Genomic DNA, 72,089 nt, shown 5'->3' on the forward strand with positions numbered 1-72,089 from the left:
CGCTTCAGGTTAAGTACGCTTCAGGTTGAGTACTCTGCGGGCCCGTCTGGAATGGATTAATCCACTTTCCATTACAGTGGCACCTCAACAAACAAACAACTCAACATGTGAATTTTCCAAGTTACGAAGGGGAAAAATGGGGGCGCGCTTACGAATTTCCTCGACTTACGATCGGGCCCTCACCGCTGCTGCTGCTGTTCTGCCGGCCTTCTGCCAGCCTCATTGCCCCAGCCGCTGCGTCTGCCAGCCTCGCGTGGGATCAGGCCCTTGCCACCGCTGCAAGTCCGGCCTTCTGCCAGCCTCATGCGGGATCGGGCCCTCACCGGCTCCGCCGCCAGTCTCCTGCAGCCTCCGCCGCTGGCCGTCCGCACTACCTCGCCGCCGCCCATGCTACCTGCTGATCCGGCCCTTTGGCCGGATCGGGCCTTTGTCGCCACTCGGCCGGAATTCTGCAGCCCCGCGCTCGCTGCCTCTCGCAGGCCTCCTGCCTGCCTTTAAAGTGCCTTTTTTGAGGCCCTGGAACGAATTAATCCGTTTCCAATGCATTCCTATGGGAAACATCAGTTCTACTTACAAATGTTTCAACATACGAATGTGCCTTCGGGACGGATTAAATTTGTAAGTCGAGTGACCACTGTACTTTCAATGGGAAAGTTCGATTCAGGTTAAGTACGCTTCAGGTTAAGTATGGACTTCCGGAACCAATTACACTCATACTTCGGGTTAAGTACGCTTCAGGTTGAGCACTCCGCGGGCCCGTCTGGAATGGATTAATCCACTTTCCATTACTTTCAATGGGAAAGTTCGCTTCAGGTTAAGTATGCTTTAGTTTGTGTACTTAAACCGAGGTACCACTGTAACTTTGGCAGTTTGTATCTCACCGAAAGAAGGGGGTGGGATCTGGAGGCTTGAAGCATAGCTAAAAGGATGCAAGGATGCTTTCTCTTCCTTGGATTCATAATTCTTCACATTGTTCAGATCGTTCAGATCCAAGGATTTCATTGTCCCCATTTCAAGAAACATCACACAGAGGCTTCATCCCTATATCCTAATCAGTACTCTGGCGAATCCTGAGTTAGAGATTATCCCTTCCCAGTTTTGGCAGTGAATCGATAGGTAAAGTTCACTTGGAGAATAAGCATTAGGAACTGGAATGCAATAAGGAAAAACAATGTATCCCCCTCCCACAACAACACAACTAAAAAAATAAACCATTTTATATTTGAACCCGTTCCACAGTAATGATTAAATTTAGAGGCTGCATGAAAGCAAAAGAAGAAAGGTGAAAACCTAACAGATTTTTTTTTTTTGGGGGGGTGATATTGCTTACTGCCTATCAGAACAGTAGAGCACATTATTATTAATTAATTTTAAATACTGCCCTATACCTGCAAGTCTAAGCGTGGTTACAACATAAAAGCACAATATAAAATCACAAAATACATAATAAAGATAAAAACAAAAACAACCCAATAACCCTCCCTCCCCAACACATTCCAGAGGATCATAGGTTCTTACTTGATATGTTATTTATTATTATTACTATTATTATTATTATTATTATTTAGTAATTTTCTATGCCTCCCTTCATCTGAAGAGCATAGGACAGTTTACGATCGAGATTTTATATATATATATATATATATATATATATATATATATATATATATATGCATAACATAATAACAAATGATTTGATAAGACTATAGCACTGGACTGCAAGAAGATCAAACCTATCCATTCTGAAGGAAATCATCCCTGAGTGCTCACTGGAAGGACAGATCGTGAAGCTGAGGCTCCAATACTTTGGCCACCTCATGAGAAGAGAAGACTCCCTGGAAAAGACCCTGATGTTGGGAAAGATTGAGGGCACTAGGAGAAGGGGACGACAGAGGACAAGATGGTTGGACAGTGTTCTCGAAGCTACCAACATGAGTTTGACCAAACTGCGGGAGGCAGTGCAAGACAGGAGTGCCTGGCGTGCTATGGTCTATGGGGTCACAAAGAGTCGGACATGACTAAACGACTAAACAACACAACAACATAGCATTGGGTATAATTGCAGAGGTATGTTTTGTGTAATTTCTTTCTTTAGCTTTTTATTTATACTTTTCAGGTTTATACATTTCATTAGTTTTACAATCAATTTAACATTTCAAAGTTTGATTTCCTTCCCCCTCTTTCGGTGGTTCTTTAAATTTATTTATTTTAATATCTTCTGCATATCTAAATTTATTTATTTTGCTCATTTAATTATCTACTTTAAATATATACTCTCATGAAAGTTCAGGTTATTACAATAATCCTGCTAATCCTGCTAATGTTTTTATCTGTTTTCAATTTATCTGTAAATATTCAATAAATCATTTCCATTCTTTTATAAAAAGTTTATCTTGATTTCTCATTCTTCCGGTAAGTTTTGCCATTTCTGCATATTCCATAAGTTTTTTGTATCCACTCTTCCTTTGCTGGGACTTCTGCTTCTTTCCACTTTGGGGCAAGTAGCATTCTCGTTGCTTGTAGTTGCACACATAAATAAACTTCTGTTTATTCATGTGTGACTTAAAGGTTCATTCTTTTATTAGTAAGCAAGCTATCCAAGAAGGGTGGTGGCAGCAATGATTGGCCGCATAGCGCTGAGGGACATTGCCTTTATATGTTGGGTGGGATGTCTGCTATGTACAAGGCCTGATGAAAGACAAAAGCACTCTGTTCCTTTATCCTCAAATCATACAGTATTGTTGTTCTGTTTTCTCAGAACAAGTCTCATCAGAATTTCTTTTCTCTCCGGACTCCATCTGAGTTATTTAAGTGACTTTGCTATCAGTAAATGCAGGCCTCACATATTTATCAGAGTCAGAATTGGATGCATATTATAGCCCCAGGACATATTGCATACTATAGTCCTATTTGAATTTTTTAAGTACCTTGACTACTCTGTTATGGAATGGAATGAGAGGATTTTTTAAAAAACACCCTATCCAACATGAATTAATAATAATATCCTCCAGTGTTCACGTGGATTTTTATTCATGCAGGCTGCCTATTCAATGAAATGAAAAGGAAAAACCCACACAAGTGGACCTGTCCCGTCTATTGAAAATAGTAGGTTAGTCTTTACATGTACAGAAGAATCAACATACTTGACTGGCCATAGAGTTACAATCCTCTTCACAGTTACTACTACAAGTTCCACTGATTGCAAAGGAAACATAAATACATCTAAATAAGTATGAAAAGATGTGCCCTGTGTAGATAATTGCATTTGAGATAAAAAGCAGCTATTTTCTCTTAATGTTTTATGCATTTGTTTCTGACAACAAATGTAATGAGATAAAGAGATGGCCGCAATTCTGAATAGCATGGCAAAAAAAGGAGATGAACCCTCTTCAGCTGATATTCCAAATATGTCTCAACTCAGAATCTGAAAGCAAACATGTCTAGTCCCAATCTTCCTTTTTCTGATTATTTACCTACAGGTTTAGATAGATGTGCAGTACAAACCCGTAATTCGTAGTCCCAGGTGCAATGGCAGAAGTTGTCATTTATAGTGATTGCTAGCACCCTGTCACTTCATTTCAATGCTGTCAAAGTCAATTATCCCTAGCGAAGATGGTTGGCTCAAGTGTCATTGACCAGAAGTAACTGGATTGAACAATATGAGCGCCTGACACAATAATGCAAAGCCTTGAGCCAGTTTGCAGATTGTGAGACCTTCATGCTTAGCTGAAAGATATCGCTCTAAATAGTAATAAACCTAAAGCCATGCCAGTCACAGAGATCACTCAAGTATTCCGTGCTGTATTCTGCCGAAATGCCTGTTAAGCTGAGGCCAATACTACTGTATTTGCTTTAGCACATACCAGAACATATTAGCTGTTATAGTTCCCCCCCTCCCACTGTAATCCAATAACTTCAGCATCTTTCCGTGGACACCAGGGAAAAGAATTAGATACTGAGACAAATTCAAGCCTCTCAAAACAAACTGCTCTGAGGTCAACAAGGCAGTTTTACTGTAATGCGCCGAAGGAGGTCTGCAAACTTCAGCTCGTTCAGAATACAGCTGCAATATTTTTCACTGGGACCAGATGTGCACACGTTATGCCAGTGGTTTACCAACTGCACTTGCTCCTGGTTCTTTTCAGGGTCCAATTCAAAGTGCTGGTGTTTTATTTTTCAGAGAACACCCTCATGGCTTGGGACCAAGGCAGTCCTTCAGGTATCTGTCTTCCCAGAACACCCTCTGAGGATGTGAGCTAGCTCTGCCCTCATCACCATGCCTGTCATTTTCACGAGCAGGAATGGTACCTGTAAGGGGGAGGGCTTATAGGGAACAGCCCCCCCCCCCCTCATCAGGTCAAGTTCCTCTCATAGCAGCAAGTCCAGTAGCGGATCAGATTACAGGAGTCAGGAAGCAGAGAGGGAGGGATGATGCTCTAGCAGCATCGAAGAGCCTCAACACCGAGTAGAGAAGGAGGCAGCTGGGGAGGAAATGATGGGAGAGCAGTCAGAAGGACGGCCCTTCCCCACAATGCCTGAATTGAGGCACACGGCACCCCGTAGGACTAGAGGGAGGCGCTTTGGGGTTCCCAAGCTGTTATGTTGGGCATGAAACAGAAAGAAGCCATTGCGAGGTTCTGACTCAGACTAAGCAGACATGTTTTCCAGACTCTTTGCACTGTAAATAGAATGCACAATAAAAACACCTTAAAGACAAGCAGGTGTGGAACGTCGTTACTCAAGAGTAGCCGCAAGAACCCATGACAGCACCCATCTGAAATGGGGAGTCTGCTCAACTCTTGACCATTCCTTGTAAGATTTAGAATCTGGGAAGACCAGGTTTCCCCATTGTTCAGGATCTCCACTGCAAGCTCATAAAAGGTGGTGGAGATGGTGTTGCTGGAGCTCAGTTTTGGCACCTCTCAGGTGAGCTCCAGTGCCATTGTAAGAGAACAAGGGAGAAGTTCATGGTGAGCTCCGGCAGTCTTTTTCTAGAAAAATAGCACTTGATCATAGGATCATAGAGTTGGAAGGGACCCCAAGGCTCATCAAGTCCAACCCCCTACATTGCAGGAATCTCAGCTAAAGCATTCAAGACAGTCGGCCCTCGCTCTCTCACCAACCTCACCTTTTGACATAAACACAGAAGTAGAATGCCTGGTTAGGGCTACTGGCTAGGGAAATGACAGAATTGTCTTCTCTTTAGATTTTCAAGGAAGGCTTAGAAAAATGACAGCCCCTGATTCTGAAATGTCGGGTCCTCCCTAACAAGAGGGCACATGTGGCGGTGTGACCTGGCAGCCAAACCTTGTGTTGTGGGTGGGAACGTTTAGGTGGCCACAACACCTTATTGGAGGTCCCTCGATGCTAGGTGCAATTAGACCAATGGGATGCCAGCTAAATTCTATTGAGGGACCTCTATTTAAGCCCATGCATTTGTCCCTGAGCTGCCGCTTTTGGGCCAGTGCATCAGAACACCCGCCCACCACTCCCTATATTTAGGGCTTGCGCTTGACCTTGCTATGCCGTCGTGTGTCATCTGTTGTTGGGACAGGGACACGGCAGGAATTTTCCCCACTTGGCTGATTGGCTGGTGCCATTTAGGTTTCGCCTGCCGCGCAGCAAATCATCACAACTTGTAAGGTTGCGGATAGGCTCTGGTTCAGGTGATAGGGATGGGGGAATGCTCTCGCCATCCCTATGTGAAGCATATTCTGTTAAAGGAACCCAGGGACTCCCTGGGTGGTCAACCCTGAGAGGGGTTGTGCCCTGAGCCTGAGTCCAGGGGGACATCTGGCTGGTGGACTGGCTCATAGGTGCCAACTCCCAGATTGAAAAATCCGGGATCGGCAGTGGCACGGCACTGGAAGTCGCGCTGCGGCCATTTTGGAACTGGGCAGAGCAGCACCAGAAGTCACTTCTACGCATGCTCTGCCCATTTCCAAAATGGCCGCAGCGCCAGAAATCGCTTCTGTGCATGTCCAGAGACTCCAGACATGTGCAAAAGGAGCTCCCCAGGCCGGTAAGAATCCGGGGGATTTACAGGGTTTTTTTAATATCCGGGCTGCCAGCGGGAAATGGCTGGAAAAATGGGGGTTTCCAGGGGAATACAGGAGACTTGGTAGCTATGGACTGGCTTGACCCCACTTTCCACCCAAGGCTGACCTATGGCGTGCCCTGGGTCAGCGCTACTTGCAACGGTGCAGGGAGCTAGTTGAACCAAACCCTATGCAACCACTCACTTGATTGTAATCAATAAAGTTGTTGCCTAATCCTGCTAAAAACCAAACCAAAAATTTGAGTCTTGTCTGAATTTATTTAGGGGGTGGTTAAAGGGTCTACACATGCAAGTAAGGGTAGGGTGTTAGGCTATATTTTATTTTGGGCTATCTTCCTAAACAACCACATTGCAGGAGTTTTCTTTCTCCACCCGCTGCCCAACTAAGTTCAAGATATCTCCAGGCTTAACTTAATATATGCTGCAGAGGTGAGCATTCCAAAAGTGCCCTCTCTCCACAGAGCTTATGAAATATTGATATAAGGAAAGAAGGAGGCTTAGGATAAAATCCGACTGTGCCTTTTCCAAAGCCACTCCAAGGGCTAAAGTTAAAGTTCTTATTTTACTCTCTCTGGGATGGCTTTAGACTAGGAAGTTCAGGCTTGGCAAGCTGTCTCATGGACTCTCTTAGTCGGAGCCAATTACTAATTTGAAAAACTGGACTACAGCTTTAATTTAAGATGGGACAGTCAAAACTCAGCTTTGTTTAGTTACCGTCATATTTTTTTACCTTACTTTTCCTTGAATGGAAATCAAGGCAGCTTACAAGATCTAAAAAATTAAATATCTAAAGGTTTTAAAAAGCACCTTCCTTTAAAAAATCAGTTAAATAGCAGCTAGGATTCTCTATGCACAAAAATGGAAGGAAGATTATGTCCCAAACTGAAGAAGAATGGAAGAGTAAGGTGATGGACTGCGTGGATTTAGCAAAGTTTAACAGCCATATTACGAGAACCTAATGATGATTGTTTTGTTGAAGAATGGAAACTTTTTTGGATTACTGTACTTAAATAAATGGTACAGTATGATGAACAAGCAATCAGGATTTGAACTATGAACAACAGAAGGAATTAGAGATTATTGTATTGTTGCTATGGTATAAGGGGCAGAATATAGTGTTCAGCAAAGGGGGGGGGGGGTAAATAAATAAAAAAACGCCATGGAAATCAGGGTGGGAAGTTGACTAACAAAAGAAAAACAATATGATGTATTGGAGTTTATATGTTAAATTTCTGAAAATTCAATAAAATATAATGAAAAAAGAATCAGTTGAAGAATTACAACTTTTAACAAACATTTTAAGAGTTCTCTCTCTCTCTCCCTCACACACACACACACACACACACTGAAATAGCCTTAGTCAACCTGATTGATTTTCTTTATTGGTAAAGATAGAGAGGGAGAGAATAAAATGGATGACCTAATTCTAAATTAGGTCCAACTCGACCATGGAGCATGCTCTATCTATCATATATTTCCTACAGCACCAAGTTTCAAGTGAGTCTGTTGAACTATTTTCTAACTATAAGTTATTAGAACCTGCTTTCCCCCAATTTCCATTAAAATAGTAGAATGCAATTCAGCCAAGTTATCTTTAGCATAAAGCCACAACTGTGGCCTTACAATGACATTAGTTGACAGCAATGGGACTTAAGTCAGTAGTAACTTGTTCCATTGGTTTCAAGACTCAGTTTATTGTGGCTGGAATCCAATGAATTTGAGAAGAGCAGCAATTAATGATGATCCCCCCCCCAAACTACACTAAGCTCATTGTTACTTACAAAACTCCATGGATGTTGAAAATCCACATCAAATTCTTTTTTTCAAAAACAAAGAAACATAAAGTTTGACACTAAAAGTACATGGTATTTCAATTTTCAGCCTCACAGATTGAAATTACACAAGGTTGGATTACGCAAGGTTGGGAAAGCTGTATTTATCGCACAAGCTAAATGGCATAAACATTCTCAATTTCATCCCACAGAATAACCTTGCAAAAGGGAAAGGTTTATCATTTAATAAACATTGGACTACATCACCCCAATAACCACCTTATGTTAGGGAAACAAAATATAAATAAAATGGTGGAGTGTTTTTTTCTTTTTCTTTTTCTTTTGTTTTTAATGAAGAAAAAATATTCCCTCCAACTGCAAAAAAATGAATCTTTAATTAAAAAAAAAGACCAAACGTTTTGCAAAAAGACGATTCTAAGAGAGAGATAGGCTTCATAATTGTTTGGTTTTTTGTTAAGCTTTCAGGGTGGGGGGGGCGGTATCCCTGTCAAAATGCTGATACATTTTTCAACATTTCACCTAAGAGGGCAATTGTTTTCTGCATCTCTAATAGTCCAGATGGTCATGTTACCCTAATACAGACCTCTCTGGGTGATGTTCTTCATGCTGCCAGTTCCAATGAATGCCTGAAAAGCTGCCGCTTCAACAGGTATATCCTCCGCTGTTTTTTTGCTGCTGCTTAATCTTGTGAAATAGGGCACAGGGATTACTCTAAATCTCCACATGACAAGATGAGAAAAATCTGCTTTAGTGCCCAAAAGATAGAACTACTGATGCAGAAAATCACTAAACTGCCAATTTTTCAATGGTGCTGAAGGTTTGGAGGGAGAAAGGGGGGGGGGATCCCTGTAAAGCAGGGAGGGCGGAAAGAAATTCCAAGAACTTGTCTTCCACAGCTAACCCAAAATAATATTAAAAAGGACCTTGAAAAGAAACAACAGAAAAAGGGGAGGGAAAATGGGTTTTCCTGTCATATTCCACTCAGAAATTGGGGGACTATGAAAAAAAAAACCAGTTCTTTTTCAGGTGTGTGGGGCAGGGGGGTAGGAGGAGAAAATGAAATTTATTTATTTTTTAAAGATATATCAGTCACCTATACTGGTAAAGCCAAAAATGCCAATTCTAGTGTTCTTAAAAAAAAAAAATCACCATAAGTTGCCTAGATATACATTTTTTCTGTGCTATTGAGTTCATGACAATGCCTCTGTCTTTCAGTTGATACTACTAACAAGCTTTTATCCAGAAATCGTCTTATTTTTGGCTTGTGGTAGTTTTTCTTTATTCCCAGGACATCTATAGCTGAAATAAAGGGCAGGTACTTCCTCAGTGGAAATTAACAAGCAATATATTTTCCACAATGCATTTAAACTGGGGGTTTTAAGTACCCCTGGGTGCTCTCTCTACTTGTAACCAACCTTGCTTCCTTCCTCTCTGCCATAATGTCAAAGACTCTGAAGTACATTGTTCCCAACTTCAAGACCACTTTTTATTTTTCTACCAACTTCAGCAGGGAAGGATAAAGAAGCCTGCGGTAGAATTCAAGAGTTTTCTCCCATCTTCCTTTGTAGAAATGTGAAGGGAGATTCTCTTACTTGGAAAGCTCTACACATAAGCAAATAAAGGTGCCATGTGGCTGGTCAAAGTCATTTTGCTACCTGAGGCAAAGGACAAGAGAGTGCCCCCCTTCCATGTACAGACGCCAACTAGATTGGCAGTTCCTTCTTATTTCAATACTAGCAATGGGGCAGACAGTGTCCTCTGCCACATCAGCTGTGTGGCATACACAACTCTGTCCTTCATTTGGGGAATGGCTGGAGGGGCTCAGGAACATCTCCTGGTGGACTTCCATCATGACCTCCCCTAGGATCTGATGTCTGAGCCAGTTAGATCACTCAAGATAATAGCATTGCTTGCTTGCACTCATGCCTTTGGTTTTTAGACTTATTAATTTTAGATTTTAGATTATTAATTTTAGATTTATTAATTTTGTGGCAACATGCTTTTTTCTTAAAAAAATGTTTAGGGGTATTCTCATTTTTCTTCGTGTGTGTTTGGATGGATAGATAGATAGATAGACAGATAGATGATAGATATATAAATAGATAGATGATAGATAGATAGATAAGATAAGATAAGATAGATAGATAGATAGATAGATAGATAGATAGATAGATAGATAGATAGATGATAGATATAGTGCTTTTTTCTTTAAAAAAATAATAATGTTTCAGGATACTCTCATTTTCCTACACATATTAAAATACTGCTGCTCAATGAGGCCAAACTCAGATTCACAAAATGTCATCAGCAATTTATTTATTTATTTAGGCACAGGAAAACATATACAATGTCTATAGGAGTTTCTCTAAGGCTGTATTGAGTATTAAACCTCAGTGCCCTGGTTCAGAATGCCTGACGCAGGTAGGAAATAGCATTTTAGTTATCAGGTATTAGCCTCACTATTAAGTAAAACCATATTTGTTGAACAGTTAAGAACAAATTAATAGTCCCTGCTTTAAAGTTTTGTTTAAGTTTTATAAGCCTTCAAGTAAATGTCAGTTTTGTCTGACAAAGCAATCCAGATTGCGCCTCAGATTGTGGGTGCCCAGTGGCGCATACATGCGCAACATGATGTCGTGATGTCACTCGCTCATCACGTGCTCGGTCTCCGCCTGCAACTGTTCCACTGCCTTCTACCCACTAGCTCTCTGTTGCCGCTGTGGTGAATGGGGTGGGGCTTCAACCTCCCCTGTGCCTTCTCCATTGGGGCCCGCTGCGGCTGTGGCTGTGCTTCTGGAAGTGCGGCCTGACTTCCGGGGGCACATCAGTGGCTATGGCAGGCCTCGGTGGAGGCCCTGGCCTGGTTGCCATGGTGGCAGCAGGGGTGAGGTGGGCATCTGAGCATGTTTGGGGGAGGCCACCTCTGCCCCTTCAACATTGCTGGGGCTCGGCCCCCTGCCTACAAATATTGAGGGGGCCAAGGCACCCACCGCCCCATAGAGATGCTGCTTAAGTGTGCATCATAACTCAGAACATTCTGTGGTTAAGAAAAGACACCAGATAGTTCTGTGGTTTAGTAAAATCACAGAAAACAGGACGTAGCTGTAAAAACCTTCTATTAAAACAATATATTGTCCTTTCATGTATGGAGACGTGATTTAGCCAACAGGCTTGCCGGGTTTAGCATAGAAATTAACAATTATAAGATAAGAAATTTATAGTCATAAGAGGTAGGGCATGAAAGCAGAGCACAACCTTGGTTTGCCACCATGACTTGGAGACATCAAGGTGAATCTTGCTTTACTGAAATTTAGACAGGGCATGGTCTTTCATTGATAGAGATTTTTGCTTTTCTGCTTCGCCTCAGAGCTTGTAAGTCTGAAAGCATTTACAGTACAGCCAAAGGGTATGATTGGTTCATTTTTTCTTTGTTTCCTATGATTAAATAAAAGTTCCTTATTGGACATCATCTGTCTGTGTGTGTGTGCCAACGGTGATCTGGTTGAGACATTTGTCCCACAGCCTATGTATCGGGAGAGATTGCTTTGATTTTCAGGAACATTTTAGCCCTAACATGGTCCATATAGCTCAATATTCTCTACAATGACTGGCCATGATCTCAGGTTTTCAAACAGAAGTCTCTCCTGGTTCTTCCTAAAGAATCTAAAGCTCTAAAACTCTTATGATGCACCTAAGACTCTTATGATTCTACAGTGGTACCTGGAAAGACGAATTTAATTCATTCCGCGAGTCAATTCGTTTTCTTGCAAATCGCGGTCTCCCATATTGAAATTTCTTTTTTTGCCCATAGGAACGCATTAATTAAATTTCAATGCATTCCTATGGGAAACCGCGATTCGCAAGATGAATTTTCCGCAAAATGAATTCGTCCTGCGAGTCACCCATAGAATCGCAAGATGCATTCGTCTTGCGAAAAATTCGTCTTGCAGTACATTCGTCTTGCGAGGTACCACTGTATGACCCTTCCCTATAGAAGGCAAAAACAGGGATGGAGACATCATGGCGCAGTTGCCCTAAATGGTCACTGCACATCTAGGATTCCTCAGAGCAAATTATATTTGCGAAGCCACTTCCGCCTTGAGGAGGACGTGGGGTTGTGGACACTCATGACCCCTCCACATGCCCAGGGGTGAGTGGACAGTCCTGTGCAATTGGGGGGTTCCCGGCTGCATCACTGCCCAGGCGACCAATCAGTTTAAGCAGGACGCAGCCAGGAGCTCTCCCCCTTTTCGCTCTTCCAGCTGCTCTGGTTTTGACTTGGTTTTTGTGCTGCCCGCTTCCTTTGCATCGCAAGGCTTGGATCTGGGGGTTGCCTGTGGTCACTCTCATTCTTACAGTGTGTCAGTGGGGGATTCCTCCTTGTCCAGCTGCCTCTACTACTTGGCCTGGGGCTTAAGGCATGACCCCTATCGGTGGCCCCGGGGGAGATCCTAGTGGATGTGCATCAGCAGGACTCCACCTACTGGTGGTTGACCCTTTCCCAGACTCCCTGCACATGGGCAGGAGCCATATATAGTTGGTTAGGTCCAATGCCTAAGCCAACACCACTCACAATCTGTAACCAATAAAGTTGTGGCCTTTTTTTAGCCCATTAACCTTAAATACTGGTGTCAAGTGTCTTTATTCAACTTCCGGGTTGGGACCTTACCACGCAACTAGTACATATTGCAGGGAACTAGGCAGAGGGCCTTCTCGGTAGTGGCACCCACCCTGTGGAACGCCCTCCCATCTGATGTCAAAGAGAACAACTACTACCAGACTTTTAGAAGACATCTGAAGGCAGCCCTGTTTAGGGAGGCTTTTAATGTTTAATAGATTACTGTATTTTATTTTTCTGTTGGAAGCCGCCCAGAGTGCCTGGGGAAACCCAGCCAGATGGGCGGGGTATAAATAATAAATTTATTATTATTATTATTATTATTATTATTATTATTATTATTATTATATTGCATCTGGTTTCTCTCTTTCTCTCTCTGAATACACGTGAGTGACAGTTGGCCTACCCACATGGATGAAACTTGCGACTCTGGCTAAGGAAAGGATTGTTACTATCAATGCTGTCATTTTTGGAGCACATTTCTCCTGATCCCTCTTGTGCATTCCCTATTTATAGTCATTTTGCCCTTCAAGCGTTCATACTGTGAAGAATTGAGGGGCTGCCGCTCAAGCAGTTGGCCATGCAGAAGAGGCACAGATGGATCCCCTCATTTTGTTCTAATTTTATTTGCAGCAAACCTCCCCCCCCCCAAAAAAAGAGTTCCTTCTGTATTAGGGTTGGCTCTCACATACCAGGGTTCTGTTGGGTCTTCTGAAACAATTTCAGTTGAATGAATGAATGAATGAATATATTATTTTGGTCACAGACCTGTTCCAGCTCACATACAAAATCAGGGAAGTCATGGAACACAATGGGGATACATTTAAATTTGCAGTTCAGTATAACAGGGACAGTACAGATATAGCAGCAATTAAAATATATAAATTAGATCTCACACACCAAAATATAACTTGAAGTTGCCATTTAAAACCTTAATCACAATGATATCACAGCTTGTTCCCTAAGTTTTATGGCAATTGCACAGAATCTGGCCACCTTTAATGTGATCTCTGGTTCTTTGTCCTCTACCAGAGATTTTAAACATTGGAGTTCAGACCCATTTGAAGATTTTTAAATAGCAGGGGTGATAAATGCTGAGCGTATGTCCCTGTAGAAACGACATCGTAACAAGGCATGAGGGACAGTTTCTACCTCCATCAAACCTCATGGACAGACTCGTTCCGCGTATGGTTTACCCTCGAATCTGCCCTGCGATAAGGCAGATGGCAGCACGCTGAATCTGGCAAGGGTGAACCACTGTCTGTATTTGGGTATTTGTAATTTTGACAAATAAAGAACAAGAACACCATAGGTGATCTTAAATTGGCACTGCATGAATTTTCATGGTGTCCTGTTATGAAGCCAAAATACACCTATATTGATTTTTGGTTCAAAAAACTCAAGCCAGATTTCTGTGTTTTCAGACCATAGCTGACCATACTGGAGACCAAGTGCTTTCTAGATATTATGAGCAAGAAACACCCTGATTGAAAATTAGAATCTGGTCTAGCAGGTTATGATCTTGAGACTATGTGTGTCTGAGGCCTCAATTGGTTTAGAATAAAATATGGGGGTAAAGAATTAGTCCATGCAATATGAAGCCACTGGTATAGTACTCATAACTTGGCCTTTCTGCCTTTCCTGAGATAAGTTATTCAGAACCTCCAAGTGTCCCCATTTTCCATGCATACTCCCAGATTTCCCGAAGCCATATTGGTTTCTATTTTGTTCCTCGAATTTCCTGCTTTTCCTTAGGGCTTCCCTATTTTCATCAGAGAAATATGGGAGGGTATGGTAGGATGTCCCTGTTTTCTTATTTTCCCCTTTTAAAAGATTTTTATTTATAGTTTTCAAATTTACACATTTACTTAGTTTTACAATCAATTTAACATTTTAAAAAATTGACTTCCTCCCCCCTTTTTTGTGGTTCCTTAAATTTATTTTTCAATATCTTCTGCATATCCAAATTCATTTAACCTGCTCATTTAAGTATCTACTGTAAATATATACCCGTAAAAAAACTGCAGGTTGTTACAATAATCCTGCTAATGTTTTTATCTGTTTACAATTTCTCTGTAAATATTCAATAAACCATTTCCATATATATATATATATATATATATATATATATATATATATATATATATATATATATATATGTAGGCATTGCCCACACAGATGTAACAGCCTTTCACCGTAACCGCTGAACCGAATCGCATCAAATTAGGGCAAAGAGTACCTTGCCTACCAGGGAGGGATCTGGCGTAAAAATTATTTCAAAAAACCACACCTTTCACAATGATTAAACACAAAAAGGGGTGCCCAAATTAGAGATCACCAGCAGAAGGTCTGAAGGCTCCAGCAGCATCCAATAGAAAGACAGATTGCGTACTGTCACCAGCAGAATCCCTGAAGGGCACCGCCGAATAATGACATCATCAACTGAGCAACTGAAACCCCGAAGGCGGCCATTACCAGACAACCCACAGAGTCAGGCCAGGGCCAAGGAATGGAGATACAGGGCGGAGGCCTCGGCTCGCATTTAAATACTATCCCAAGCCAAGGCCGACAGACTAGGCCTTGCCTCCTGGCGGCTGCATTAATAAATGCCTGGCAGCATTAGGCAGCCCCAAACATCTTAACTTCTATTCAACCCTCCCCCCCCCCACCAAAAACCCCCACCACCCACAGATCCACAACCACCATAACCAACAACACCAACAAACCCACACTCCTTCCAATGGAGGCCAAGGTATGGGGATACAGGGGGAGGGGCCAACACTCCCCGGCATAGCTGCCAAGTTATCCCTTTTTTAAAGGGATTTTCCCTTATGCTGAATAGGCTGCCAAGTTATCCCTTTTTTAAAGGGATTTTCCCTTATGCTGAATAGGCTTCCTCGTGAGAAAAGGGAAAAGTTGGCAGCTATGCTCCCCGGGGACAACAGAGAACTCAGACAGGGGGGTGGGGGGATGGGGCTCGATACCTCATGGGTCAGGACAGAGTGGGGCCACTCACATGGATGTGCCGAAGGGGTGGGGGGAGGAGGGGGCAGGACAACTCATGTGTCCAGACAGAGTGGGGGGAATCACAGGAAAGAACCACAGCAACGCGTGGCCGGGCCAGCTAGTTCTTTTATAACAATTTTGTTTTCTTGATTTCTTATTCTCCCGGTAAGTTTCACCATTTCTGCATATTCCATAAATTTCTGTGTCCATTCTTCCCTTAGTGGGACTCCTTTCCATTTTGGGGCAAGTAACATTCTTGCTGCTGTAGCAGCATACGTAAATAAATTTCTATACAATTTAGGTAGCTCTGCCCCTGTTTTCACAGGAGAAATGTCGGAGGGTATGGATTTATCCGACGCCTGCATAGGGAACATTTAGAATGTTTAAGTATGGTTTTATATATGTTGGAAACCATGCAGAGTGGTTGGGGGCAACCCAGTCAGAGAGGTGGGGGGGGGGAGAAGAAGAAGAAGAAGAAGAAGAAGAAGAAGAAGAAGAAGAAGAAGAAGAAGAAGAAGAAGAAGAAGAAGAAGAAGAAGAAGAAGAAGAAGAAGAATTCAGGAAGTCCCTGTTTTCATCAGAAAAATGTTGGAGAGTATGAGTTTTTTTAATATTGCACTTTAGCAGGCTTCAACAACAGACCTCAGGGACACAAAATTACAGGAAGCACTCCAGCTGTGAATTTGGATATTGGCCTGGCCCTGACAACAGATATGGTCTTTAAATAGCCAGTGAGGTGTTATCTAATGTGTCCTGGTGCCATCTCCCAGCTCTGTTAGGCCTTTGTGAAAATGTGAACATGTTTCCCCCATTGACATTAAAACAAGAAACCAGATCGATATCAGGGCTGCACTTTTGGATCTTTCCCTATCGGAAAACGTGCTGTTGTTTTCCTCAGCCCTAAAGGCCATTCTGGCATTTGAATTATATTTCATTTTCTTTTCTTTCATTTTCTTTTTGCTTCCCAGCCTTTCATGCATGCACGCCCCATCTCTTTTTATCTCTTTTTATCGTACAGTTCAGTACGGTGGCATTTTTAACTTCAAAATATTCCCTTATCTCTTCCTTATCGGTAAACTACTGTATGTAAGCAAGGATTTCATTACAGCTAAATGTTCACACTCTGGTTCCTTGTTAGAGACAGAGTTTACATTCAGCAGATCAGTGTCCAGGTATTCATGAAATGATGTTTATTTCCTTTTACCCCTTTTCATTCTGCTCAAAAAACACAATTAAGAATTTCTCTTTCACTCTTGTCTCCAGCTTTCCTTCCCTGCGGAACAACGCATCCCTTCATTTTTATTCATGTCAGTGGGCAGAGAAATGGGACTCAGGTATTTCCTTTTCTAAATGGTTTACTTTCAGAATACAGAAACAGCTCTCCCAGGCTTCATGCGCTATTTAGCAGCCCCTGTGGCCCGCCCCTTCTCTCGCCACTGTGCATCACAGCTGGGAGTCTTGTCACCACAACAGGCGAGAAAAGGGAACTGACAACAGGACAGGGAAGGAAACAGGTTGACAAAACAGCAACTGCCCTGTTTTCCACTGCATGGGGCGGTTTTTAAAGAAGTAGCATTAGAACTGCAAATGCAAGCCTCATAAACAAACTACATTTACGTGATCAATAACTACTAGCCACAAAGGCTATGTTCACCCCCTCCAATGATGAATTGAATGTTCACCCCCTATGATGAAAATAGGGACGTCCTATTTAATAATACAGTGGAACCTTGGTTCTCAAACTTAATTCGTTCCGGAAGTCTGTTCCAAAACCAAAGCGTTCCAAAACCAAGACGCGCTTCCCCATAGAAAGTTGCGTGTCGAGGTCACCGGATTCCCCCCAATATATTCACACACACACACACACGAATTAAGTTCAAGGTTTTTGGCATTATTTTGGCCACAACTTTATTAAAATACAATCAAGTGTGAGTGGTTGCTTAGGCATTGGTTAACTCATCTGTCCCCTGCCCTGCACTGACTTCCTCTAGTCAATTGTGGAAGTCAGTAGGTAAACATTCTCAGAGGGAGGACGGAACCAGGTACCAGGCCCTTTTTGTCCTCCCTCAAATGTTCCCCAAGGCTCAATGTGCTCTGTGTTAGGCCCAATTCCCCTACCGGGGTACTGATGAGAGCCGTTCGAGCCCCAGGATTCCTTTAACGGAATACCTCTATAAGCAGCAGCAATTTAGCATAACTTTTCAGCCTTTCCATACTCCTCTTTCCAGCCAATTTTAACCAATGCCTAACCGCCAACCTTACAAGTTGTGACAATTTGCTATGCAGTAGGCAAAAAGCAAATGGCAACAGCCAATCAGCCAGATGGCAAAATTCCTACCGGTCCCCTGCCCCAAAGCAGGCGACCCCATGACAGGCACAGCAATGTCAATATGCAAAGCATCCTTGAAAAGGAGGTGGGCGGGCAGGAAATCTGAAGCGCTTGGCAAAAGTGAAACCAATATAGCCCCGCAGGGGTTTTTTATAGGCTAGGGGCCGACCCTTATTTCAAACTGCAACACTCTTTCCTCCCCAGCAATAGCACCAAAATGCCCAGTCATGCCAGTGGCCATTTTATCTAATCTACCTAGCAACAACAGGGTCATTCTGATTTCCCCTCCCGCAACGTATGCTCTCCATAATTGGAGAACCCATTTAATGTGAAATGAATTAATCCGTTCCAGACTTTTAAAAGCAACCCCTAAAACAGCAATTTAACATGAATTTTACTATCTAATGAGACCATTGATCCATAAAATGAAAGCAATAAACAATGTACTGCAGTCACACAATCAACCAATCAGTAGCTGAACTGGGTTCCACACAGTCACAAAATCAAAACAAAAAGAGCCACAAAAACAAAAACGCAAAATAAATAACAAATACAGACAGACCTCATAACACTAAAAACTGAAGTGTGGCACTCAAATTAGTAGTGTAACACTTCGCAAGCACGTTCGGCTTCCAAAAAAAGTTTGCAATCCAGAACACTTACTTCTGGGTTTGCAGTGCTTGGGTTCCAAGTTGTTTGAGTACCAAGGCGTTTGAGAACCAAGGTGTCACTGTAATAATAATAATAATAATAATAATAATAATACCTCTTTAATCTGACTGGGACTCAGCTACACAGATGCAAACAAAACTTTTTAAATGTGTTGCAAAGGGCAATATGCAAATGTGACACTAGATGGCTAAAGTGAGCTATGCAAAATTCAATGTATTTTTCAAAACATTTTAAAATAAGGCATTTTCACAGCGGTTGTTGTTGTTGTTGTTGTTGTTGTTGTTGTTGTTGTTGTTGTTGTTGTGTGTAGATTCCACCTGGGTTGCCCCAGCCACTCTGGGCGGCTTCCAACATATATAATACCATAAAAACCATTAAAAAAAATCCCTATACAGTATAATCTATTATCTCCTTGGCTCAGGAGGTTGCATAACTCATACCCTCCCATATTTCTCTGATGAAAACAGGGACGTCCTAAGGAAAAGCAAGAAACTCAAATCAGAAACCGGGATGACTTATGTAAATCTGGGACTGTCTCTGGAAAGGGTTGCATATAGATAAATAAGTAGTTTGCTGTAAGATGCAAACTTCTCCAATATAAAGCAAATTGCTGACTGGCTCTTTCCATGAAACAAAAAGATGGGAGGCCATTGCTGGACCTCCACACAGGTAGAGAGCCTAGCAACCACAATTGTTTTCAGCAGCAAACTCATGGAACATTTTCTTTTCTTTTGAGGGTGTGAAGCCCTTAGGCAATGTGATTCATTTCAGGTGAACTATGAAATGATCTGGCATGTTTTTAGGGGAATATTTGGCTGGGAGACTATTACCTTCTGGAGCATTCAGAGGAGCCATACTCCTGGGGGTTAGTACCATCTGTACGTAACAACTCCTGACTAAGCAGCAAGCAGTAAAAAAAATTTCCAGTATAATCCTGCACAACTGTTATATATATATGTGATCATGTAAGAAACTGGCTGCTATCAGTGGATCTCTCTCTCTCTCTCTCTCTCTCTCTCTCTCTCTCTCTCTCTCTCTCTCTCTCTCTCTCTCTGTGTGTGTGTGTGTGTGTGTGTGTGTGGATAATAGATGACAGACAGATAGATGACAGATACATAGAGAGATGATAGGTGTAGATAGATGATATAGAGAGGTACATAGATAGATAGATAGATAGATAGATAGATAGATAGATAGATAGATTAGATAGATTAGATAGATAGATAGATAGACAGACAGACAGATATAGAGATAGATAGATGATAGATGATGATAGATAGATAGCTTTTTTTCTAAAAAAAAAATATGTTTCAGCGTACTCTAATTTTCCTACTCATATTGAAATACTGCCCCACAATGAGGCAAAACTTAGATTCACAAAATGTTTAGGGGTATGCATAACCCCCACCCCAGAAAAAAGGCACTGGATAGATGGAGGGAGGGAGGGGGGGTGGAAGAAATCATACTTTAATTTAGATCAGATATGAAGAAGAATACTCGGAACTGTGGTTTGATTCTGCCAATAATGTCAGAAGGACAGACAGCTCTAATGTTATTACTGTTGTTATCATTATCCATCTGTTTATCACAGCGCAGTTTACAATACAAAAACACAAACATACATTCCAGAGTAACAAACAGTATCCCTGCCAGTTGAAAAGGCCATAGATTGTTTAATTAGGAAAAAGCCTGGGAGAAGAGGGATGTTTTTACTGGGCGCCTAAAGATCTGTAATGAAGGTGCCAGGCGAGCCTCCCTGGGGAGAACATTCCACAAATGGGGAGCCACCACAGCAAAGGCTTGTTCCCTTGTTGCCGCCCTCTGGGCCTCTCATGGCACATGATGGCACACAAGACACACAAAGAAGAGTCTCAGATGGTGATTGCAGGTTCCAGCTTGGTTCATATGGAGAGAGGCAGTCCTTGAGGTATTGCAGTCCTGAGCCAGTTAAAGCCGTACTGTATAGGTCAAAAGCAGCATTTTGAATAGGATCCGGAAACTATTTGACAACCAGTACAACTGGGCCAGGATTGGTGCACAAGTCATCTTGCCTTGGTGAGCAACCAGGCCACTGACTTCAGCACCAGCTGAAGTTTGTGAACCATCTTCAGAGACGGCTCCAAGTACAGTGGTACCTCTGGTTATGAACTTAATTTGTTCCGGAGGTCCGTTCTTAAGCCGAAACCGTTCTTAACAAGAGGTGCGCTTTCACTAATGGGGCCTCCCGCTGCTGCCGTGCTAGTGGCATGCGACTTCCGCTCACATTCTGGGGCAAAGTTCGCAACTAGGGGCATCTGCTTCCGGGTTAGCAGAGCTCGTTACCTGATGCATTATAAGGAGGGCGGTACATAACTTGAGGTTCCACTGTATAATGTATTGCAGTAATCTAATCTAGAGGGGTGTGACAAATTGAAGCACTTTTGAAATGTTTATTTCTGTCCGGCTGGCAAAGAGTTAACCCACCTCCAGCCTGACTGGCATAGAACTCTGATGGGGGCGGGACTGTGCCCGGTTTTAAAAAAGGAGGGAGAGTCGGTTTGGTCAGTTAGGAGGGAGAGGGAGGAAGGTGTGGTGTGGTGTTATGTGGTGGCTTATATGAAGACAGTTAAGAGGCTAGGAAAACTTAAAGTTAAATGTTTGACGGAGTTTATTTTGTACAACTGGAACAAAGCTAATTGATAAATGACACGTTAAAGAATCACTTATGTTTTTAACACAATAAAACTTCATCTCTGTTTTTGCCAACAAGAGGTCCGTTTGTATTTTTCCAGCGAGGTACCAGGACTCACAGCCGTGGTGACTCAAGAGAGGGCCAAACTCACCTCAGGCAGGGAGGTGGTGGTTTGTGTCCTGAAGTTACACGGAGGAGGCTTAGAAGGGTAACCTGAGGTGCCAAGAAGTTGCCAGAGTGCCTAGGGCAAACTTCTACAGTGGGGGAATCCAACTGAGGGAGACCCTTTACAGGAGGCAAGAGGTTATTCCTGGGGGACAGCCTAGAGTTTCTTAAGGTACCAGGCCACGTAAGCTGGAAGGCTCTCCTTACTTAGAAACCCATTAGTAAAAGGGGTTTATTTTTAAGGCGTCAGGAGAAGAGGGTGGGTGTTTTCCCCTCTGGATTCCTGTGTCGCGGTGATAGTAAGGCAGAGTGGGACCAGGGTCGTCACAAGGGGGTCTCTGGCAAGAGGGACTAAGTGTTTAACCACTTTGAGGATTGTAGCTCTGTGAGGGGAATTGGGGTCTCCTAACAACTCCCTTTCTTGGGCTCCTTGATCACTGCAGATGGTGACAGCAGTCATGAAAATAAAAGACACCTGCTTCTTGGGAGAAAAGCAATGACAAACCTAGACAGCATCTTAAAAAGCAGAGACATCACCTTGCCGACAAAGGTCCGTATAGTTAAAGCTATGGTTTTCCCAGTAGTGATGTATGGAAGTGAGAGCTGGACCATAAAGAAGGCTGATCGCCGAAGAATTGATGCTTTTGAATTATAGTGCTGGAGGAGACTCTTGAGAGTCCCATGGACTGCAAGAAGATCAAACCATTCTGAAGGAAATCAGCCCTGAGCGCTCACTGGAAGGACAGATCCTGAAGCTGAGGCTCCAATACTTTGGCCACCTCATGAGAAGAGAAGACTCCCTGGAAAAGACCCTGATGTTGGGAAAGATTGAGGACACTAGGAGAAGGGGACAACAGAGGACGAGATGGTTGGACAGTGTTCTCGAAGCTACGAACACTGTGGGAGGTAGTGGAAGACAGGAGTGCCTGGCGTGCTCTGGTTCATGGGGTCACAAAGAGTCGGACACGACTAAATGACTAAACAACAACTCTCTGCACCCTTAACAGACAACAGTCACCAGCATTCTTTGACTGTTTAAAGTTGTATGATACGGCTTTAAATGTATAGTGCAAACAGGACCATAGCTATGTACTGCACAAGACGTGCAATGTTAGGCTTCGACCTAAATTAATTATAATGTGGGTTTGTGAGTCTTGTTTCATAGCAAAGCTTCTGGAATTATGAGTCTGGACTACTCTCTGACTCCAACATTTCACTCAAAACCGGGATATGTTCCTTACACACCAAGTTTCATACTTGATGAGCTCTATTATACATTATTGAAGCTCCTTGCTGTCTGCTGGATGTTATATTCATTTACCTGCAACTGCCTGCATTCAACTGTTGTTGTATTCATTCATTGGTAGCTGTCTGTATCCCACTGATTTAATAGCCCAAAGCCTCTTTGTTTTTCAGTGCAAGATATACTTTGAAATTGTAAAAACTTTGCTGTCTTACAATCTATTTCAGAAGGCAGAGTGTGTGAAATGGCAGACTGGGTTAATCCACATGTAATTATTTACCTACCGTACATGTGCAGTAGCAGAGTCTCCAAGTGTCTCTATTTTCCAGAGACAGTCCTGGATTTACAGAAACTGTCCCTGTTTCTGATTTGATTCTGCAATGTCCCACTTTTCCTTAGGACATCCCTATTTTCACCGGAGAATTGTTGGAGCGTATGGAGCTATGTGACAATCGAGGCAAGGAGATAAGTAACTATACAGTCCTTGGAAGACATCTGAAGGCTGTTTTGTTTTTTGTGTCGTTTTAATTTTTTAAATGTTTTTATATATGTTGGAAACCCCCCAGAGTGGATGGGGCAAACCATTCAGGGTATAATAAAAAAATTATGGAATAGGATGTCTCTGTTTTCATCGGAGGAATGTTGGAAGGTATGCACTAGAGCAGGCATGTCAAACCTGCGGCCCTCCAGATGTTTTGGACTACAATTCCCATCTTCCCCAACCACTGGTCCTGCTAGCTAGGGATCATGGGAGTTGTAGGCCAAAACATCTGGAGGGCGGCTGGTTTGACATGCCTGCACTAGAGGCAGGAGGATGTGGGTGGTGCTATGGTCTGAACCACTGAGCCTCTTGGGCTTGCTGATCGGAAGGTCAGCAGTTCGAATCCCTGTGACGGAATGAGCTCCCATTGTTCTTTCCCAGCTCCTGCCAACCTAGCAGTTTGAAAGCATACCAGTGCAAGTAGATAAATAGGTACCGCAGCAACGGGAAGGTAAACAGAGTTTCTGTATGCTCTGGTTTCCATCACAGTGTTCTGTTGCAACAGAAGTGGTTTAGTCCTGCTGGCCACATGACCTGGAAAGCTGTCTGTGGACAAACACTGGCTCCCTCAGCCTGAAAGCGAGGTGAGCACCACAACCCCATAGTCACCTTTGATTGTACTTAACCATCTAGGGGTCCTTTACTCTTTTTTTACCTTTTAATAGAGGCAAGATATTTCTGCCCAGCCACTCAGAGATACAGGCTGCAATTTTGTAAGACAATGGAACTTACGTCTCGAAATAAGGTTGTGCTTGAACTTCTAGAGCAGAGATGGGGAAGCTATAGCCCTAGATCAGGCACCCCCAAACTGTCCCCTTCACCTGATGGTGAGGTGCTGCTGCTCATTGCTCTGCATTTTGCTAGTCTCTGTCAAATGAGATGTAATATGATGACACTCTGCACAATGGCATTCTGATCAGTCCATGCTGCCCATTGAGAAGGAAGCCTAGTTTAAGTGCCATTGCTGCCAGCTAGGTGAAACAACCATGTAAGGAAGACTTTTATGAATACAGTGGTACCTCGGTTTACAAACACAATTCGTTCTGGAAGTCTGTATTTACTTAACCTGAAGCGTACTTAACCTGAAGCGAACTTTCCCATTGAAAGTAATGGAAAGTGGATTAATATGTTCCAGACGGGTCTGCGGAGTACTCAACCCGAAGCGTACTTAACCCGAAGTATGAGTGTAATTGGTTCCGGAAGTCCGTACTTAACCTGAAGCGTACTTAACCTGAAGCGAACTTTCCCATTGAAAGTAATGGAAAGTGGATTCATCCGTTCCAGACGGGTCCGCGGAGTACTTAAACTGAAAATACTCAAACCGAGGCGTACTTAAACCAAGGTATGACTGTAACGGTGTCACACATGTGTCATGTCACAGCCTCTCGACGCACAACCCCCAACATACACTTGACGTCACAGGTGCGCTGCTTGCCTCTGGTTCCCCCAATCTTTGCCTCAAGGCGACGCTTCTGGATGTTGCCATTTTACATAGCATATTAATACAATAAAAGGAAGCATGATGTGAGGTATAAGAAGCTGAGAGAGATCTCCTGCTAGGTTTTTGTACACTGGAGTTAACTTTTCCCAAAACTAGGGCAAAGAGAAATGGTAATATTCCAAACAATCCACACAATGCCAACAATTATGTTAATCACCCACATAATTATAGATATGAAATTAACAGTGATTATGATTATAATTATATCATTAAAGTTAATAGATCTAATATAGCAAGAAATGGTCTTGTTTCTTGGATTACTTTCATATATGTATACAATTAGATTGCACACATGCCAACTTTCTATTTACCAGGACCAGTCCGTATTTTTTTGGTTGTGTGCCTAGAAAATTACTGTGTTTGTCACCTTTTGTGGATAACTTGTTAAAATGTTGTTTGTGTGTACTGCTAGTGTTGTCAGTCATAAGAGTTCGACTTCCTCTCCAGATACTCTAGGACAAGGAGTGGCTGGGGAAACCCAGCCAGATGGGTGGGGTATAAATAATTTATTATTATTATTATTATTATTATTATTATTATTATTATTATTATTCACCCCAGTTAGCTGCAGTGACTCAGCTAGATGACTCAGCACAGAAACCCACCATGCCGTTCACCGCTGGCAGTGGAATATCTCCCTTTACACTGATTTTTTTATTTAAGCTCTAAGTTCTTAAAGGTGTGGATATCACAATGTAAACAAGTAAAATATGTAAACAATAGTAATCTCTGCCTGTTTTTATCCAATCAATGAAAGCAAGCGAGCACTGAGTAGGTTTTACAGCACGTCGAGAAGATGCTTTGAGCCCAAGCTTTGACAAACTGTCAGGGAGCGAATGATTTTCTTTCTACTCTCATTGTACAAACTTATTACACAGTCAGAATCATCAAGAGAGCATTCCCAGACAGTCTTCAAAAGTGTGACACTGTGTTGCAGACACCTCTGCCTCTTGTTATTTTTGAAATAGCAATATGCTAGAATTTGGAAGTATCCCTCCCCCCCTTGCTACGCTCTTTTCCTCTCACTCCTGTTTATCATTTGGATTTCATTCCGTCTGACAGTCAAGTGTCCTCATCTACCATTTCATTTAATGATTACTGCATATATTCACTTTGGTTTTCTCTACTTTATTATATTTTTACATTTCTTTCTCTTTGGTTCTCTTCCTACTGTGTCCAATTTTAGACAAGTAAACCTTTTGCATGCAATTGCCAGCAGGAGCTTACCACGATCATGGTTCGTGTGGCTGCTGTAATAATAAAAGGGGTCTTGTCCATTTCTTATAGGGACCTAGGTGGTGCTCTGGTTAAACCACTGAGCCTAAGGCTTGCTGATCAGAAGGTCAGCAGTTCGAATCCCTGTGACGGGGTGAGCTCCCGTTGCTTGGTCCCAGCTCCTGCCAACCTAGCAGTTCGAAAGCACGTCAAAATGCAAGTAGATAAATAGGAACCGCTACAGCGGGAAGGTAAACGGCGTTTCCATGTGCTGCTCTGGTTTGCCAGAAGCGGCTTTGTCATGCTGGCCACATGACCTCGAAGCTGTACGCCGGCTCCCTCGGCCAATAATGTGAGATGAGTGCGCAACCCCAGAGTCGGTCACGACTGGACCTAATGGTCAGGTGTCCCTTTACCTTTACCTTTACTGTCCATTTCTTAAACCTTTTGCATCACACACATTCAAAGGAATCAGTTCATGTAGTGGTTAGAGAGTTTGACTACAGCTGTGGAGACCTAGGACCCAACCCTATGCAGCTCACTGGATGATCTTGTGCCAGTCACTATCTCCTGGGGCTTGTCCACACCTCTGCCTCACCATTTTCCCCTGGGAAGACCAGTGGTTTACTGCATAATCAAACCAACTGGCTTCCCATTTGTTCTGATTGAGTGGTCAAGAGCATGTTTTCCAGTGAAAACCTGCAGGGCAAATCAGAAACTGTGCCTAGAAAACATGAGACAAGTGGGAAACTGCTTGGACCCATGATTTTTAGACAGGGGATGAGTGGAAGTGTGGAAGTCTAACTTACCACACAGAGGATAGTGTGAGGAGGACAGAACAATATACTTTGCTCTGAGCTCTTTGGATAAAAAAGTATGGCAACGTAAACTGATATGCTGCCCTCTAGATGTTCCTAGATGGACTTCAATTCCCACCAGCATCACCCAGTAGGGTCATTGGTCAGGAATGATGTGAGCTGTAGTTCATCAACACTGGGAAAGCACCATGTTGGCTACTACTGAGGTATGGAATAAAAATAGATGAGCTAAATAAAAGTAGACACTCCCTTGACTCTAACTGGTTTGGAGTTGGGCCAACAGTTAGGTGCAGCTGAATATAATGGATATAGTGTTAAGTCATCTTGTAGATAAATATGCCATAAAAAACAAGCGAAGACTCTTTGTGGCATTTGTAGATTTAAAAAGCGCTTTCGATTCAGTCGATCGTAACAAACTGTGGACCAAACTGGAGCACCTTGGTATAGATCCACATCTACTGACACTGATACAAAATTTGCACTCTAATAACCAAATATATGTTAAAGTTACAAAAGATGGTAGACTTGCAGGTCCAATCTTCAACAATCGAGGAGTTAGGCAAGGCTGTGTCCTGGCACCCACTCTATTCAATCTATTCTTATCTGATTTACCATTATTTCTTCAAAATGTAACCTCTCATATTCCTTATTTAAACAATATCCCACTTTTTTATTATTATATGCAGATGATGCAGCAATTATCTCACTTTCTTCTTTGGGTATTAAAAAATTACTTAAGAGCTTTTCAAACTTCTGCTCCCTTAATAATTTAAAAATCAACTATGACAAGACCAAAATTATGCAGTTTACAAAAAGAGGGAACCCAAAAAACTATATAATCAATGGACATCTAATACAGGAAGTGAAGCATTTTAATTATCTGGGGATTGTATTTAAAAATAATATGAACTGGAACACACACATCTGTGCGGCAATAGCTAAGGTTAAAGGGACAGCCCACCATATCAAATCTTATTTCTTTTCTCCTGAAGGAAACAGATACATTCCAGCAGTACTGCAAGTAATTGACATGAAACTTTGTGCCCAACTTTTATATGGCACCCCACTGTGGATTTCAGGTGACCTTAAGATGCTGGATAAATTCCATGCATCCCTTCTGAGGTCATTACTAGGACTCGCAAGTTCTGTAAAATATGAAACAATATGCTGCGAGCTGGGAATATTGTCTTTATCAGCAAGAGCATGGCTGAGGACCATGAAATATTGGATCTTCCTGCATTACAGAGCCCTATCCCCTAACTCTCTCCTGTATGATCTTTTAAGTGATAATATAATTTACAATCTATCATTGATTTGTAGGAGAAAATTGAATTCGATAGGGCTTAACTTAGTTGACTTTGAAAATTCTGATCCCAAAGACATCTGGGAAATTATTAGGAAGACTCTTATAGGAAAAAGTGTTCTCTCCATGCTTGAGGTTGCAAAGCACAGCACCTGTTCTCCTCTCCATTTAAATCTCCCTCTGTGCAGAGATTTTCAAAAGGGATACATGACAAATTTGAAAAACCACGAACTGTGTAGGCTGTTTATGCTGGCCAGATTTAATATGTTCCCCTCGATGATGGTGAGAGGAAGATATTTGGGTCTCCCAGAATCAGAGCGTCTCTGCAAATGTAGTAAACAGGAACCTGATACTTTGGAGCATATTTTCTTTTCCTGTGAATTTGGAACTCATGCCAGAAGACAACTATTAGAGGCCTTGCAACTCAATTGGCTGATTTCCAAACTACCAACCGTTCAGGTCCTACTATCAGACAGGGATGATCAAATTACTACAGCCGTAGCTGAATTTTTGAGTGCTGTCCATGCAGAAAGGCTGGGCCATTACAAAGAGAGTTAGTGCTCCTTAATTGGTAGGTGGTGTGGCAGTGTTTGGTGTAGTATTTATATATATCTATACTCTTCCTGGAGTTAAGGAACTGACTGGGATAAGCCTTGCTCAACTGAGTCTGTATTTTATATAATCTGTATATAAATTTTATGTGATAATGTGTGGTTTGATATGCCTAATAAAGGATATTTGAACAATCACTGCTACAAAGTACGGACATGCATATGTGGTGTCAGGGAAAACTTCACTGCCTTCTAATATCCCTGAAGGGCAAACCCAGGCACAGTGAGGTGGGTGGCTACCATCCAGCAACACCACCCTGATGTTTCCAATGGCATCAGCCTGGCAACTTCATCCCTTACTTCGGCCTATCAACTTCCACTGGCTTCCAGCCAAGAGTATCCCCCAGTCCTATCATTTTCCTTGTGCTGGAAGGGCGAACCACCCACTGAATGCATAATTCCCAAGCCCGCTGCATCTGGAGGATGGTGTATGTCACCTTCTTGAATGCATCCAGAATACTTTACCAAACAACACTATATTGGCCACCATGGATGTGGAATCTCTATATACCAACATCCCACACAACAATGGTTTACAAGCCATAAGAAACACCATTTCAGACAAAACCATAGCGGATTTTGCTACCAAACTCTGCCACTTTGTCCTTACCTACAATCACTTTTAATTTGGTGATGACTTGTTCCTCCAAATTAGCGGCACAGCAATGGGTACCCCTATGGCCCCACAGTACACCAACATATTCATGGCAGACTTAGAACGTTTCTTAAATTCCTACCCACTCAAATCTCTTTTGTACCTACATGGCATTGACGATATCTTTTAATTATTTGGACACATGGTCAACAGACCCTGGACACTTTCCACCAGGCATTCAATGATTTTCACCCCACCATTAACCTAACAATGAATCAATCTATGCAAGAAATACATTTTTCGGACACTATAAAAATACAAGATGGGTGTATAGATACCACCTTATACCGAAAACCAACTGATCAACAATCATATCTACATGCCTCCAGCTACCATCCTAAACATACCAAACAATCAATTGTATATAGCCAAGCCCTAGGTTACAACCACATCTCTTCCAACTCTACAGATAGGGACTCTCACCTAAGAGACCTATAGCAAACCTTTTTGGAACTAAAATACCCACCTGATGAAGTTTAAAAAAGGACCAACAAAGCCAGATGGATAGCCAGAGAGAACTTGCTGCAAGATAGACCCAAAAGAAAAAAAAATAGAACACCACTAGTAATCACATACCGCTCTCAAGTTAAAACAGTTCAACACATCATCAGAGATTTGCAATATCTGTTAGATAATGGCAGCTCTCTTTCCCAAGCTCTGGGAGAAAAACCTTTCATTGCCTACAGAAAGCCACCCAATCTTAAACAGCGCCTCACACACAATAATACAACAACCAGACTTAACATGGAGCCTGCAATAAATCTAGACGCCAACTTTGCCGCCACATACATCTAGACAACATCATTATTGGCCCCAATAACATCAAACATAGCATCTCATGCCTAGTTAATGGTTCATCTTCCAACATTATATATGTTATCAAATGCCAACAGTGCCCTTCAGCTCTCTATATTGGACAAACAGGACAAACTTTACACCAAAGGATAAATGGGCATAAATCTGACATCAGGAATCATAAAACAGAGAAATCAATAGAACACTTCAATCTCCCAGGACATTCTATACAAGATCTTAAAGTAGCTGTCTTATTGCAAAAGAATTTTAGAAATACACTTGAAAGAGAAGTTGCTGAATTACAACTCATTAACAAACTAAAAACTACGGAGAGACCTGGTCTGAATAGAGATATTGGATTCATGTCCCATTATACATACTAAAGCTAATTTTTGTCATCTATCCCTTTAAAAATCCCTGTGGAACCAACTGCCATTAACAGTCATCAACAGTTATAAGGTTTAAGTGACCTCTGCTTCAGAGTATCTGACGAAGTGTGTATTACACACGAAAGCTCATACCTTGAAAGCTTATATTTAGTTGATCTTAAAGGTGCCACTGGAATTATTAAAAAAGATTTCTTTAAAAAATATATAGATTGATTTTTGCAAAAGCACAAAAAAACGAGAACGAAAAAAGCACAAAACATAACAAAATGCCAACATTACAACAACAAAAATAATAAAAAAATATTCCAAATCAATCTTAAATCCCATTCCTTTATCGACTTCCTCCCTTCCCTCCCAACTACATTTCTTTATATTGCTTCCTTAGTGCTTTCCAAATCTTGGTTCCAATCTTTTTAATAATTATCTAAACCTGTTACTACTCTTAATAACATCAATACTATAAATCTCGTATACTTATCGCAAAATACAATTCTATTCTGGTTAAATCTTAGAATTCAATACAATAACACTTAACTAAATCTTAATACATAGTAAACTTAACTAACACTCTTCTACAACCTCCTTTTACTTCCAAATCTTTTGCTATAAACTGCTAGTAATCTTACTATTCTTTTCCAAATAAACTTTAAATTTCTTCCAATATTCCACCGATTCTTCCCCCTGGTTCCAGAGTCTCCCAGTCAGCTCGGACAGTTCCATGAATTCTATCAGCTTCATCTGCCAATCGTCCACCGTGGGTATATATTCAGTTTTCCAATTCCTTGCTACCGTGGCTCTCCAAAAATAAGACACCGTCTTATATTTATTTTTCCTCAAAAAACACGGTGGCTTATTTTCAGGGGGTGTCTTATTTTTTTATTAAGTATGGTACAGTTTAACCTACAAGGTTAAACTGCCTATCACTATGGCTTATTTTCGGGGTATGGCTTATTTTCGGAGAAACACAGTAATACAATTCTAGCTGCTGTTGTGGCATACAGAAAAAATGTAATATCTTTCTTAGGTAATTCCTCTTTAATTATCCCAAGTAAAAAAGCTTCTGGTTTCTTAACAAACGTGTTTTTCAACACTTTCTTCAATTCATTATAAATCTTATCCCAGAAGCTCTTTACTTGAGGGCATGTCCACCACATATGGTAAAAGGTTCCTTCCACATTCTTACATTTCCAACATTTATTATCCTGTGTATGATAAATCTTAGCTAGTTTTACCGGTGTAAGATACCATCTATACATCATCTTCATCATATTTTCTTTCAACACATTACACACGGTAAACTTCATATTCTTCTTCCACAACCTTTCCCAGTCTTCTATTATTATATTATGTCCTCCATCTTTTGCCCAATCAATCATAACCGATTTTGTCTGCTAATCCTTGGTATGCCCCTCCAACAATAAAGTATACATTTTTGAAAGATTCTTAATTTTAGGTTCTAACAATTCTGTTTCCAATTTGGATTTTTCAATTTGAAAACCAAGTTTTTTCATCCAACTTATACAATTCATTTATTTGATGATACTGCAGCCAATCATTCAGATGAATCTTCAACTGATAATAAGTTTTTAACTTAAATTGATCTTTCTCTTCCACCAATAATTCCTTGTCAGCCACGTGGTCTCCATTTTAAACTTTTTGTGTTCTTTAGCCTCTAAAGGTGAAATCCACCTGGGTATTTTTCTTTCTAACAAATCTTTATAACTATCCCAAACATTAAACAATGATTTTCTTATAATATGACATTTAAAACCTTTGTGAACCTTAATCTTGTCATACCACAAATATGCATGCCAACCAAATGCATTGTCATAACCTTCTAGGTCTAAAACATCAGTATTATCAAGCAGGAACCATTCTTTCACCCAACAAAATGCTGCGGCTTCAAAATATAACTTTAAATCTGGCAGTGAGAAACCTCCTTTCTTTCGCATCTGTTAACAATTTATATTTAATTCTAGGCTTTTTCGTCTAGATTATGTCGTCTTTCATCTTGTTATTTATTATGAATGCATCCAGACACATACCATTTGCCTTGACCACATTCAAAAAACCCCATTCACACACAAAACCTCCCATTCAGGCACCCACCAAATTACTTATTAGCCGCTCTTGATTCATTCATATACAAGACCCAACTTCAGTCCACAAATATCCACACAGCTTCTCTCAGGCGGCTTTCAAACATGAATTTCAACCAGCTTACATTTACAAACATCAGCTTTGCAGCATCCACTGGCATCCAAATGCAAACTCTACAACTTCTACTCACCAACATCAGCCAGCTTCCTTCAGGTCTACCGCCCAAAATCCATCAACTTCTAACTATGGATCTCAGCCACCTTCAAGCCCCGATCCCAGTCAGCAAGTGGACTTGTCTTCTCCTTGCTCAACAGCATCCCACTGCTGGAAGATCATCTCCTTCCATCTGTCAGTTCACCTCCATGTGAGAGGAGACCTCCCAATGATGAATGCCAGAGCAGTTGCCCACTGTGATCTCCTTGGCTTTCCTCTTGGCACACCTTTACATATCCACTCAGTTGCCATGTGCTTTTGTGATGTCACAAGCAACCCACAGCCAATGGCAGCAGCTGGGGAGGCATCATCACCACCACCATCTCCTTAGGCTCCACAATGGTGGGTGCAGCTCAGCAGTGATTTGTCTGTGGTTTTTTATTTAAAAGATGCCTAGCAGACCCCAAATTTGTATTGATACAAGGAAACGGCACTCCACAATCCAAGGGGGTTGTGCCATTTTTTGGTCCAATGGCTGCACTCCTTTGTGTCACATGCCAGTGATGGTGGCCAGAAGCAAAAAGAGAGAGGAGGGACAAATGTGACTCTTACCTTTATAGGCTGGACTAGATGAATCCCAAGCAGGAATTAAGATTGCCGGAAGAAATATCAACAACCTCAGATATGCAGATGACACAACCTTGATGGCAGAAAGTGAGGAGGAATTAAAGAACCTTTTAATGAGGGTGAAAGAGGAGAGCGCAAAATATGGTCTGAAGCTCAACATCAAAAAAACCAAGATCATGGCCACTGGTCCCATCACCTCCTGGCAAATAGAAGGGGAAGAAATGGAGGCAGTGAGAGATTTTACTTTCTTGGGCTCCTTGATCACTGCAGATGGTGACAGCAGTCACAAAATTAAAAGACGCCTGCTTCTTGGGAGAAAAGCAATGACAAACCTAGACAGCATCTTAAAAAGCAGAGACATCACCTTGCCTACAAAGGTCCGTATAGTTAAAGCTATGGTTTTCCTAGTAGTGATGTATGGAAGTGAGAGCTGGACCATAAAGAAGGCTGATCGCCGAAGAATTGATGCTTTTGAATTATGGTGCTGGAGGAGACTTGAGAGTCCCATGGACTGCAAGAAGATCAAACCTATCCATTCTTAAGGAAATCAGCCCTGAGTGCTCACTGGAAGGACAGATCGTGAAGCTGAGGCTCCAATACTTTGGCCACCTCATGAGAAGAGAAGAATCCTTGGAAAAGACCTTGATGTTGGGAAAGATGGAGGGCACTAGGAGAAGGGGACGACAGAGGACGAGATGGTTGGACAGTGTTCTCGAAGCTATGAACATGAGTTTGACCAAACTGCGGGAGGCAGTGGAAGACAGGAGTGCCTGGCGTGCTCTGGTCCATGGGGTCACGAAGAGTCGGACACGACTAAACGACTAAACAACAACAACACCTTTGTACAGCGAACTCTGTTCCAGAGGTTTCTACAACACTACCCTCTCTCATCATCCAGTTAAGCAAAGCCTCTTCCCAGCTCGGTGGGAGGAGGGGTTGTGGGCGCACGCGGCCTTCACGTAACGGGGGAATGGCTAGCATTCCCCCTAGCCCATTGGCCATTACCTGCCGCGGCACGCCTGCGGTGCGACCAATCGCGGCGCACCGCGGGGGCGTGGGTTGCCTATAAAGGTAAGCCCGCGGCAGGAGCTCATCCTCTTGCCTTCGGACCAACTCACCTCCTTTCTTCATCGTCGCTCCGGTGGATCGCTGCAGGGATCGCTGCAGTACGCTCCTCCTCGACGCTGAAATCACTTAAACGGCGTTTTTAAACGCCACAAATAAAAAATTTTCTCTCCTTTTTAGCAAGCTTCGGTTCTCAAGACCGCAGCCTTCGTCGCTTCTTCGTTCGTGCTCGGATCACGCCGTCCTGCACAGCTCTGCGTCCGGGATCACGGCTTCCTTCCTCCCTGCCGGCTCCCACGCCTGGCGAACGGCCGTTCGACCCTCTCCACTCTCATCGACCCGGGGATCAGCTGTGCCGCGCCGTGATCCATCGTGTCACGAACCGGGTGCTTGCCACCCGCGCGCCGGATAGCTCGGCCGCGTGGCTGTGTCGTCGGCCCGGAACCCCGCCCCTGGATCTACAGCTGACCGCCAGCCTTGCAGCATCCTTTCTTGCGAAGGGGATTTGGGCCAGCCTCTGAGCGCCCCCAGAACATCGAACGCCGAGCGCCGGATAGCTCAGCGGCGTGGCGTTGTCGTCGGTCCGAATTCCTCCCCCCCTTTGTTTCTACAGCTGATCGCCAGCCTCGCAGCGTCCCTTTTGTGCTAAAGGGGATTTGGCCCAGCCTCTGAGCGCCCCAGAGCATCAAAGCGCCGCGGATCACAACAACAAGCCCCCGTCGGTGCTTCGTTCGTGCCGGGAACCTTCGAAGAAGCGTGGTATCGTTGTTTGGTCCTCTTCCCTGGGGGGGTGGTTACCGCTAGCGGGAGGGAGCTGGTTTATAAGTTCGCCCGGGGTCTTTCTCTGCGCGCCGAGCCGTGGCTCGCGGTCGCTATATTGGTGGTTGCTCTTCTTCCCCTGGGGGGATTTGCCATTGCCGAGGGGGCGCTTGTTTAAACTAGCTCGGTGCCTTTTAACATCGCGCCGTGCTGCTACTTTAGGTTGCCATAGTTACGTCGCGGCCCAGCATTCCTTCTGCCGATCGCCATCTTGAGAAGGACCACGTGGGGCCTCTTCGGCGGCCATTTTAGGTGGGGCTTTTGCCTTCCGTGTGTATAGTGTAGGGCTGCTGCCGGATTCCCCTGCCCGGTCGCCATTTTGAGAGTGGCCACGCGGCCTCTTTCGGCGGCCATTTTAAGTGAACCACCTCCTTAAGGTTTAGCGTGCTACCGCATTTCCTCCCCCCCCCCACCGCAAAAAACAGACAGTCGCCGCGCGGAGGTCCGCATCTGGCGTGCAACCTTTATCCAGGAGAGTTGCAAGCCATTCTGCCGCTGCTTAATCTACCCGGTTGCAGGCATTTCAGTACAGGGCTCCATTCCAGGATTGCATAAAAAATCTTGGCTAGAATTGCCTTCCGCCCATCAGTGACTGCTTAGCCTCGATCTACAATAGCTCTAGCCGCTTATAAGTCTAGTAGTTTGTGCTGGCTTTGATACTTCCTCAGGGCATTTAGTCAGGGTTTGTAGTCGCATTTTATTTACTTCGGTGTTCTGGCATATCTTACTCTAGTAACGGGCCCATCAAGGCAGTATTGTCAATTTAAATCAACCATCGCTGCTTTCGATTGGCGTACATTATTTGGCCCCAGCATAGTCAACATAAACTTTAACATAATTTTGTAGCTTCAAATAGTTCACCAGTGGGTTCATTTGGCTTGACCTGGTCCTTTGTAATCTATCAAGTTTTAGGGGTGGTTTGCATTGTCGTTAATAGAATTTATCGAGCCGGCTGGTTTCATCCGTTTTAAACAAGTAATCTCAAGGGGGTTTTGACTTTTCTGTACTTGAACTTACCCGGTGCCTAGCAATTTGCCAGGTTTTAGTCGTATAATACATTGTCTTTCTGCAATCCGCTTGAGCCATTGGTTCAATTGATTTCTTTGCGGAAGCGATTGCAGGGGTTAACTTATTTTGGTTTTTTGTACTCTTCCGTCGATTTCGGGAGTCCGTTTACCGGTGGCCGATCAGGCATTCCTCTGCCTGTCCGGGTTCCTGCTGGTAATTAACCTCTGTTGCCTTTTATTCCTCGTTTATCTACTTAGTATTTCATCAGGACAGGGGACCATGGCTCCGAAGCGTAAGCAGACTGAACCTTCAGCCGCACCCGCTAGGAAGCGTGCACCTACAACAACTCCCAGTTTCAATGCACCCACATTTACCGCAATTTCTATTTCCCCTGAGGCTTTGGGTAACCTTTTTTCAGGCTTCCAGAATTTCTTCCAACAGGTATCAGCGCCCGGGGTTTCAATTCAAGGACTCCCTGCTGATAGTTCTCAGGATATCGTTGCAGATACACCCAGGGAGGAGGACGAGCGCCCTGGAACATCCGCTTCCTTTAGCACGGCCGAAGCTAGGCGTATGGGTACTAGATCCCAGTCTGCTTCTGCCGCTCCTGCAACACCCTCCAACTCCTCGAGCTCCGGGCCTACCACCTCTAGTGGCAATAATCCCGCCTCCCAGTTATCCCTAGGAACTCCTACTTGCTTGCGGGACCTTTCTCAAGGTACCCAGGTTAGGTCACGACGTCCGTCATCCGTTACCACCTTTGATAACGAGAATCAAGACCGCGAGCCAGCCTCGGCCCCGACGAGTGAGCCCGGACGGTCGGGGAAGGCAGAAGATGAAGCTGCTAAGAAGACCAGCAAAAAGAAGACCAAGAAAACCAAGCATACGGATTCCCATGACGACTCAGGTACTTCTTCCTCTAGTTCGGAGGACGAGGACTCATCTCTGGAGGGCTACTGGGGGGAGGGGGAGGATCTCGTGGGTCTGCCGGTTTGGGCGCATGAGAGGCGGGCTAACTCGCACCGCAAGACCTTTGATGGTACGCTTGAGTGGAAAGATGGTGCCCTGGTCCCAGATGTAAAGAAATCCACCTTTGCATCTTCAGATTTCATTTTGGGGAACCACTTGTCAAATAAAAAGCGGAACAAGATTCTAAATGGTGATTATGTGGATATATTTACTCTCCTTCCCCCAGCTAAAATGAAGGGGAAGGGGGAAAAGAAGCCAGCGTACGGTAAACGTAAATATCGCGAACCAAGGGCCGAACGCACCTTCGAGAATTGGCTGGATGGCTTTCAAATTTATATGGGCACCATTGTGGCATGCTACCCAAAAAGGGCCATGCACCTCTTGGCCTACATGGCCCATGTCAGAAGGGCTTATGCTTTAGCTGGTGAAGGCCCGGCATTACTGTATGATGAGGATTTCCGCAGAAATGCATCATTATTGTCCAGCACTAGGTGGGATTTGAGAGACCAGAATTTCTGGGGAGAGCATGTAGGCCCCTATATTGAGAAGAAGCAGCCGGAATCTGCCCGGTCAGCAAGGGCAGAATATAAAAGGTCTGCCCGCCGACTTGTGTGTTGGGACTATAACAAGGGTACTTGTGGCAGGGCTTATTGCAAGTACAGCCATGAGTGCGAGAAATGCCAAGGTTCGCATCCCGCCACGGCCTGCTTCAAAGGCAGGCAGTCCTTTCGGGGGAAGCGAGGTAACTTTCAGCAGGGACCTAGGAGTGGAGCAGCTGCAGGTCAAAGCACATCAGGTAACCGCTACTAATCTGTCCCTTGCCTTGGCGTACACCCCGATTAATTTACATTCTCTGAAATCCATGCTTCAACTCTACCCTGATAGTCAGGCAGCTACATATTTGTGGGAAGGTTTCTCCTCAGGCTTCCGAATTCCAGTCACTATCCCTCCTATGTCAGGTGAACCACCTAATCAGAAATCAGTTAGGGAAATGCCGGAGGTTGCTGGGAAAAAGATTTCTAAGGAGATTAAGGCAAGAAGGGTGGCTGGCCCATTCCATACACCTCCTATTCCGAACCTTCACATCTCACCTCTGGGTGTAGTTCCAAAAAAGTCCCCAGGGGAATTTAGACTTATTCATAATCTGTCTCACCCCAAGGGTTACTCAGTTAATGATGGCATCCCCCAGGAGCTGTGCACCGTCAAATATGCCTCTTTTGATCAGGCAATCAAACTTATTAGGAGGTTTGGAAAAGGCGCCCTGCTGGCCAAGTGTGATATCGAATCTGCCTTCCGCCTTCTCCCGGTCCACCCTCAGGATTTCAGGTGGCTGGGTTTCAAATTTGATGGGGCGTATTTTGTGGACAAGGCTATGCCCATGGGCTGTTCAGTGGCCTGTTCGGCCTTTGAGGCCTTTAGCACTTTCTTGGATTGGGCTCTTCGTTTCAGAACTGGCTTGGAGGGCGTCACACACTACCTAGATGATTTCCTTTTTTGCGGGAGAGCTAATAACCAAGATTGTGCGTATCTCCTGGAAGCCTTTGCCTCGCTAACTGCTGACCTTGGAGTTCCTTTGGCCGCTGAAAAAACTGAGGGCCCCGTGTCTACTATAACATACTTAGGAATTGAACTGGACACGGTCGCGCAGACTTCTCGGTTACCTATAGAGAAATTAACAGTACTGAAGCAGACTATCTCTGAGTTGCTACCTCTGAGGAAAGTTACCCTAAAGCAGATCCAGTCCCTCCTGGGCCATCTTAACTTTGCGTGTCGGGTGGTATCTCCTGGGCGACCCTTTTGCGCTAGATTGGCCAGGCTATCGGCAGGGCTCAAAAAACCCCATCACAGGGTGCGCCTCAACAAGGGGGTTAAGTCCGATATGGAAGTCTGGTTGGAATTCCTTGATAACTTTAATGGGGTGTCCCTTTGGCAAGATAACTTAAGACTACAGGTGGATTTCCAGGTCCAGTCCGACGCCGCTGGCTCCCTCGGGTTTGGTGTTTTCTTCCGGGGGCGGTGGTGTGCTCAGCCTTGGCCACTCGAGTGGCGTAATAAACCTATTACCCGTGACCTAACCTTCTTAGAATTTTTTCCTATTGTTGTAGCGGTGCATTTGTGGGCAGAGGAATTCAAGAACCACCGTGTATGCTTCTGGACTGATAACCAGGCTGTCGTTGGCGTCCTATCCAGACAATCCTCCAGATCACCTAGGGTCGCGGCCTTACTGCGTACCTTTGTTCTTCTGTGCCTGAAGTTAAACATCTATTTCTCTTCTAAATTCGTACCAGGTGTCAATAATGATATCGCGGACGCTTTATCTCGTTTCCAGATGGACCGCTTCCGCTCTCTAGCGCCAGAGGCTCAGGAGTTGCCGGAGGCATTCCCGGAACACCTTTGGAATCTTGGGAACGAGATGTCTTAGAGGGAGTATTGGCGTCGGTTGCCCCCTCCACTCTTAACACCTATAAAAAAGCTTGGGCTGACTTCAGAAACTTTAGATTGAAAACCCTGGGTTTGGGTCCTAATACCCCTCCCAACAAACACGAAGTTCTGATGTTTTTAGCAAGTTTAAGGAGGTTGGGTAGAGCAGCCAGGACCCTGCAGATTCAAACAGCAGCTATTTCCTTCTTCAGTAAGGCCAGTTATTCGGTTGACCCTTGTGCAGATTTCTTAGTTCGGAAGGCTCTGGAGGGATGGCGCAGGCTTCAGCCCCCGCGTAAGGACCATCGCAAGCCAATAACCTTCGACATTTTAATGCAAATTCACAAACATCTTAGGAACATTTGTTGGTCCAAATACGAGGCCAGGCTTTTCTCGGCGGCCTTCTCTATTGCCTTTTTCGGTGCCCTTAGGGTAGGTGAAGTGGTTTGCGAGGGCCCTTCTGATAAGGAAAAAAGGGGCATCCTGCTCTCTGACTTGACATTATCCAGCGGGGAAGTAGTCGTTCGCATTCGCCAATCTAAGACGGACCAGCATGGGAAGGGCACCTTAATGCGGTTGCCCGCCACAGGCCAGATTGGCCCATGTCCAGTCAAAGACACCAGGCGTTTCCTCCACCTAAGACCCCCCTCGCCAGGTCCTTTGTTAATTCACCCGGATGGATCTTGCCTAACACGTCACCAGTTTACACGCGTCATGCGTCGGGCAATCTCATCCTGTGGCCTAGTTCCCTCGGAATTTGCAGCTCATTCATTTCGTATTGGGGCCGCCACTACTGCTGTACACATGGGCTTGTCAGCTGAAAGGATTAAGGACATGGGCCGGTGGAAGTCCAAAGCATACAGGGGTTACCTCCGCCTTACTAAGTAGTTTCACCCCGCTACGCTTGTCATCCGTCCTTATGTTTTCCCTTGCTTCATTTTTCAGGAAAAATCACTAACATTTGGATGGTCGGCCATAGCATCATGCACTGGGCCCGCGCGCGTGCTTGTGCTCGGAACATGGGCCCTAACCTCGGGCTGCCGCGCTGTGTCAGAATCTTCTGGATCACCAGACGTGGGATGCGCTGGGCAGAATTTCTCCCAGCTTTGTTGGCCAAGATTACCTTGCATGGCCCCCCCGACCTCTTGGTGGTCCAACTTGGCGAGAATGATTTGGCGTATCGCAATGGCCAAGATTTAAAGTGGAATATATATCAGGACTTTGACAATCTGCTGGCTGCATGCCCTACCTTGACCATTTGTTGGTCTGCGCTGCTTGAGAGACGTATTTGGCGTGATTGCACTTCACCTGCGGCGGTGAACAGAGCAAGGAAGTTTTTGGACTTGGCAGTGGCCAAAAAGGTCCTGGCCCTGAATGGACTCGTGATATCGCATCCTACCATAACTTTCAAGGAGGAACGCTTTTACCGTGCTGATGGCGTGCATCTTTCAAATGATGGCAATGATGTCTGGCTGGCTGATGTCCTGGGTGTTATTAGGTATTGGTTGCGGAGGTAGAGGTATTGGCGGCGAGCCCTTTTCGGGCCCGATTGGCGGTAGGCATTGGATTATCTCTTGTAGGTTCAGGTGTGGTGGGGAGGCTGCTGCCATCACCTCCCCAAAATGCGGAGGGGTACTCCCTTAAGGAGTCCATGGGGCGTTGCCAAGTCCGAAACCGTGGAAGGTGAGGGCCTGAGGGCACGACCCCGAATGGTGGCCCCAGGATGGGTACCTAGTTGATGTGCATCGCAGGACCCATCCAACGGTGGTTAACCCTTCACAGACTGCCAGCAGAGCGGGCTGGAGTCAGATATAGTCGGTTAGATCCAATGCCTATGCCAATACCTCTCTTCTTCCGTAATCAATAAAGTTGTGGCCAATTCGACCCATTAACCTTCAACTATGTGTCCTGTGTCTTTCTTCCTGTGTTTTTATTCCGGGGAGGCCGCGGGTATTGCCACACAAAGCCTCTTCCCAGCTCGGTGGGAGGAGGGGTTGTGGGCGCACGCGGCCTTCACGTAACGGGGGAATGGCTAGCATTCCCCCTAGCCCATTGGCCATTACCTGCCGCGGCACGCCTGCGGTGCGACCAATCGCGGCGCACCGCGGGGGCGTGGGTTGCCTATAAAGGTAAGCCCGCGGCAGGAGCTCATCCTCTTGCCTTCGGACCAACTCACCTCCTTTCTCCCACCCACCTCCCCCCTTTCAGGCAGGGTTTTTCCTTCTTGACGTTGCCGACGGACTTCGGTTGGTCGCCGTATTTGGGGCCTGGTAGGAGTTTTTCCCACCTGGCAAATTGGCTTCGGCCAGGTGGTTTTCGCCTACCTCGCGGTAATCGTCACAACTTGGGTTTTGGCGATAGGCATTGGATTATCTCTTGTAGGTTCAGGTGTGGTGGGGAGGCTGCTGCCATCACCTCCCCAAAATGCGGAGGGGTACTCCCTTAAGGAGTCCATGGGGCGTTGCCAAGTCCGAAACCGTGGAAGGTGAGGGCCTGAGGGCACGACCCCGAATGGTGGCCCCAGGATGGGTACCTAGTTGATGTGCATCGCAGGACCCATCCAACGGTGGTTAACCCTTCACAGACTGCCAGCAGAGCGGGCTGGAGTCAGATATAGTCGGTTAGATCCAATGCCTATGCCAATACCTCTCTTCTTCCGTAATCAATAAAGTTGTGGCCAATTCGACCCATTAACCTTCAACTATGTGTCCTGTGTCTTTCTTCCTGTGTTTTTATTCCGGGGAGGCCGCGGGTATTGCCACACAAGACCGCTCACCTTTTCCAGTGGGTGGCATTGTAGCCGGGCAGCCGGGGCCCAATAATAATCTGGTACAGGGGCGGAGATTGACACCCTTTTTATGTGTCGCCCCAGCTGCATCACCATCATACCTGAAGGAGCGTCTCCACCCCCATCGTTCTGCCCGGACACTGAGGTCCAGCGCCGAGGGTCTTCTGGCGGTTCCCTCGCTACGAGAAGCCAAGTTACAGGGAACCAGGCAGAGGGCCTTCTCGGTAGTGGCACCCACCCTGTGGAACGCCCTCCCACCAGAGGTCAAAGAGAACAACAATTACCAGACCTTTAGAAGACATCTCAAGGCAGCCCTGTTTAGGGAAGCTTTTAATGTTTGATTTCTGTATTTTAATGTTTTGTTGGAAGCCGCCCAGAGTGGCTGAGGGAACCCGGCCAGATGGGCGGGGTATAAATAAATAAATAATAAATAAATAAATAAATAAATAAATAAATAAATAAATAAAATATTAATTATTAATAAAAATAAAAATTATTATTATTATTATCACTGACCAATCAGCACTGGTCATGGACATGGGAGATTTAACCACGGTGTAGTCAGCTCTGCAAGAAGCATAACCACAGTGCAATATAATATGCTAACCACGCAAAAGCACCAGAGGAGGGTGTGGGACATGGCTGGTGAGGCAATTAGCCTGCAAAGAGATCTGGGGGGCATTTTGGCTTGATATTCCACATCCCAGTGCTTTTGCCTGGTTGTTCACAGAGTAGACCCATGGAACTGTGGGAATGGTGCTTCCAAAATACTATGCAAAGGATTGATGTTATAGCATAGAATCCTGTGATGTCATACGCCTGAGGCAGTTTGCTTCAGTTATCGGCTGTTGTATGAGTTTCAACTGTTGGAGCAGCAAATTATGTTGTGTTATTCTGCCATCTGCCTCAGCCAGTCTGTAAATATGAGTCGGTCTCAGGTACAAATTCATGTAAATATGTTTCAGTAAAGCAAGTACTACATGCCTGTCTTGTACATGCAATCCAACAAGAGGGAGTACACAAAGTAATTGTCATATGTTATTTTTAAACTTTAAAACAAAGTGTGTTGCATAGTTGCTGTTGTTGTTGTTTCTCTCAGAAGGAGAAAGAGAACTATTTAAAAGGGTCAAACGACCCGGGGCAACTTTCACACAAGTCTGTAAAGTATAATTACTGCAGGAAACAAGAGGCTGAGATTAAGGAGGAGGTAGCAGCAGGCAGACAACGGCACCACTCCTCTCCTGCCCAGACTGGCTGTGGTGAGAAGGCAACACAGAGCCTGGCACTAAGAGTAGACTTAGGGTGGTGGGGCAGTGCCCCTTAAGCTAATAACCCTCTTAGCTAATAGACCAGCCTGCAATGTTATAACTTAGCCCATAACTAAGACTAAGCATGTGTATGTGAAACAACCAAGTATTGATTCTCTATTTATCCCTTTCTCTATTGTTTGCCCTGTGCTGAATTTTAGATTGTAAGCTCCTTGGGACAGAGATGTCTCTTCCTGTGCTCTATAAGGAGCCAAGCATGCGGATAGCAATAAATAAACAGCAACAGCCACCCATGCTCAGTGCTATTGGAAGGCTGGTCTGATTCTGTTTGCCGAGAACTATCCAGAAAGGGAAGATGCTTCCTTGTGAGACATTTCTGAAAAAGTTAATATGAATAGTTATTGGAGGAAAACCCAATAACATCTGATATGACAGAATGCTGGCTAATTACCAAAATGGGGGAAACCTACATATAAAGTTAGATCTAGTAAATATGACTTCTTTTAAAAAAAAAACCTTTAAAGAAGAAGGAGGGAAGTCAGCTGGTGCAAGCTAATAGAATATTTAACTTGGGGCAAGATCCCATGAGTGCCTTTGCTGTGCCATATATACAGCACCACTGAAGGACTTCATGAAACTCTCTATAAAAGGGTAATTTTAAGATGGTGACAGCCTAAAACTGGATGGTGGGGGGGGGAGAGAGAGAACTATGCCTCTGTGGTAGAAAGGCTGCCAAAACACATCATTTTCAGAGCAAAATTGTGAAGTTCTATGGGAATTGTCATGACAACATCTGGCTGGCTTCTTAGCAATATCAATGTGTGGCAGCAAATAGCAAGCCTGAGCTCTCAAAAAGCAATTGTGACAAGATCTACAATGATTTGCCCATTGGTACACTATAGACACGTTATGAACAGTCGGCATGCTGCACATTCAGAAAAGAATTTACTCCAGAATATATATTTTTCAAGTTTCTTAGAAGAGATTTTTTTAAAAAAAAAAACCCCACTAGAACTCTTTAAAGCTTTTTTTTTTAAAAAAGCAAAACTACACCCAATATGCTTAAGATAAGCAGAGTTTACCCATCCAAATGAAGAAAAAAACAACAAATTCCTAATTGTCAAATTGCAGTTGTTGGTAGCGAAAAGACAGCCTGAGATGGAAGGGGCTATAATGTATCTTGCAACTCAGACCCCCTGGGCTGCCTGATATTTGAAGAACTTGTAGATTCCAGCGATATGCCAAGCACAAAACAAACCTCAGTTTATTCCCCGTGAGAATCTTCTATTTGACTGGAATAAAGCTTTCTGGTTACAGTTCTTATTTAACGTATTTATATTCCGCCTTGCAACATTTTCAAAACATCATTATAAAATATAAAGTAATAAATACAAATCAGTTAAAAACAATAGTTAAGATACAATAAAGCATAGTTAGAGCCAGCATTAAAATACCAATTACCGTGATTGTCTAGTTGTCAACATTGTCTGCACTTAGTTTTCAATGGCCTGTCTTGCCTCATCAGGGATTCCATAATCTTCTTGTTTTAGCTGGTGGTTAGGAATAGAATGCTGGATGTCTTTTCCCACTGGATATGTGACTAAGACTACAAGTCCCATAATTCCTAATGGGACATCAGTAGTGTCATTTTTTTCCATAAATAAAAGGCCCTATAAAAAGAAGCTGTGCTGGGGCAATTGCAGATATTGATATTGTGTAGCTTGGAGCAACTGGATGAATTAAAAATGACACTTTTTGGAATGAAGTATTATATTCAGAAACTTTACTTGCAGAATTTTCTCCAAAGCAGAACATAGATGTCAAAGATACAGCCAAATAATTCCATACAATATCTTGCATTGTCCTGCACAGGCTCAGCATCTTAGAAATAAAAGATAATTCCAAACAGACCTATAAGCAAAGGTCTCTTTCCTTACAGCCTCCATTTTGCCTGGATCTAAGGTTAAACACTCACGTGCTAGCTAGCAGAAAACAATAATAGTTAATTATCAACCCATGAAGGAGTTCAGAGACCACTTAGTATAGGCTACTTCAGTGTAAATTTTCCACACTAAAGGCTACAATAATACACATTTAGGCATTCTCCATTTCAGTGTCAATTAAACAATTATACTTAACAGGGGCTCTGGGAATGCCCACTCCACTTTCCAAGTCACAAAGGTAAATTGCTTGCCTTAAGGGTCCAGAAGGGGAGAAGAAGCAGAGGTCAGTCCTCCTTGATATGTGTGCCATCAAACAATATGCAAGCCATTGCAGAAAGTTATTACAAGGAGGCTTCATCATTGAGAGCACTCAACTAAGCACTCACAAAAACTCAACCCGTTTTTGGGTCTGAGTAGCAGATACTTCTGCATAATGTGGGCAACAGATTAAGAACAGAGTCTCTATGGCAGGTGTGGAGGACCTTTGACCCTCCAGATGCTGATGAACTCCAACCAGGGGTGATGGCCCTGCAACATCTGAAAGTCTCCAGGTTCTTCTTCCTTGCCTTATGGCATAAAAATAACAGAACCCTTCCCCAATCTTCTGGCTTCAGTTTAAATAAACATAACCTTTCCCATATATGTCTAAACTGCTTGGACTTTGTCTAGGAGGCTGGAAAAGTCAGCAGAATAATCCAGTCATATGATACCTCTGAGTGACAAAAATTAGAAGAGTTATGTAGGTAGCCGTGTTGTTCTGCTGTAGTCGAAACAAAATAATAATAATAATTCCTTTCAGTAGCACCTTAGAGACCAACTAAACTTAGTTGGTCTCTAAGGTGCTACTGGAAGGAATTTTTTTAAATTTTGTTTCAAAAACAAGAGGAAACTCTCCTGTCTCCCCATCTAGCCTAGCTATCTGCATGTATTCCCAAAATTTGCATTTAGATGAAAGGACTCTTATTTAACAACTACTCAGGGAGGCAGAAGTGGTACAGAGTTTTCAGACTAGCTATAATAAGGCTTCAAGGACATTACAGTGGTACCTCGGCTTAAGAAATTAATTTGTTCTGGAGGTCCGTTCTTAACCCGATACTGTTCTTAACCTGAGGTACCACTTTAGCTAATGGGGCCTCCCGCTGCCTCCGCGCCGCTGGCACGCGATTTCTGTTCTCATCCTGAAGCAAAGTTCTTAACCCGAGGTACTATTTCTGGGTTAGCGGAGTCTGTAACCTGAAGCATCTGTAACCCGAGGTACCACTGTATAGGCATTTAGCTCTTTTGCTGGTTGGAAGAGAACAGCTTGAGGGAAAGGTAATGTGATTTTGAGAGGAAACTTGGCTAGAGACAGGAAGGTTAAGCACCCTCTGCATTCTGTAGCTTTGTGATTTGGTTTTCATTAAGTGGGGGGAATATATTGGGTCAGAGTTGCACTTTGATGTAAAAGATGACAGGACTATGGCACCTAATTGTTGTGCAGAAGTTGGAATTTCTGGTGTTTTGCTTGGAATTCTTTGGGCAAAAGCAAAACCCTGTAATAGTAGCTTCTCGTAATCCCATTACTAACTTTTAAAATTATTTAAAGAAACACAGGGAGCTTCCAAACCAAGCAAATAGATACATACTAAAAAAAAAGATCCTTCACTCACTCTCCAACTCCCTCTACAGATTGCTCAGAATTTGAGTCAAAAATGTATCTCTTTGGTGCTCATAAAATACTCCAGATGAATTTAGGCCAATTTGTGTCTGTTTGAAAGCCACATACTAGCCTTAATTATCATCTTTCAGAATTAACTTTTCACTTGCTAAGGTTTATGGCCAATCATTTGCTATCACTTCATGTCATCTAAATTTAATGCCATGTTTTCCAATCTTTTAAGAGATGCATTGCCTGAAAGCCTATAAGACATTTATTCCACATTATATCTAGAATTGAAAACGATATGGAATTCAAATATCCATTACATCCTGAAACAATTTCATTACCAATGAAGTAAACTCACATCTACCTATAAGCTTATCTTTCGGCTACAAAATGGGAATTTTGATTGATAATAGCGGCTGCATTATGGCAAGAATGGATTCGTTTTTACTTGAACTAAGACGGTGCTCTATTTTTTTAGGATATCTTTAGCACATTTCAAGAGGATGATGAGATTGAAATTGCATGGTGGTGATATGGGCTGGGGGGTATATGAAACTATTCTTTATCAGTTGTTTCTTAAGTCTTGAAAAGGTAAAAAAAAATGTGATTTTATCATGCATTCATTATACTATCATAGTACTTATACTTTGGACTGCATTATGTTCTTACCTCAGATAAAAATAATTTTCGCATTGTTGTATGTTGCTAGAGAATACCAGTGATTGTGTTTCATACAGTTCTTATTCAGAAATGGCTTTGAACACAAATGTTTTGCACCTCTTGTCTCATTTAGTTATACTAAGGCGGCACTCCTAACCATAACTACTCAGATGTAATTCTTACCGAATTCAATTAGGTTTACTAGTGGAATTAAAATCGCAACCAACAACAAACAAAGGAATACTTTTTTCTTAAAGAAGCAGATTATAGGCCACAGATGGATGGAGGTTTTCAAATACAGTGGTACCTCGACTTACGAAGCCGATCCATTCCACGGTGCTCTTCGCAAGTCGAAGTCTTTGGTTGTCAAAGCGCCTGTTTTGCGCAAGCATGGAGCATGATTTTGCGCTTCTGTGCATGCGTCGACCACACACGCCGCTTCTGCGCAGGTGCAGAATGCGCGCACGGTGAAAAGACTTCTAGGTTTGTCGACTTCGGAAGTCAAATCATTCGGATGTATCATTCCGTACAGTGGTACCTTGGTTTAAGAACAGTCCTGTTTACAAACGATTTGGTTTACGAACTCCGCAAAACTGGAAGTAGTGTCCTGGTTTCAAACTTTACCTCAGTCTAAGAACGGAATCTGAATGGTGGAAGGGCACTGGCGGCGGGAGGCCTCATTAGGGAAAGCACGCCTCGGTTTAAGAATGGTTTCGGTTTAAGAACGGACTTCCGGAACAGATTAAGTTTGTAAACTGAGGTACCATTGTAAATGGCAGAGGACAGTGGAAACCCAGTGAAGAAACTGGTCTTTTTCACACTTTTCATTCCTCTGTCTTATGCCTACTGTGTGAGAGCTTTCACTTTGATTGCACAACTGTGGACCAAGCACAAATAACAGTATTGTGAAGGCTGGTCTTCAGGTGCAACTGAACATTAGCATGGCCTGTGCTGAGCTTCTGACTGCTGAAAACAACAACCGGGATCCGCCAAAAATAGCAAGGAGCCAGCTCAAATACAAATATAAAAGGAAGGAAGTTGAGGTCATGCCAACCCACCTTTAAGACAAAACATCACATTTTATTTCAAGTATTTAATTATGAAGGTGTCATGCCAGCCACATAACTGCAGAAGGCAACAAGTCTAGGAGTGTAGTCCTTATGGCAATTTGGTGGCATCTTTTATGTCTCCTTCCTGCAACTCCTACAACCAACCTGGTTCCAAATGCAATGCTTTGGTTTATTTTGGACCATATTAGTGAGACTGGGGGGTGGGGGTGTCTTGTCATCTGGGTAGGACCTCCATACACACTGCCCAGGCTTGCGCCGCAGAGAGGTCAGTTCTGGAAACTCAGCAAAAACAAACATGGGAGGCAGCAGTTACAAGTTATAAGCTCAACCTGGGGTGTAAGCGCTATGGGTTGCCTTCGTTGGTGGGAGAGAATATCAGGTCTCAGCTACAAATACTTACATACAGACAGAAATGCTCCCTGTGCAGTGGTACCCCGATTCTCGAACAAAATAGATTCTGGAAGCCCATTCGACTTCCGAAATGTTAGAAAACTGAGGTGCAGCTTCCCATTTGTTGCAAGAGCTTCTTGCACTCAGGGGAAGTCTTATCGCACGTTTGGGTTCCCAAAAACGTTTGGAAACGGAAGCATTTACTTCCGGGTTTTCGGCATTCAAGAACTGAAATGTACGACAGCAGGGGCGCTCGGGAACCAAGGTTCCACCGTAACACAATCATTTTGAGACTGAGTTTGTGTTCTGTTGCTATAACCAATGGGCGGAGGTATTCACCATTCTAATCAACGCTCGCCAGTAATCATTTTGATACTATTGTCTATAGAGGTTCTGTGCTGGTCCCATCAAAGATTATTATGGCAACGTGAAAGCACTCTTTGTACTACAAATTCAAGGGTATTGCAAAACATAATACCTAATTAAAAGCCAGCCTTTCATCTTCCATCTTGGAGCCAGTTTGTCCATTTCCTCAGCTTCTTCTTTCATATCCCTTTGTGCTCCTATCATCATCATTATTATAATCAGGTTTCATTACCAACATATGCTATAACAAACTAATTCATGGCATAAACATTAAAAAGGAAAGAAAAACCATGTTGCACATTAACCTTAATGACACTGGGTCTATAGGATTATCAGCTGATAGTATTAGATAGATGCAGTGCCAAGTTCACATCAGTGCAAAGACAACAGGATAACATTATTTTAATGGAATTTTAATTGATGCTTAATTGTGTAATGAAATTGTGCATGGCATCCGATGGAAGCATTATCCTCCCTTTAAAGCTGATTCAAGTGCATGTGCTAAATTGAATTTCCAATGTCCCACTGCTGTCGTTGATCAGAAAAGTCACAAAGGCTGCCTGAGCGCAGGTAAAATCGTACGGCATGAACATTTTTCTTCTGGGCTGGTGCTTTAGGATAGCAATGATGAAGAGTTGAATGCATTCCAAGCCAGCTGGATTTCACTGTGCAAATATAAAATCTAAGCAACTCCATTTGATATATACTTAACAACAAGCTCCCACCCCAGGCAGCTTAGAAAGATGGCTGTGAAAAATTACAATACTACTGAACTGGCATTTTGAAAATAATTTACAGGCCACAGACAGAGAAAGAAAATACCAGGAGGAGGCAGCTATGGTAAAATGACTGCTGTTTTATAAAAAGGATATAAAATTGGTGTTAGGATCTTAGGGAAGGTGATATATTTGTAACAAATCAACGATGCCGTTGTAAGGCTGGTTCCACCATCAGTTTCAGCTTCAATGGAAATCTCTAAGCAAGACTGTATCTCCACAATTGAAGATACATCACACAATTGGAGACATCACACAGGACCACTAAAGTTACCCAACAGGTATAGGTAGTACCAGCATATAAACCACCAATCCTAAAGCACAGCAATCAAATGCAATAAATTAAGGAGGGGCATTGTAGATGTTTATAAAAGTAAGCATTCTGGGCACGAGGCGAAAATATTCCTCTTCAACCAAGCCTTGGGCTGATTAATATTCTACAGACTTTTAAATGTGTCTATGGGGAGAGCGGGTTATTATTTTGCTGTTTTGTTTCACTCAATGCTCCCCCCCCCTAAAAACAGTTTAGGGGTACTCTCATTTTCCTACTCATATTGAAATACTGCCAAACTTAGACTCACAAAATGTTTAGGGGTATGTTTCCCTCCAGAAAAAAGATTTTACTTATTTACTTGTTTTTATCCTATATTTTAGTCTGTGAACTGCCCTGACATCTTATGATTAAGGGCAGTATATAAATATAATGAATATAATGAATGAATGAATGAACTAGAAATAGACCCAGGGTTCCTTAACTTGGGTCACCAGCTGTTGTTGGACTACGAATCCCATCATCCCTAGCTAGCAGGATCAGTGGTCAGGGGTGGTGGGAGTTGTAGTCCAAAAACATCTGGAGTTCCAAGTTTGGTAAACCCTGATATAGGCTAACATTTATTGGTAATATATGCAGGAGGAATTAAGGAACCTTTTAATGAGGGTGAAAGAGGAGAGAGCAAAATATGGTCTGAAGCTCAACATCAAAAAAACCAAGATCATGGCCACTGGTCCCATCACCTCCTGGCAAATAGAAGGGGAAGAAATGGAGGCAGTGAGAGATTTTACTTTCTTGGGCTCCTTGATCACTGCAGATGGTGACAGAAGTCACAAAATTAAAAGACGCCTGCTTCTTGGGAGAAAAGCAATGACAAACCTAGACAGCATCTTAAAAAGCAGAGACATCACCTTGCCGACAAAGGTCCGTATAGTTAAAGCTATGGTTTTCCCAGTAGTGTTGTATGGAAGTGAGAGCTGGACCATAAAGAAGGCTGATCGCCGAAGAATTGATGCTTTTGAATTATGGTGCTGGAGGAGACTCTTGAGAGTCTCATGGACTGCAAGAAGATCAAACCTATCTATTCTGAAGGAAATCAGCCCTGAGTGCTCACTGGAAGGAGAGATCCTGAAGCTGAGGCTCCAATACTTTGGCCACCTCATGAGAAGAGAAGACTCCCTGGAAAAGACCCTGATGTTGGGAAAGATTGAGGGCACAAGGAGAAGGGGACGACAGAGGATGAGATGGTTGGACAGTGTTCTTGAAGCCACCAACATGAGTCTGACCAAACTGCAGGAGGCAGTGGAAGACAGGAGTGCCTGGCGTGCTCTGGTCCATGGGGTCACAAAGAGTCGGACACGACTATTTGACTAAACAACAACAATGCAGGAAAAATCAGAAATACTTTTTCACAGAGCCCATTAGTAATGTATGGAATTTTCTACCCTGAAATGTGGTGATAGCTACTGGCTTAGATGGCCTTGAAAGAGCAATCTGGCAAATTTGTAGATGCTACTGCTACTGGTATCTTTTAATCATAACTGTTCTTCAGACGTTCTATGCTACTGAATACAGGTTTCTGCAGAGCCAAACCACACACTGCATTTGTAAGTTTGGTTGGTCACTGTGGGGATTACTAGGATGAAGGTCCAAGGTGGTACCCAGAACCATCATTATCTACACAACAGTCTTCAAACTGTTCAGACCTGGGGCACATGGCTTAGTCCAAAAATATATTTTGGGACCCATTTATTATTTTGTTTGACTGTATATTTGTATCATGATATCTCTGTTGTTGCAGGCGAACTTAGATTGGGCTGCAACCAAGTACTGAGTCCAGATACCCACCAACTGAAAACCAAAGATCTGTGCAAGGTTGGTAGACCTGATGTAGCACACAAGCTCTTTAATTATTTGCCCATTTGGCAACCCTTGAATCTGTCAGTAGCATTTGTCCCCAACAGTGGTGGGATCTACTTGCATGAACTGGGATCTGTGACTGAGGGTGGCATGCATCCCATGATAGCACCGGGCTGACCTCTCTGTTGTTCTTATCAATCTTCTGAAGAGCAGAGAGGATGGTTTTCTCCTCCATCATCTCAATGTGGAGGGAAATGATCCTCTTTGCCCTTATCAGATTATTCTCAAGAACAGAGATCAATATGTTCTCCTATCCCATCTCTGAGCTGGGCTGACAGGAACCTCTCTGGATAACCCAGTGCCGCAATGGGGAGAAAAACACCCTTTGTAAAGCTGGACTATAATAACAGTCTGATCTTCTCTAGCATATCTGAGTACATCATGGTTCATTTTTTTTAAAAAAGAGGAGTTGGAGGCGAAGGTTTGATTAAATCTCTTCTGTTAACCTCAATAGAATTTCTGTCTCTGGTTTCCTCTTTTAAGAAAGCAAGGTAGATTTTAAGTTTTCTTGACTACTACTTTTTATTTTATCTTATCAGATGCATTTTGAACTTTTGTTTTCCATTTGGTTTGCTAACTGTCATGAAGAAGACTAGGAGAGAAAGCGAGCAATTGTTTTTCCGTGTGGGCTGTGATATGTGTGTGAAGTATGCAAAAACATGAAGTTTTTGCCCACCCACTTTGACACTGACTACTGGTATTCCCCCTCCCCCCTCACTGAGGGATTGCAATGATACATTGTGTCTCCCAGGCTGAATTGGGGTAGTCAACCTTTGTCTAACATGGGATAGGCAATACGATGCCCTCCAGATGCTGTTAGACTTACATTCCCCATCAGCCCCAGCTACCATGGCCAGTAGTCAAGGATGATGGGAGTTGTAGTCAAACAACGTTCGGAGGACACCATGTTGACTACCCCAGTCTATATAAAGGAAATACCTGTGATCAGATGAAATGTACGTGGCCACTTTCCTTTCCTGACAACTGGGTGGTGATGAATTTATGGTTCTCTGAATCAAGGTGTGCTGCCGATAGCTGGATGAGAGAGAATCAGTGTTGACTCTTTATATCTTGTATTTCATATGAAACAGATTGCAGCTGCTGCTCATAGTCTAACTTACATTTTCAGGTCTACGATTTAAAAAAATGCAAAGTGTGATAAATGCATGCTTGAGAATGCTTGGAAGAGCCAGGACTTTCTGTCACACACTTTCAATTGTATGCTTGTATACTAGACCCTCCAAGTGTCCCTATTTTCCATGGACAGCCCCAGATTTACAGAAGCCGTATTGGTTTCTGATTTGATTTCAGAATGTCCCACTTTTCCTTAGGATATCCCTATCTTCATCAGAGAAATGTTGGAGGGCATGGAGTTATGCAACCCCCAAGCCAAGGAGATAAGTAAGTATACACACATTTATAAGACATATGAAGGCAGACGTATATAGTATTATTATGTTTTTAAATATATTGGAAGCCACCCAGAGTGGTTGGGACAACCCAGTCAGATGGGTGAGATATAAATAATAAAATGATTATGATTATTGTCAGAGGTTCTTGTGGCTACTCTTGAGTAACGACACTCCACACCTCCTTGTCTTTAAGGTGTTTTTATTGTGCATATTATTTCCAGTGCAAAGAGTCTGGAAAAGATGTCTGCTTAGTCAGAGTCAGAACCTCGCAATGGCTTCTTTCTCTTTCGTGCCCAATATAACAGCTTGGGAACCCCAAAGCGCCTCCCTCTCATCCTACGGGGTGCCATGCGCCTCAATTCAGGCGTCGGGGGGAAGGGCCATCCTCCTGACTGCTCTCCCGTGGCCAATCCCATCATTTCCTCCCCAGCTGCCTCCTTCTCTACTCAGTGTTGAGGCTCTATGATGCTGCTAGAGCCTCGACCCTCCTTCTCTACTTCCTGATTCCTGTAATCTGATCTGCTACTGGACTTGCTGCTCTGTGAGGAACTCGACCTGATTGGGGGGGGGGGCTGTTCCCTATAAGCCCTCCCCTTACAATTATTGACTAGGATGTCCCTATTTTCATTGGAAAAATGTTGGAAGGCATGGTATACTCTGTTGGTAAACTTGGGTTTGCTGCTGTGTCATGTGTGAAGCAACCCAATATAGTTTTAGATCACGCTAGAAATAATTATTTTGTAAAGACTGAAGCATGTCCCACTTACTTACACATGACTTACTCCCATGGAAGTGTGCATGGGAGACTTCTAATATGCTTCTGTTTGTTGTTGTCCGACTCTTCGTGACCCCATGGACCATAGCACGCTAGGCACTCCTGTCTTCCACTGCCTCCCGCAGTTTGGGCAAACTCATGTTCGTAGCTTCAAGAACACTGTCCAACCATCTTGTCCTCTGTCGTCCCCTTCTCCTTGTGTCCTCAATCTCTCCCAACATCAGGGTCTTCTCCAGGGAGTCTTCTCTTCTCATGAGGTGGCCAAAGTATTGGAGCCTCAGCTTCACGATCTGTCCTTCCAGTGAGTGCTCAGGGCTGATTTCCTTCAGAATGGAAATCTGTTTGTAAAGCAATACATTTTGCTTCGTGACGCATAACTGGGTTTGTGGCATTTAGCTTCTGCAATCACATCTCAGAGGGAGTGCCTAACTGCTCTGCTTTTTTGGTACAGGTGTCAAATAGTGATTACAAACGCCGACCAAAAGCTCTACCTGGATTAAGCCTATGTGTGTTCATAACACATTGTTTTGATCCCCACTGTCAACAAAATATAGTTATAATGAAAAGTGATGCTGGTGGCAGCATTGCTCCAGTTTAAGGCCTGCAAGCCGAGTGGAAACTTTTAATGAGTCATAATTTGCATGTTTATCACAATGTGCACCAGTGGCATTTCCACTTTCAAACCTTATTTTTTTGCTAGGTAGCTTAGTTGCTGCTGATACAGGTCAAAATCTTGAAGTTGCTCTTGAGGACCATAATGGGACATCCGAGATTGGGATCAGAGGTGAGGGAGGCTTCTGTCAATTCATGATGCTCTGCTTAAATCAGGACACTTGGAGGGTATGGAAAGTTAACCTATCATTTTTTTTCTCAACTCTCCACAGCTCTGAGGTCTTAGTCTGGCTTCTGGAAGTATGTCTGTGGTGCAGGAGGAAGAAGAGGCTCAGGCCGGTGTTGCGTCTCCCAATGTTGTGCAAGCTGGCGCAGCCTTCAGCTAGACTGCTGGTCCATAAGGCATCTCCCGTCACTGCTCAGCTCAGTGCCTTAGCTGCCAAGTATCCTGTTTTTCACAGGAAACCCCCAAATTTTAATCCGTTTCCCGCTGTTCTCCCGAATGGAAAAGAATCCCGGAAATCCCCCAGATTTCCTACCTGCCAGGGAGCCTCCATATTGGGTGCTGCTCGGCCCATGTGTGGGCACCGGAAATAGGGCAGAAGAGCACTGGAAGTTGCTTCTACACATGCCTGGTGGTCATCTTGGTGGTGGCCGCATGGTAGCGGCCCAACTTCCGGTCTCGCGCCACTGGTGATCCTGCATTTTTCAGCGGGAGACTTGGCAGGTATGCTCAGTGCGGCTTCGCCACACCTATCCGTCTGGCATCTCCCAATGCTGTTCAGGATGTGCTGGTTCCATGGTGTCTCCCAATGCTCTCCTGAGAACATGGAGGAGGGGGAGGACAGCAGACAAAGGCAGGAGGGTGAGGAAGAAGAAGAAGAAGAAGAAGAAGAAGAAGAAGAAGAAGAAGAAGAAGAAGAAGAAGAAGAAGAAGAAGAAGAAGAAGAAGAAGAAGAAGAAGAAGAAGAAGAAGAAGAATAGTTTGGATTTGATATCCGGCTTTATCACTACCCGAAAGAGTCTCAAAGTGGCAAACATTCTCCTTTTCCTTCCTCTCCCACAACAAACATTCTGTGAGGTGAGTGGGCCTGAGAGACTTCAAAGAAGTGTGACTAGCCCAAGGTCACCCAGCAGTTGCATGTGGAGGAGTGGAGACGCGAACCCGGTTCACCAGATTATGAGACCCCTGCTCTTAACCACTACACCACACTGGCTCTCCACCACACTGGAGAGAGCAGGACAAGCAGGTGAGGAAAGGGTCAGCAACAGAGAGGAGGTGAGGGATGGCATTGTCAGGAGGGTGGGAGGTGCCCCGAATTGTCCTCCCTAAATATTGAGGGGGGTGGGGTGAGTATGACTTTCATTTTTGGCTTCAAATTTGCTCAAAGTCAAACAGTAAGTAAAAACTGAATTAAGCAACTACGGTAGTGAACACACACGCATGCACACACCTCTGAAATTGTGTTTGTGATGGAACCTCAGCAGATTGGGTGACTTCCTGTATTAAACTCTGTGACTGCACTGAATTTGCAGGGAAAACAAATCGATATAATACTCCTTATAATGACTATGCTTTTTTGTGTAAGTCAACAAATCTCCTATTAATTAACCAGTGATTAAAGTCAGCTTGTGAAAATTAATCACAGCCTGGAAAAGCCATTTGTCCATGTGTGCTTCATTACGGTGGTGTTTGCCCTTCAGGCAAGAAAGCAGCAAGTAAATGCCACAGAATGAGCAGATTAAACTGTTGCTACACTGATCTGTTTGCCAGAGATTCCAATTCTTCCCCTCCTAGCTTATGGGTTCTATGAAGTGTGTCTGTTAAGCTTGTGCTATGAACTAAATGAACATTCATAGCCGTTTTGCAAGAACGTGGCAACTTAATCCGCCAAATGCATGCTTTGGGTGTTTAGCAAAAGAATAATAGCATACATCCAAATTCAAGTGTGTGACATTGTTGAAACCAGGACATCTGATAAACACAGTAAACTTTTGGAAATTACGACCCAATTTATTTAGATCCGTTTTTGTACTTTAAAAAGCACTTTGGTCAAATAACTTACTAGCACATTTCTTTTTTTATTCACATCATTCTGCACTCAGGCTCAATGCAATTTACAGAACATAAGCAAAAATCCAGATTTTATCTTAAAAATTGCAATGTTACAATTATTACTATTCCCCCTAGAATAACACACACAAGTCCCACCCAACTTGCACCTTAGTCAGGGTGAAGAGAAACAGCTCATGTGCTCCAAATTCTAGGAAAGGGCCTTCTTAAAGTGCTAAAGTGTTGATGTACCTGTTTATGAAAGCATGATAACATTTTTCATGGATTGCACCATTTCAGAATGTGGGACAAGAGGTGGCAGCTGCTGTTTTGGAAACACTGCTCACAGGGACCTGAATTATATGTACTCTGTCTAAGGTGGAACAAGACTGGAATGAGTTACTGGAATTTGAGGTGGGTCCAGTCAGGGCCGGCTCTAGGGGTAGGCTGGGTGGCGCAGGGCACCAGGGGGGCTCCACGTGGCAAAGCCGCACAGAAGCCGTGCTGCGCCCGCCCACCAGGGCGAGGGCGCCGGAGCGATCTCCGCACCACGGCGCCAGGGCGCCCGACATGCTTGAGACGGCTCTGGGTCCAGTCTTATCCCGGAGGCTTCTAAGATCATAGAATCATAGAACTGTAGAGTTGGAAGAGACCACAAAGGTCATATCGTCCAACCCCCTGCAATGCATGAATCTTTTGCCCAACATGGGGCTCGAACCCATGACGACTGAGCTACAGTAGATGAAGAAAGGAAGAATGAAAATAGGATTGGAAGTTGTGTGGCTTGAGGTGCACATCGTGTTTAAAAACCAGAAGCTTTCCTACTAGGTACGGTATTACAGGAGTGGCTATACAAAGACCGCAACAAGACTTATTTGAATATGCAATGAATACTATTAGCAAATAGTATCAGCAAAATATTGGAAAGAAGAAGGTATCCCAGCTAAAGAAGATTGGCAATATGCTGAAATGGCAAAATTGACTTTGAAATTAAGAGGAAGAGATGACAATGAATTTAAAGAAGATTGGAAGGACTATACAGAAAGCAATACACAGGTTAACACATTAGAAGGATTTTAAGAATACTTGGTAAAGACATTATGACTGGACAATAAGTAATTTCAATGATTTTATAATTTAAAATGGACATGTGGTGTGATGATAAATAATGGAACCAGGGAAGGGAATAGGGGGAAGTCAACTCTATTTTTTTCTATGTTTGAATATGTATTTTTATTTTTGTTTTTGGAAAATTAATAAAATAATATTTAAAAGGTGCACATCCCCTGTCCTCAATTTCTCCCAAACACACCCACACACAGCTGTGAGGCAGATATATATACACCTTATTCTGCTCTTCTTTTTCATATTTGGACTATCCAAGCACTATCGATCACTTGACGTTTACTGAACTGGGTTTTTTCTCTGCAAAAATTGACCCTGAATTTTCTGAATTTTATTGACATGGATGCTACATTTGTGTTGTATTTTATGCTGTTTTTTAAGCTGTTTTAAAGTTGCTTTTAATTAATACTTCATATTTGCTGTTAGATGACCTGAGCCCGGTTTTCAGACTGGGAAGGGTGGGGTATAATTATTATTATTATTATTATTATTATTATTATTATTATTATTAACTACCTATGAACAGATTGCAGCAAGCTGTGCTAAATGCCCATTTTCCCCCCACACTATTTAGTTACTAACCACTTCTCTCAAAACCTGAGAAGAAAACCACCCAGTAAAAGAAACCATAAGAAAATAACAAAAGAATCCCCTTTTTTGTACTCCTGGTCTTGCCATGTCTTTTCTGATTGATGTGCTCTATCTCTGGTGGGTTAGCAGGGCCCCACTCTATCCTCACAACTGTCCGTTCCATCTGTCACCTCTTACAAGTGCATTAAACCTCTAATAGGGTTCCTGTACCTATGGGACCACTTTGGCTCAATAAAATAGCTTTTATTTAATAACAGATCACCGATTATAGATAATTTAATAAAGGAGGTATCCCAAAAGTGCAAAAGGAAGGTGTGCGGAACTTGCAGGGTGTTTTGTAAAGAAGACAGACAGAGATAGATGGATGGGGACAATTGTAGGCAGGCCCTCAGGTCGACGAGAGAATAGGTAAACCAATCACAAAGAGCCACAGGGTACCAGAATGTCAGCCAACAGAGCAAAAGGACTTCAGGATGCCAGAGGTTTTAATCTTGTTTTCTCCACTGGTGAACTTGCTTATTTGTTCCTTTCCTCGAATTAGAGAGTATGCTTTCTCGTTGCAGAAAGCTGATCCCTAGTATACACTTATCACTACCAGGAAAAGAGCAAAGCAATTTTTTTGCAGTAGAGCAATTCATAAATAAGTGGTAAACAATGTGAAATTTAGCATGTCCACAGCCCGGACCATGGAGTGGCAAAATGTAAGTGCTCCTAGTTCTAATACCACAGAAGAGGAAGGAAGACAGCTCATAGCCTCTTTTGCTTCCATTCGCTTAGCTACTCTGATGTCATAGAGGTACTAGATGACTAAAGGCCAGGCAATCATGAACTCAGGAAGAACTGGAATTTTAGTGTTAATGAGCAACTTGCAGAAAGTAAAATCATGTAACCCACAGAGAGCCAGAGAGCAATAAAGCGTAAACTGCTAGAGATGAGGCAGTAATGGAAATAAACTTGGTATATGGAGATCATCTTAATAGGATGACTAGATTTATTCATTTTTAAATACTAAACCACAGCTTCTTTCGCATGTGGATTCTATGGTGGCATATGGTGGCATAATATTGCACACATCCATGCAATATTAAAACAATAAAAATCAAAACAACATACAGTAATCAAACCTTAAATGACAAACCAGAATGATAATACTGACCTATTAATCCAGCTATAAGGTATGCGGGTGGAGCTGTGGTCTAAACCACTGAGCCTTGGGCTTGCCGATCGGAAGGTCAGCGGTTCGAATCCCCATGACGGGGTGAGCTCCCGTTGCTCGGTCACAGCTCCTGCCAACCTAGCAGTTCGAAAGCATGTCGAAGTGCAAGTAGATAAATAGGTACCGCTACAGCGGGAAGGTAAACGGCTTTTCTATGTGCTGCTCTGGTTCACCAGAAGTGGCTTAATCATGCTGGCCACATAACTGGGAAGCTGTACGCCGGCTCCCTCGGCCAGTAAAGCGAGATGAGCGTGCAACCCCAGAGTCGTCTGCGACTGGACCTAACGGTCAGGGGTCCCTTTACCTAATCCAGCTATAACAATACTGTAACATTAAAAAGCTTGGGCAGACAAAAATGTCTTAACCTGATACTAAAAGCAGTACAGCAGTACCAGTGTTGACACAAAATGGCTTAGTACAAAATTCAGATAGCAGCAGCAGCAGCAGCAGCAGCAGCAGCAGCAGTAGCAGCTTCTAAGACATGCACTATAATGTGACACATTTCTTCTGCAGATTTGGCTGTGTTAACATGGCAGATATTCCATTTCCCCAATGTTACCCTAAAGAGGAAAGACCCAGTGAGATTCTGCTGCCTTTGGGTGTGTTCCTTGGTGCCTGGAAAGAAATGGACTGGAAATAAAGGAACATATAGAGACTGTGACCAAATTCTGCTAAACCAGAACATAGGTGCCAACTCCTGGATTGAAAAATCCAGTATCGGCAGCAGCGCGGCACCGGAAGTCGCGCTGCGGCCATTTTGGAACTGGGCAGAGCAGCACCGGAAGTCGCTTCTACGCATGCTCTGCCCAGTTCCAAAATGGCCACAACACCATAAATTGCTTCTGCGCATGTCCAGAGACTCCAGACATGCGCAGAAGGAGCCTCACCGGGCTGGTAAGAATCCGGGGGATTTACGGGTTTTTTAAAAAATCCGGGCTGCCAGCGGGAAACAGCTGGAAAAACAGGGGTTTCCCGGGGAATACGGGAGACTTGGCAGCTATGAACCAGAAGCTTCTGATAAAGTTAGATACCATGCAAACAGATAGTTTGAGAGCCCATCTGGTATAGTGGTTAGAGTGTTAGACTAGGACCTCGGAGACCAATGGGGTTCAAATCCCCATTGATGACCTTTTACTATTTAGCTGTTGACCTTGTGATCAGTCATTATCTCTCAGAACAAACATACCGTACCTCACTGGGTTGTTTTAAGAACAGGATGGGGAGAGAGAAATCTCTGTATGCCATTTGCGGATCCTTGGAGGAAAGATGATATACAAATCAAAAAATAAATAACTAGGATGCCCAAATGCAAATGAGGAGAGGACTACTGTACATTTAATTATTCCCTCCCGCCTCCACCAAATGGATAATATTTCTCACACCATTGGGCTGCCATGCTAAGAGAAGCTACTCCTACTGAAAGTCCGTCTTCTACATAACAATTAGGTACCTATGCCCCTATCCTCATTTATATCTGCTCACCTCACACTTGGGCATCAATCATATCTTAAATATTTCACCATTTGTTTCCTCTCTCAATCTGAGTCTCTCAGACCACCTCATTTTCAGGGTGAGCAGCGCACAGAAAATTGGACGCACTGATAAAAGTGCTAAATTAATTACAATGCAAAGGTCAGGATGAATTTTCATCCTTAATGAGTCATTGAATTCTGTTTAATGATTTTTTTAAAAGAAAGGAATGCTGACAAAAATTCTTTGCTGCCCTGAAACAGCAGGCAGCCACAAGACTAGGGAAATAAAGGGGGGGGGGGGTTTGTTGGCTGCTTGTAACTCTGATGATGATGATGATGATGATGATGATGATGGAAAGCATTGCGGTGGAGTGGGCCTCATTAATTTTCAGTGACTTGAAGCTGAATAAGGTGGGGTAGAAAGTTTTAGGTCCCCTGGTCTAGGAGTTAAAAGGACTGCTAATTTGTTATGTGGGGGAAGTTTGAGAATTGAGGGAGGTGCCAGCCCTTATGCCCTAAAGTAGGGGTCACCAAGATGGTACCTACCAGATGTTTGTGTGGCAATGTCCCTCCTTCCCACATAATCAAGACTCGTGACACAGAATTTAAGATTTAATTGGGTGGTTAAGGCCACAACTTTATTAATAAGCATGTTGAGCGGAATTGGCTTAGGCGTTGGAACCTAACAGACTATATCCGACTCCAACCCGTGTGTTGGAGTCCTTGAGAAGTTAACCACCAGAAAGGAGCCCCGCGATGTAGATCTACTAGAGCTCCTCCTGTGGCCACCGAAGGGGCGTGCCCTACGGCCCAGGCAACTCCAGGCTCAGGACCAAGCGACGCCCCCGGAATCCTTTAACGGAATTACTTCTCCAAATTTGGGCAGCCGTTGACGTAATCTGCCCCTCCTCCATCTATTATGCAAATTTCCAACGCCTAACCGCCTAACCTAAGTTGTGACGACATGCTACGGGGTAGGCGAAAAACCCATCATGGCTAGCCCAGTATGGGAAAAGTCCTACCCGGCCCGCTGACTAACCAGGCAACCGACTCCCGTCCATAGCAGCGTCCCCTTACCTCTTTTTAAGGGGTGGGTGGGCGGGTGAACTGTTCGCTCCGGCGAACAAGGGAGAAAAGAGGTCGGCTTCCCGCCTGCGGGGAGCTTTAAATCTGGCGGCTCCGCCCCGACCGTTCCCATTGGCTGGTCGGGGATGACGCAGGCGGGAAGCCACCATCACGTAGGGGCTGAACTCTCAGCCCCTACGCGGTGGTGCAGTCGGTCGGCCCACAACGCCACTTCCGTCGCAGGCGTGGAAGTGGCTTTTCAGACCAGAACTCTCATCAACACTGATTACTGGTCATGCTGGCAACATCTGGAGGATGCTGGCTCCCTCCGCTCTATAGCAAACACCCAGAAAGTTCTGCTACTTTCTCTACACATTTTTGGGGGGTTGTCATCACAGGAGTGTGTCAGTCAGTAATCACACAGATCAAAGATATAGTTAACTCTTTATTAGCAAAAAAAATAGAATCTTCACAGTCTTGCTTGAGTGTCAGGCCTAATGACCAGAACAGTTCATTCCTTGTGGTCTTCTTCCATGAAAATCAGTTGCTAAGACTGAAATTCCCTGCCTCCTCACAGCCATCTAAGTCCACTCCACTCCAGGGCTTTTTCCAAGCAATTGGAAACTGTGTCTACGTGCCACTAACCTCACCTCTGCCACTTTTGTGCCTCTTCTGGTTCTGGGATAACCAGAATACTTGCTCACAATGCAAATTGTTATGCCTCAGTCTATCCTCATATTGTTATTGTGTGTCTAAAATTCAGCTCCTTAGAAGAAAGGTGGGATAAAAATGACAGAAAATAGGTATATCCCCAGACAGCAGGACTTCAGAATATGTCTGCCACCATATATATATGAACTACTATGCAGCAAGAATGTTCAGATCAAACTGCTTGTATTGTTTCTGCTGATTGTCGAACAATAACTCAACAATGGGAAACCTGGATCATTTGTCTCTTCAAGTCTGGTATACAATATTTGGACAATTGATGTATTGGAGAAAATTACCCATAATGTATGCCTGATACAAGGGGAAGAGAAACCAGAAGCATTCATTCCTGTATGGTGGAACTTTATTTAATATGCTGATGCATCAGATGTGCAAAAATACATGCTAGCTATGGACAAAGAGGTTAGATTAAATGATATTTTCTCTTCTCCACCATAATTGCAATTTGTCTTTTCTCTTTTCATAATATGGTTGCAGTGTCTGTATCATGACTTACTACCCATTCTATATTGGGATTTGTTTTGATATATGCTGTTCTTTTTTGTTCTTATATGTTAAAAAAACAAATGTAATTAAAATAATTATTAAAAAAACTGTACAGCAAATTTTACTGGACCAATAATTGCAAAAGAATTGCAGGATTTGGACTTCACATTCCAAGTGTAAAATGCTTTCTTTTCTCTTGTCACTGATATGTAAAGGGAGCAATGAGAATTGAAACATGAAAATTAAATATGGAGAAATGTGATTATACAGGTAGAAATTCAGAGCAATGACTTATGCATATAGAACTACTTGAAGTTATTGAGACAGATCCCATCTCTTTTCACATCAGTTCTCAACAAAAGCAGAATTTTAAATATGCATTCTGTTTGGAGATTCCACTCCCTGCATACAAATATGCAGTTTGATTTTTGATAAACGCTGTGAAGTGTGATTCAGGATCTCATAAGCACCAACCATTTGTTCACTGTTCTGGAAACAAACATTTAATTTTGATTGGCTTTTCCATCTTCTCAAATGAAGAAAAATATCTGAGCGCTGATGTCTGATAACTTACACTTGGTGCAAATGGCTCACTTTGAGCTCTCCATGGTGCTGAAAGTACCAGCCTGCTTTGCCCCATTATGACCTGCAGGGATATTGTCAAGATCAAGACAGGGGCATGTGCTTTCCATACACCCAAATACTTAAATATTTTCATGCCACCTTGGAAAAACCAAGGCAGTTTCCACAAGTGTCTTGAGTAGTAAAATATTTAAATAATGGAATAGATCACAGCAAAAGGAAGCACCAGCAGCAGAATAAAACCAGGCTTATTGTAAAAGCATGTGAACACTAGCTACTGTAGTGAGATTTGTAAAACATTGTAAAATCTCTTAAGAGCAATTAAAAGTCTGGTAGAACAGAGATGCCTTTACAAAGTAATCCAAAACCTGATCAAACACCATACAGAAAGAGGATTTGGTGTATAAATCACAGTTTCCCTAGAAACAGGACTGCATTTCCTCTTTCCTTTGACACCTCCACCTGTGAAAAGTGTCATGAGCTTCCACCAAGGGTGCTGCATATTGCCGCCTAAGGACCTTGCTTTTGAGGCCAGGGGTCACAATGTTTGCAAGATGCTCCCACACCATTTCAGCTGAGAGCTACTTCTGATGACGCAGGAAGAATTTTATTTAAAACATATGGAAGTACACTACACACAAAATGCTTAATTTTAACTAAGGTAGAGCCCAAAGTTCAGCTTGAAAATGCATGAGGGAGGTCATGAAAATGGGTCCCCGAAACCGGGGTCGGTTTTTGGAGGGGCGGTAAAAATGATTTGAAGATTTCAAGACCTTATCCTTTACTATTCAACAGTAGTATCCATTTCCCTTTATTTCCCCCCTGTCACTTCTAGTAGAGGTAAATCTTAGTTTAGATCGGGGTAGTCAATCTTTTTATACCTACCACCCACTAATGCATCTTTCTTGATGGTAAAATTTCGATGGAAGGAGGATTCAGTTTGTGCCATAGAAAACCCTTCCGCCCACCTAGAATCCTGAAATGCCCACTAGTGGGCGGTAGGGACCAGGTTGACAACCCCGCGTATAGAGGAAACATTTTCTCCCCTGAAAATGCCCTTACGATTATGCTGCACTATGAGGCATGCTCAGGCTTTTGTTTGAACTCATAAATGCTGTACCTGTGACTGGGGGAAGTGGCACACATGCAAGCTCCACCTCCAGTGTCTCTGGGCATGTCACTCTGTGTGCTCATTTCCTGTCCTTCCCATTGCCATGAGCCCAGAGCGCAGCAGAGTCCGAGGCTGCGAGAGTCTCAACCTATAGAGTTAGAACAAGTTCAGTGATCTGAGCCTGCTCCTGGAGACTGGGAGACCACTGAGCTGGGGGTTAATAGACCGTCACCCACAAAGCAATCTCCCATACCACCAAGAAACTGCAGGGCCAGAACCAGGACTCGTACAAGCATCTTCGCTTGACGCCAGGATATCCAATGGCTTCCACAGCCCTTCACCAGAAGTACATGGAATGAACCAAGACTGAAGCTATGGAACCGAGGCTTCTGACTATTTTCAGACCAGAAGACTGGCCATTGAAGACTCTTCTAGTTATCCACCAGAAGATGGAACCTGGGAAAGGTAGCAGAGACTTAGAACATTGCAGTTGGCTCTCAAACTTTGTTGAGCTATCTGAACGACCTTGGCCTCATTTGGTACAGATCTGAATATATGAGTTGTATTGCATGGAAAAAGGGGCTTCTACTCATGTTCACCTGAACATCAATACAATCGTCCACACAATCACAGACTCTGATAAAACAGGGTCCCCAATTCTGCACAAGGCGTTCCCCTTGCTTCCAAGTGAATGCTAGTAGAAAACATTCTAAACATGATGCAGGGAAGGGCCGGGGTTTCAGGGGTTGAGAGGCATGTGAGAATGCCCAAGGATCGTGTAAGCACTACTACTTTGCGATTCAGTGTGTTCAACTGAATGGCAGCCAACATTTTTAAAATTCTGGGCTGAAGCAGTCTTCTTAATTTCAGGAGGAAGGTTAGGAGACAAGAGACAAGAGAGTAAGACTACCCTTCCAGTGTGCTGGGGCTTAAAGAAATGGTTAAAAAATCCAGATGAATGGGGGCTTACCATAAGTAGTGTTTTGTGTGTCGATGGCATTTTACTCTCTCTTCATTTTTACGGTAATTGTTCTGGCTACTTGAAATATTTGGGAGCTGCAGCAGTCTACAAACAGCCGTACGCTATGTCCTCCCATAATGACATACTTGGAAGAACACCATATAATGATTTAGCAACATTCTTGGAATCTTTTGAAGGACAGGGGTTGAGGCTGCTGGTCAGTGACTGCCGTATGGAGATCTGGCTGCTAGCAAGGGAAGGTCTGAAAGCTTCTAAATAATTTCACTGCCTCTGCCCCCTACCCACTTGCACAAACTGTGAATGAGGAGGACAGGCACATTTTGAGACAGGAATATTTCACCTGAACCCTACAGTTTCACAGTTCTATGACTCCTGACTGGAAGGAGGCAGATCTAGGGCAGTGACTCATGCAATGAGACCCGAGCACTTCCTTGAACAGGTGCCTCGAAGGAATCCAAACAGACAGACAGACAGACAGACAGACACTGCACTCCTATTGTATTATAAGCTATCAGTCTGAAAATGTCTTTAGCCATAACATCTCCATTTTTTTAAAAAAATCTGCAGAATCTATCATAATTATATTCTTTCCCTGTCTTTATACATGCATATACTCTGATCAACTAAAAAGAGGCTTCCTATTTTAACCCACCATACAGATTCCAAACACACTGTATGGCTTGTTATCTGAATTTTGTTACCAGTTCTGCGTGTGGCTGGTGGAGCAAACTTTAGTATACTGTCACTGAAGTGCAGTAATAGCAATGAAGCAATGAAAAGCTGCAGATACAGCTGGAATAACAATGCCTCTTTGATTTAACGCCAGTTCAATAACTGAAACAAAAGCTATAAGATTTTTAATAACTTGATCCCTAGCCAGCCTTTCTGAAAAGACACTAAAGAGAAAGAGATATATATCCCTGTTTGATGGAATGCTTGACACTGGTAGTTCAGTTGAAGCCTGTCTTTATTTTCTCACTACGAAGTAGAAGAAGCACCAAGGAATGGTAGAATGGTGGGTAGTTTGGGGGAAGAAGTGACAGAATTTCACATAGTAGGACTTGCCATCTATAAATGCTGGTTTGTGAGTACTTTTATTCTTCCCATACATTCATCAAGGGGCGGGAGAGATATAGCAAGTGCATATTAAAGGTAAAGGTAAAGGGACCCCTGACCATTAGGTCCAGTCGTGACCAACTCTGGGGTTGCGGCGCTCATCTCGCATTATTGGCTGAGGCGAGGGAGCTGGCGTACAGGTCATGTGGCCAGCATGACAAAGCCGCTTCTGGCAAACCAGAGCAGCACACGGAAACACCGTTTACCTTCCTACCGGTATTTATCTACTTGCACTTTGACGTGCTTTCAAACTGCTAGGTTGGCTGGAGCTGGGACCAAGCAACGGGAGCTCACCCCGTCACGGGGATTTGAACCGCCGACCTTCTGATCGGCAAGCCCTAGGCTCTGTGGCTTAACCCACAGCCCCACCTGCGTCCCTAAGTGCATATTACATAGCTTTAACTGCATGGATTGGAAAGTCTGTCTCAGTATCTTCCAGTTCCCATAGCTGAGGTCCATTAATGCTTTAGCTCTAAGAGCTGGTGACTGCTAGTCAACATAACTGCTGGCATGGACTGGTGCAAGCTGTAGCGTTAAAGCAATAGGCACCCCAAAGGAGACACAAGGTGTCCTAGGTGGGAGGAAGGTACAGGTTTCCCATTGGACATGTCTTACATCCCCTTTGAGTGCTATAATGGGTGGTGTAGTTATGGGTGGGCTTGTATGGGGGTACTCATGGCTTACTCCCAGGTAGGTGCTCAAAAGTACTCCCAAGTAGGGCTGCTTGGTGAATTTGACCTTTGTGAATTCTGATACAACCTCTCCTGTCTGCACCTCCCGGTCTAGTGTGCAATTATTTGGATTTCACACTTCTCAAAAATTTCCAATGAAGTTATTGGTTCAAAAAGAAAGGAAAAAGTACCAAAATAGTGTCTTTTAAAAAGCATATTTTAGAATAGAATACACATAATGTATACGTTTAGATGGAATACATGCTTATTTTGTGATAAAATGTGCTCAAAAATAATTTGTAGAGGTATGTTTATCAACAAATTTCCATGTGTTTTGTGTGTGTGTGTGTGTGTGTGTGTTTGAATCACACATCAATGAGGAGAGGAGATGGAACAGACTTATAAACTGACAAATGTAAAACTGACACAAACAATACATAAACCGAGCCATCCCTTTCCCCAAGAGATGTTACTTTGACATTTTACTCATTTCCTCCCTAATATCGTCATCTTCAGATTATATAACAGGAAGTATCTTATCTGATGGTCTGTACAAGATGAAGACCCTGCTTAAATGTTTTAAATGGGAACAGGTGTTGCTATTATATATGCTGCTTTGGGATGTTGTTGTGAGGTTTTGTTTTGTTTTTTTCCTTTCTATATAATGTTCCTGAGCACCTGGCTGTTAAAGGTCTGTGCTATGCTCACTCTGGGATTTCTCAAAGCAGATGCTTGACCTTTGTCAGTAGGAATCCATATGCTAACTCTACAAAGTCTGTGGAATAAATCCAATCCTTATACTACGGTAGATCTGACATTTTTTTATCCCCATTAAAATAGTGTTTCACATTAGCAAAAAATTCTTTGGAACATGATAACATATAAAATGTTAAGGCTTTTTAACCACAGGTTAGATTAAACATGCGTAGAATGAAGCAAATCAGGTCTTCTCAAAATTCAAAAGGTTTGTATTGGCTCAAAAAGGTTGATAGCTCCTGTATAGTAATGAAGGTGAAATTCAATTTTTCTGTACGTTTTAATAAGAAACTGCTTAATTCACGCTGACTCATAATAGAGTGAAGCACATCAAAATTTACATGGCTGTGAATTTTGCAATGCAGCTGCCCAACCAACATCTATGAAAATTCATATATAACAGTCTAGAGTGAATAGAATTGCATTAAATAGTGAAAATAATGTAAAATGCATCACTATGGAAAATTGTTTCCAAAACTATGTATAGTAGGGCTGAAATGCTTGTGATCCCCCCCCCCCCCCGTGAAGATTTTAAAACATTTTTTTTTAAAAAAAATTCTCATATTGATGTGGAAATATGAACAGAATTTAAGACTGGAATAAAATGAGCAACTAAGAGAAAATGAAACTGAGAGATTCATCCATTGCTACTATTGAAATACAGAGATGGTTCTTGATGGAGCTCTTTTGGCAATAGTGTAGCAAGCCATGTTGAAGAAACCATACAAATCAGCTTAGCAAGTTTGGCAATGACTGCCCAACCACATTAGCCATCTTGTTTGGTCTTAATGGAACAGGTTAGTCCCAACTAACTTACTGTAAGTACAACAAAAAGGGCTACAATCCTGTGTTCACTCACTTGGAAACAAGTCCTCTTTAACAAAATGGAATTAACTTTTGTCTAGGTGAAGGGGAGAACTTCAGTAGAGTTCACATTTGTCTGTGAACTTACCTCGTTCTCACTTTCTGAAGCAAGACCTGAGCTAAAACACAGCCGCCCTTCAAAATCTACACTTCTCCCAATTTTGCAATGTAATATCTGCATAAATGCATGTGCATTTTTTTTTGTTTTTGTAAATGCAAACTGATGTGGAACTATGGATAACTAAACTTATGAATTGGGGGGGGGGTGAAAAACTGTGGAAACCAAACTTGTCAGATTCACCTATCCCTATTTGTGATTAAAAAAACAAAATCCACACTCTGAAGATTAGCTGTTAAGCTATTGCCCATTGACAATTTACATGGGTGTAAATTCCTCCAAATCCATAGGGACTTACTTCTGAGTAAATATGCTTTGGATTTTGCTGTTAAATATGATAGTTTGATGTGGCCCGCATCTTAACCATGCTGGTTAATAAAGAAAAATGAGGTCTTTCTATGATGTTGAAGCATTTTTTTTTAATTGGGGGAGAGGGACAACAGGGCAACACTTGAGCTCAAAGCACAATGCAGTAATTATGACTACAGATGGCAAATTGACATGTCATTTTCAAAAAATACTGCTCATCCCTTTTCATATAAAAACAGAGAACATTTCATGCTTCAAAGGTCAAAATCAGCATTGTATAAGAGGAATATTTGAATCCAGAAATCTAAGCTAATGCAATTGGCTTGGATCCAAAAACTAGCAAAACTGTTTCTGTGTGCCCAAGGAAGTTTTGGCCTTGCTTTTCTTATGTACTAGCCTTACATCCTAAGCTGCTTTTGCAACTGTTAGGTCTTTCAAAAGCAACCTGCCATTTTACTGTATGTAACAGTGACATTCCAAATCTTTTGGGTGCATCTAAAGCATTTCCTTGGGTTTCACCCATTGAATCTATTGATAAATTGAATCAACAGATGGCTAACAGGACACAGCGTGTTCAGAATGTGTTTTTGTCAATTATTTTTATTAATATATTTTTGGACCAGTTTCCAACTATTGTGAGAATTCTGCTCAATCAATAAGGCCTCTGTGTTGCCTTTTCCTAACTATCATATTCCTCTTTCCATACTTCTGCTTTGTAACTGTTTTGGTCTACTTCCAGTCTCTGTCAATTACACATTTGTTTAATAATAAGTATGATATGCACTTCACATCTTCTTGACCAGTTCTAGGCTGGTTAGCCCTGAGTTCTGCAGAACCTCTTGAGGGATGTGATATGGAGTGGGTGGCGCTGTGCTCTAAACCACAGATCCTAGGGCTTGCCAATCAGAAGGTCGGCGGTTTGAATCCCCATGATGGGGTGAGCTCCCGTTGTTCGGTCCCAGCTCTTGCCCACCTAGCAGTTTGAAAGCACGTCAAGTGCAAGCAGATAAATAGGTACCGCTCCAGCAGGAAGGTAAACGACGTTTCTGTGCGCTGCTCTGGTTCGCCAGAAGAGGCTTAGTCATGCTGGCCACATGACCTGGAAGCTGTCTGCGGACAAATGCCAGCTCCCTCGGCATATAGAGCAAGATGAGTGTGCAACCCCAGAGTCATCCACAACTGGACCTAATGGTCAGGGGTACCTTTACCTTTAATGTAGGGATTATAGGACCAATCCCTTAGAATAATCTTTAACTCAGTGATTTACGTTTTAGACGAAATATTTCAGAATCATCATACAAAATTTATAGAACCTATTAATTCAACAACTTATATAAAGTTGTATGTGATGAGCAGGGCCAGATTTAGTTTTGATGAGGCCCTAAGCTACTGAAGGTAATGG

At 43.2% G+C, this 72,089-nt stretch overlaps 1 protein-coding gene across 1 annotated transcript; it reads left to right on the top strand.

The window, feature by feature from the left end:
- The first annotated feature begins 36,431 nt into the window (after positions 1-36,431).
- Positions 36,432-37,953, top strand: LOC118082785 (uncharacterized). The gene has a single exon (XM_035110615.2). The coding sequence runs from the start codon at positions 36,435-36,437 to the stop codon at positions 37,932-37,934; it is 1,500 nt and encodes a 499-aa protein (XP_034966506.2). The 5' UTR covers positions 36,432-36,434; the 3' UTR covers positions 37,935-37,953.
- The last annotated feature ends 34,136 nt before the right edge of the window (positions 37,954-72,089 follow it).

Source organism: Zootoca vivipara, chromosome 10, assembly GCF_963506605.1.
Source record: "Zootoca vivipara chromosome 10, rZooViv1.1, whole genome shotgun sequence".
Taxonomy (NCBI): domain Eukaryota; kingdom Metazoa; phylum Chordata; class Lepidosauria; order Squamata; family Lacertidae; genus Zootoca; species Zootoca vivipara.

Coding starts and splice junctions, on each gene's coding strand:
- LOC118082785 (XM_035110615.2), top strand. CDS start 36,435: ATGGCTCCGAAGCGTAAGCAGACTGAACCTTCAGCCGCACCCGCTAGG.